The 72,089-nt window shown below is 46.0% G+C and overlaps 1 protein-coding gene across 1 annotated transcript; it reads right to left on the bottom strand.

Annotated features, from left to right (window-relative positions):
- Nucleotides 1-50,643: 50,643 nt before the first annotated feature.
- On the bottom strand, nucleotides 50,644-53,869 carry LOC123108563 (uncharacterized). The gene is made up of 3 exons (XM_044530332.1): nucleotides 53,515-53,869; nucleotides 52,582-52,799; nucleotides 50,644-51,434 (listed from the first exon to the last, which is right to left on the bottom strand). Exons 1-3 carry the CDS (start codon nucleotides 53,732-53,734, stop codon nucleotides 50,733-50,735), a joined length of 1,140 nt encoding a protein of 379 aa, XP_044386267.1. The 5' UTR covers nucleotides 53,735-53,869; the 3' UTR covers nucleotides 50,644-50,732.
- Between the last annotated feature and the right edge of the window lie 18,220 nt (nucleotides 53,870-72,089).

Genomic DNA, 72,089 nt, shown 5'->3' with positions numbered 1-72,089 from the left:
ATACGACGGAAGGTTTCATAATAGAGGATGTTGATGCTGCTGCCTCCATCCATGAGTACTTCAGTGAATTTATATCCACCAACTTGAGGTGCCACCACCAAAGCCAACTGAAACGGATTGTCAACCCGGGGAGGGTGATCTTCCCTGCTCCATACAATGGGCTGCTCTGACCACCTCAAATAATGAGGGAATGCCGGCTCAACAGTGTTCACAGCCCTTTTGTGAAGCTTCTGGTCTCGTTTGCACAGACTAGTGGTGAGCACATGATACTGTCCACTATTCAGCTGCTTTGGATTGCTCTGATAACCCGATTGCTGCTGTTGCTGACCTCCCTGGCCAGACTGTTGATTATAACCACCTTGATTTCCTTGAAAGCCGGAACTTGAGCAGCCGCCCGAGCCATGAAAACTGCATCCACTTGAGCCACCGCCAGGCCCATGGTTGCCATTGAACATGTTAGATTTTTTGAAAGCCTTCATGATCACGCAATCTTTCCATAGGTGAGTGGCTGGCCTTTCTCGAGTGCCGTGTCTTGGACAGGGCTCATTGAGCAATTGCTCAAGAGTAGGACCTGACCTGCCAGACTGAGGGGGCGGCCTCCCCTTGCGTCGTTGATTGTTACCCTGTGAATTGGTGTTAGCCACAAACTCCGGGTTACCGGCGGCCTTAAGTTTATTGCCTCCCTGACCCGCCGGGTTATGCTGATGGCCCTTTCCATTGCCGTTCTTCTTTCCCTTCCTTGTCTTCTCTTCATCAGACGCGGGATCCTTGGTACTATCAGAATTGGCGTATTTGACTAGAGCCGCCATCAGCTGGCCCATGTCATTACAATCACGCTTGAGCCGCCCCAGCTTCTGTTTCAGGGGTTCAAATCGGCAATTTTTCTCCAACATTAAGACCGCAGAGCCGGCATCCATCTTATCAGATGAATGTATTATCTCCTTGACCCGGCGCATCCAATGGGTTGTGGACTCACCTTCCTCTTGCTTGCAATTAGTTAAATCTACAATTGACATGGGCTGTTTGCATGTGTCCTTGGAGTTCTAAATAAACCGGGCTTTTAACTCTGCCCATGAACCAATGGAGTTAGGCGGAAGCCCCTTCAGCCAAGTGCGGGTCGTTCCATCCAACATCATGATGAGGTACTTGGCCATTGCAGCATCACTCACCTCCAACAATTCCATGGCCATCTCATAGCTTTCAATCCACGCCCCAGGCTGTAAGTCGGCTGTGTAATTCGGCACCTTTCGAGGTCCCTTGAAATCCTTGGGCAAACGCTCATTACGCAGAGCCGATATCAAACAAGGAACACCGCCGGTTCTCGTGGCCACACCTGCCTCAATAGAAGTCGTTGGATAATCCGGGAAGGTTTGATGAGCCGCCCACTGAGCCGCCCGCTCAGCCTCTTGACGTATCCTGTCCTGTACCGGATTATGCCCACTTGGCTGGTTACGGCGCTGGGCGTTGCTTGATACGGCCGCCGAATCCATATGTCTGTTGTAACTCAGGCTCCGGCTTGGGCGAGGAGTTGAATGAATCCTGTCTCGACTATAAGAATAAGCCTCCTGCTGCGCCAGAGCCGTCTGAAGAAGTTCTCTGACCCTTCACGTCTCAACTGCTATTGGAGAGTCGCCATCCATCGGGAGAGCCGCCAAACGCACCGACGCAGTGATCAGGTTTTCCAAAGGGTTGGAAAAATGATCTGGTGGTGTCGGTACGTAGCGAGGCGGGGCAGTATTCATGTGAGGAGGTTCCGTCACTCGGGGCTGAACCGGCGCCCCCGCTCCGGGTGTTATAAACCGGTTTGCCTCCGGCGGGTTACTAGGGTTGGCTCCGGGTGTGCAGAAGAGATTCCGAGGATCATAAACCGGAGGCAGATGGGATTGAGCCTTCTGGTGCCTCCTCCTCATCACCTCATTAGACGCGTTCAGATTCATCGTAAGCTGGAAAGCCCTTACTGGATCTGCTGAGCTCGAGCATCCAAAGCCGCCCGTTCTGCGGCCAATCTGGTGTCCTCAGCTGCTAGGGCTTCTTTGGCTCGGACTACCTCCTCACGTACCCGTGCTACCTCTGCATCATGCTTGGCCTGATCCGCCGGAATAACTGTGGCAGTTAACAGGGCTGTCAATCTGTCCATGAGATCAATCAGCACCTGAGCCGGCGGGCGCACAGGGCCTCCTGCCCCGGCCGCTCCTGACCCGAAAGTTATTGCTACCGCAGCTGTAGAGTTTTGACCGGGTTGAGTGCCAGCCATGAAGATCCCTACTCTGCTCGGCGGCTCAAAGGGGTCCGGAATACTGCTGCCATCGGAACAGCCCCCAAGCCCACCGTCTTGTAATTGGTATAAAGAATCCGTCTCACCAGTGGACGACTCACCACCAGAGTAGACGGTCATCTCACCACCATCCACGGATCCTTCAGAAAATTCCCCTCCATGGATGCAACCCACGAAGGCACACTTCATGGTGGGCTGAGTCCGGGCGGGTCTCGCACGCTGAGCTGTGTCGATGATGACGGTGCAGATGTCCGACTCAGGGCCCGGCTCGCCAATCCGGCCGATGAAGACGTGGATTCCGCCGAAGGGGACCCGGTACCCGTACTCAATTGAGCCGGCATCGGGGCCCCAGCCGGTGTCGTCGATGTAGAGCTTGCCGCGACGACTCTTGGTCATCCAGCCCACAGCGTATCCCTTGAGCCCTTCAAAGCTGTCCTTCAAGAACTCAAATCCACCGTGCGCTGGCCCCATGGTGGGCGCCAATTGTCGTGCAATTGTCATGGCAGATGTCCTCGTGAAAGGACTTAGTCGTCGAGCCATCGCAACTAGGAAGCTTAAAGGGGTTAAAGCGGGACGAAGGACAAGAGGGTTATACTGGTTCGGCCCCTTGCCGTGAAGGTAAAAGCCTAATCCAGTTGAGGTGGAATTGCTAGGGTTTCAATGACCAGGGAGCGAATCCACTATACCTGGCTCTCGATTTCATGTTACTTGCCCTAAGCCACCGGCGGGTCGTCCCCTTATATACACGGGTTGACGCCCCGCGACCTACAGAGTCCCGGCCGGCTCATAAATAGTGTCCGGCTCGGTGACTAGTTAATCTTGCCTTACAATGCAAGTCATGCTATTATGGCGGTTTATCACTACGGGCCTTAAGTCGCCTTTGGGCTTGGGGCCCTTAACTGAACCGCCATCTTCAAGCTTGATATTGGGCTTCATATGATGAATCGATATAGCGTAACCCGGCCCCTCCTGGGCGGGTTACACTAGTAGTTATATCCCCAACAGTATGTTTAAAGCCCACTCCTACAAAATATTCCTATGCCATTATGTAATATTTATATTTATTCAATAATCCTTTCTATGTCCATTATTGTCTGATAAAATTCCAACAAGCTTCAGAGCTCATAGATACGCCTTATAGTTTATCCTTGGCAGCTGACGATTTTAGTTCTGGTGCAAGAAGCGGGTTCCGAGGAGTGAGGAGTTTGTTCAGATGGCCCGGTTCGGTCAGCGGGCATTGTTGCATCCTAGAGGCGCGGTTCTTCTTACTCCATAATCTGCAGAGATGCTGCCGAAAAGACATAGTTGGATAGAGTCATACATTAGCTCTACATATACATAGCGTACTGAACCTGTTGCGCCAAAGCAGAAGGAGAAGGATCAATTTGTTTCCTTCTTACTAGTAAGCTTGCACGTGCAACACACGTCTCAAGCGTTGATCTTACTAAATAGTAAGCGTCCATGTGCAACACATGTTTCATTTAATATTATAACTAGATATGAGATTCACATGCATAGAAAATAATTTTTTGATAGTATTAAAAATATTATAAATCAAGTTATAATTTAAAATGAATATTAAGAAACAGTGTATTTTAACATCATATGCATGTTGCTAGTAAAGACATGTCTAATTATCTCACGACTTCTTATACGCTGAAACAATGCTTGTACAATTGGATGTTCTCTCTGGCTTCATTCTCGTACCGAGAATCATAGCAGTGCAATGCACGTCTCAAACGAAACCAAATGATATCCACGTCAATATAAAAAATTGATACACAGTATTGCGTTGCCGCTCGATTGTATTTTCAACAGTGAGACATCCCTATGATCATGTTGCTGCATAAAGACAATAATATAATGTTTTCTATTAAGTGTTCTTGATAGATTGTAAAAGAAGAAGAAAACAAGTTATGTTTGAAACCAGCCATGCATTGTGTTCTTATTCTGTCTCTGGAGATGCAATCCTACAACTGTCTTAATATCATCATGTATGCAATTAACAACTAAAATTTGAGAGAGAAAAAGATCAAGGATAACTAGATCAAAAAAATAGTTTATACTTAGATGGGATTGTGTTGATGATGTATTATGACATTTTTGACAATCAACTACCTGCTGCAAATACTCAGAAACCACACTTGAATGACCACTAAAATAAATAAAAAGACATCTCAAATAAAATATATCTGTGGCGTCGAACTAACATTCTAAAGTAAAATCTGAACAGCAAAAGACTTTATAAGAGGCTTTACAACGTACTTTTTGTCCAAAACAAGGAATCTACTCGCATGTACTGCTAGTGCTACACGTGAGAAGCTGAGATCAAGAAGGAAAGATGTTCTTACTAAAATGTTACATGTTTTGTGTGATTTGGCAACACTTGGAGATCAATTTTCAAAACTGAAGAACATGCTAAAGATGAAACATAACACTTCCAATCTGCGAGTATCACAAGAATTACCGAGTCAAGCAAGCTATACCAAAGAAATCCAATTAATCCATCTAGTATAGGTGCTTGTTCCAACTGAATATTTATAGCAGCAGCAAGCCATGTTGTAAGTAGGAAATTTGTATACAACTACATCATACATATATCCAAGTGGTGCCCGAAGCAGGAAAGTCAATAGTAAGACAAATCACGTTAGATAGATCAGCCCCAACAGATTTGCCACATTATTACATAGAACCTCGTCATCTTTTTGCTGGTGTACAGAACAGAAAATCTGGATATCAGAATTAGTAGCAACTGCGAAATGCTTGTTTAAAATATATTCCATCTTGTTGTTCTAATGGAATTATATTGGAATATTGCCTTTCAAAATATTTTAATATTTTACTAAGCACTTATAAAAAGGGATGCTGAAGCAACAAATCAGAATACGAATCAGCAACAGTTTGTTACCGTCAGCCTGTAGTGAATTGCTCCCCTCCCTACGCTGGTCGCGTCTGGAATATTCGCTATTGTTGTGGGTACCTAAACTTGTAATTACAGTGAATATGCATATAGCATAAACATAAGAATATGCTCAACATTAACTCAATAGCATACAACAACATGCATCTCCTGTATGTGCTGCAGGTATGTGCCATACCTAAATATATGAATTTTGATATACATGACCGAGGAGTAAATTTTCTATGAATTTTGATTTGAAATGCATGACCGACTGCAAAGCACATTTGAAATTCCAGTCTTGAAGTAAAATACAATCAATTATGGAAAATAAACTTTCTATAATACTTAGGCGGTTCTCTAGAGAAAGACGCCTGTGATGCTCCTACTGTTGGAGATGGTTTGCCCAAGAAACCTTTTGCGATGGGAAAATTGTCCCAGACAGTTTTAGAACTGTCTCCAATACATGAAGTATTAGAACAACACTATTGCCTAGAGGTGGAACTCAAAACTGCTTGAGAGCTTTGCATGGGAACCACCTATAATGCCCTTGTATGTACTAGTGTCTCTCTCTGATGAGTGGCTACATGAAGTAATAAAATCTACCATAGCTACAGCCTGCAACGATTCTATTTCATTACCAATTATGGAGCGCATACTTGTATCATGGGGTTATTGTACACTAGTGCAGAACCGGGCTGTATCACCGGTTCGTAAGGCCCTTTAGTAAAGTCGCCCCCTTTAGTACCGGTTCAACACGAACCACCACTAAAGGGCCACCACGTGCACGAGCTAGCGCCGGGGGCGGGGAGACATTTAGTACCGGTTAGTAACACCGACTGGTACTAATAGGTTTAGTGGGTTTTGGGTTTATGATTTCTTTTTCCTTTAATTTTGTGTTTTCCATTTAATTCTTTTTTATTTGCTGGTATTTTACGATACTACATATTATACATGTTATGCATATATATAAATAGAATTTCTCGTAGAACCGCTCGTATACACACACACACACACACACACACACACACACACACACACACACACACACACACACACACACACACACACACACACATATATATATATATATATCATCGAATGTCTCGCACCACCATTCATACATACACATGTATATATACAATTTCTCCTACATGGAGGCATTACTCCGGTAGCGGGTAATAGTATTATCCTTTGGGATCTATGACCTGGTCGAGCAAAAATCCCGCTATTTTCTCTTGAATTGCTCGTATGCGATCCTCCGGTAGGAGCTTATCCGGCACCTCTTTGAAATTTTAAGAAGGAGATCAATATGCATGTATTAGTTGTGTGATTAGATATCGATAATGACGTAAAAATTGTGAATAGTGTTCTGGCAAACGTACCCATAGTTGTCTAGCAGATGTGCCCCTTTCGGGTGCCATCATGCGAATGTTCTCAGAAACGTAGTATGCACATAAATCAGTCCCCGACGCCTGCTTCGTGGCCTTTACGAGAATAGAATTCAATCAGATAATAATTAATCAAGCATGATAATTAATGGTATTGAAACTAGAATTAAAGAGATGGTAGCTAGCTACTACTACTTAATTACTTACCTTGGGTCGATACCAATACAACTTTTGTTTCCATTCGCCTGGAACCTCTTTGATAAACTTTTGCCATGCCCTGCCCGCTAGCAAAGAAAATGAATAAAGGAGTTATTAAATAGTTGATATCAGGAAATGATGAACTAAAGAGACCGATATATAGTTCAATAATGATTGAAATTACCTGTTAACTATCCCCTTCACGATTGAATAGTCATTAGCGTTTTTAAGTAGTGAGTCGAGTACTTCAACTGTTCCTTCTTAAACTTGAATGACTAACAAGATTCGGTGGTAACTGCATGCTCACACGTTTGCATGTATAAATTAAGCGGGCATGTGCATAACACTCATCAACTACCCTAAACCCTATACACTTATTAACATCTAGCTAGTAAGCAAAAACAAAATTTGTAGTACAAGACAGTGTGACTCACCTGAAGTTGTAAGGAAGTAGTATATCTCGATTGGTATTGAGGCGCTTCAAGAACTCTAGCATGTTTTTCTCTACGTCTTCTTGATACCATTCATATGTCCATGTCTCTTCATTAATGGTATTTGGGTCAATGAACCCAATGCCATAGCGTCCAACTTCTTTCATTTCATACATCTTCATCATGCATAAAACCACAGAAAAGAATATAGTGAGGATAATTACAGGTACTGATGAACGAGCAGTGCAGCTAGCTTGAGACTTAAATTACAGAAAGAAATCACTTACAGACAATAGCAACTGACGATAGATTTGTCGAGTGCGTCTTGATTAAATAACTGAAACAGTTCTATATACTCAATGGACAGAGCTGTCTCATTGAAGTAATGCTCTGCCTTGACTTTCACCATGAGGGACTCTCGATTGGTAGTCTTGGTAATTTTCATGTACCATTCATGGAATTCATACATTCTCGTTGGGAGCTTCTTGACCTCCTCAGGCTTGACCAAAGGTTCGCCGCGGACATATTTCCGTTTTATGTCCTCCTCTCTAAGCGTATCCATGGGCTCCATCTCTAGGAGTTGATAGACAGTGATACCGAGCTCTGCAGCCTGCCTTCTTTGCTCGTCGGTTATTACCAGCTGATCAGCGCCGGTACTCGCATATGTTGGTACAATGAGCGGGCGGGGGGGGGGGGGAGTCGATTGCACCGCCTGTTCTCCCAGCCGTGGTACAATTTTCCCGCTTTTTTGGCAGCTGCTTGGCTCGAGCTATAGCTCGACTCCTTCTTTTGTTGTGCTCGATGTGCCTTCCTAATTTGGCGCTCATAGTCTGAGTCAACAGGCTTGGGAGCTGGTGCTTCAGCCATACGAATAAAATGGTCAACGACTTTATCAGGCACTTTCTCCTTTGGCGGCGGTGGCGGTTTCAGTCCAAAATGGGTGTCCAACTGGGCCCTCACTTCGGCTTCATTTTCTGCCTCGGTCATGTCGTAAGGCCTCTTCGGAAGAGGCGCGAGGCTTGGAGGACCATATTTAAATCGCTTGCCTCCTGTACCTCCTGTACCTTTACTTGTACAGTTACGCACCATAGCTGCGGTGGCTCTCTTCCGTTGTTGCTGAGGCGGCGGAGACGGCTGACGTGGCTGACTTGGAGGAGGAGGAGTGGGCTGACGTGGTGCCGGACTTGGAGCAGCAGGAGTGGCCTGACGCGGTTCCGGACTTGGAGGAGCGGGAGTCTGCTGACGCGGTGGCAGACTTCGAGGAGGAGTCAGCTGACGCGGTGTCGGTGGCCTTGGAAAGATGGTGCAATCCTTTCTCCATAGGATGATACGATGTATGGCCTCTCCCAGTGTGTGCTCACCGTCACCTCCAGGAATGTCAAGCTCTAGCCCTAAATATTGTGCCACCACTTCATCAACCATGACACGAGCATAGCCAGCTGGAATCGGGTTGCAATGGAAGGTTGCTTCGGGGGAATTTGTGTAAGCAACGACGTCCGCCACCTTCATGGATATGTTCTTCATTTTGAAGTGTAGCTCACAATTAGTATTCTCCATGATGTCATCCATGGGGTATGTAGTATCTACCAGTGCATTGCCCGGGGTGGAACCCACACTGATTCTCTGCGTGGATGGGACTGTGTTATCCAATGCTGGATATCCACTAGCTACTGCCGCTGCTGAGACCCCCTTTCTTGGCTAAGTGAGTCGATCTGCTGCTGCTGCCGCTGGAATTGGAGTGCCAACTCTGTGTGCGCTGATTCTAGGCCTTTAAGGCGGTCTGCTTCCTGCTTCCTCTGCTCCTCCTCCAGCTTCCTATTCTTCTCCTCTTCCATCTTCTTTCTCACACGGCTTCTATTATCGGTGTTCCAGTCCGCAAACCCCTCATACCACGGAACAACGCCTTTGCCTCATGTTCTTCCCGGGTGTTCAGGATTTCCCAGCGCACACGTAAGCTCGTCGTTCTCTCTATTGGGCGTGAACACCCCCGTTCGAGCCTCTTCTATTGCAACAAGTAACTTGTCTTCGGCTCCTTTAAGACTTGCCTTCTTCGAAACCTGGCCTGTCTTCGGGTCCAACGCCCCCCATGCGCATAGAACCAAGTCCTGCACCCGGGGGGCCAGCTCAATGTAACTAGAGTGACCGCTGCATCCACCATCTGTTGCTCAGACTTATCCCACTTAGGCCGGGCCACCGTGTAGCCACCTGGCCCCAACCTATGGAAATGCTCCTTTTTGCAGCATTGGCCTTGTTTATTCTCGACCATTCCTTAGATAATTCTAATTCCTTGAATTTCACGAAAGCGGGCCAATGGTCTCTTTGCTTCTCCATTGTTCCCATCAATTCTGGAGTCTTCTTTTCTCCTTCGACGTACTTGGCCCATATAGTTTTCTTGTGGGTGTTGAATGCAATTGCCATCTTCCTAAGAGCAGCGTGTCGTGGGAACTAGTCTGATAGTAAGAATAGGGGGTACGTAAGAGGAGGAAAGATCCTAGCTACGATGAGATTGTGCACGCAAGATTTACGAGTTCAGGCCCTTCTCGGAGGAAGTAAAAGCCCTACGTCTCGGTGCCCGGAGGCTTGGTCGACTGGATTATGCGTGAAAGTTACACGGGGTGCGAACCCTTGTGCTAGTGGAGGGGGTGGCTTATATAGTGTGCGCCAGGACTCCAGCCATCCCACGTTACACAGGGTTCAATATAGATTAAGACAGGGCGTTACTGGTAATGCTAGCTATAAAGAGCTATACATCATCTTTAAGAGTATAGAGTGAACGCCTGACCGTTGCCATCCTGAGTGACTTTAGGTCTTCTGTACTCCGAGTGGTTTCTCGTAGGGTTGAGTGACTTCATCTTGGTCGAATGGAATTGGGGTATCTGAGTGAAATAACTAGTCGAGTGGATAACACTTCAAAGCACTTCAATCGGTATCATTTGTTGTACTTTGAATGTCTTCGACTCTAGGGAAGTGTCCTTGGGAAGGGCATCTAGGTCAGTCCTATTACCCTACCCTAGGTACATGTCATCGTCATTAGCCCCCGAATGGATTGATGTCCGAGTGAAGAAGGGTTGAAGTTGATCCCGACCCGATTCTTATGCTTCAGAGGCATTTTACCTGAGTCTGCGAATCATTCTGAAATTTCAACTTTATTTCAATCGCCTTGATCGATTTAGAGGTCGTCGGGTGAACTATACTGATAATCCTCGAGTGTTGATATGGTACGAAATCTTTGGCGTGTACTCTGTGGTTCCCGGATCTCACAGGATTCGAAATTTTGGAGAAGAGCGCCTGCCGGGGCATGCCACAGTCATTGGAGTGGATAGACAGGGGCGCCTCGATCGTTGCGCCGCCTTTTTCACCACGTATCGGGTGAGCGCCTCCTGCGGGATATGATAAGAAAAAAGATCGCTCAGGCCCACTCGTTAGCCACTTGGAAGTGGTCTCATAAATATCGCCCAGGTCGACGCAACACACAGTGCATCCCAATCGTCCTCTTCCTCCTATGCTTCTCCACCGCGCTCTCCACCATCTTTGGTGTCTCCGCTCGCCCGTGCGCACTCCGCCGCCATGGGAGAGGACAAGACGGCGGCCTTGGAGTGCTCGAAGAAGGCAGCGACGGCGGTGAAGGGCAAGAAGACAAGTCGGGGGTCGTCGTCGAGGTCTGGGTTGCCACCTGGTTGGATCCAGGGGGACTGGATTCACCACAATCCAGAATCGAGACTTGGAGGATCTGGCCAGTGGAGGCTTGATTGCTCACGGGTCTTCGAGGTTGCCGGGGAACGAGACCGAGCCTCAGCAGCAGGAGGGTGAGTGCGTACTCCCTGCAACCCATGTCGACCGCGGTTTCACTCTGCCTCCACATCCTTTTTTCTAGGGTTTCTTAAACTTTTTTGGTGCCCAACTTCATCATTTCTCTCATCATACCTCGCTGCGTATGTCTCTCTGTGTGAAAACTTCTTGGGTTGTCGACCGCATTGGGGTCTATTGAAACACAGCTTTACCTGCCGTTCTCAAACTGTGAAGAAGGCAAATCCGACTGACGAAGAGACGCACGTGATCCAAATGTGTGGGGGTTTAGGGATCCAGACGAGGGGTAGGAGTACTTTTCCTCCTATGACTCTTCCCGAGTCGGTTAGGGGGTGGCAGTCGACCTGGTTCTATTGCCAAGATGTTCCGACCCCTGGTCAGTCGACTGGTCTTCCCCCCTTCACCATGGAGCGAGTCCGCCAACCCTCCTCATTGACCGTGACTCCAGCAGAGAAAGTAGAGGTGTCCATGCTAGTCGACCGGGTAGTTCAATTAGTCCATGATGGTCTGACTGGCATGGATTTGTTGGAGGTGTTTCTCAGTCAACGCATCCAGCCTCTCCAAGCCCACGATCATCCAATGTGGATGTACTCGGGTACTAATGACACCGCTCGGGTCCACCCAGAGGAGGTCACCGAGGAGACGGTGGCACAGTGGTTGCGGAGCATCACTGTAAACAAAGACAACCCCAGTGGGTCTAGAATAGTTTCACCATTCGACGCCGACAATGAGCCGGACAAGGTCTGACCTTTGTTACTGAGTGTCTTTTTATTCTGACTTGTAACTGTCCGTGAATCTGATTTATGCTTGTTTAACTCCTTACTTTGCAGATTTATACTGACATGTACTCGATGCCAAACGGAGAGCAAGTCCAGGAGGGAATGAAGAGCGGAGGCGAGAGCGCTGACTGGAGTTCCGACGATGAAAGCGGCGAAGAAAGTGAGGACTCAAGCAGCAGCAAGGAAGTCGACTCACCACCTCATTCTGAAAGACGCTCCAAGCAGACCCACGATCCAGTAAGTGGATGTGGCACAGCAGTTCTGCCAAGTACGCCGGCATCGAAGCGCACTCGAACATCCACTCCTGATCCGACAGAGAAGGCCCCGAAGTAGCTCAAGGTTGCGCCTACAAAGCCTCAGAAGGCCCTACCTAAGATCAAGGTGGATGTTCCTGTTGCCTCCGCGTAAGTGTTTCTCCTCCTAGCTTTTTTGTTGCTCGAGAACTCCTATGTTTGTTGTCAACTCATTCGCTTGTTTGACCGAGTGAATTCTGAAACTTTCAGTGCTCCTACTTCAGGGACCTCCATGGACATTTACAAGGATCAAGATGATGAGGAAACTGAAGACGCGACCACTTCCAAAGCGGGTATAACTCTACAACCTTGCCCTCACTTTGTCAATTGTACTGTCGGTCGACTGAACTCTTACGTCCGAGTCTTTTGCAGCACCACCAAATGTCATCGAACTTCCAGACGTCGACGACCATGAAGATGTGCCTCAGAAGACCATGGGAAGAAAGGGTAGGACTTCGAGCAGGAGGATGCCTACCAGCAAGGTACCTCAGTCGACATCAGCGCCAGAACCAGTGATCCAGCAATCCGGAGATCCAATTCAGGCTTCTGTTTCTTTCGCCAGCCCTATGTCGACTGATCGTCCTTCGGCGTCGACCACCCAAGTCCTTGCTCCGTCCGTGCAACTCCATGCTTCGACTGTTCCACCAACTCCGCTCTTTGTTACCCATCATGTCCCAGAGGACCAAGTGAGCGCTGCGAAGGAAGCTATACACCAAGCAGGCTTTATGATGGAGCAAATGAAGGTGGTTCACGAAACTAGCAAGGCTGCCTACGATGCCAGCTCTGCTCTTCAAACCAATGTCCAGGTGCGTTGATTTCCGACTGATCTTTCAGCTTGATCTTTGCTCTATTAGGATATGGTACTTGAAAAACCGCTGCTTTATTATTCGTAAGATGTCCGTGGATGAGCGTTTTTAAACCTTTAATGTGCATCTATCATGAGTCTGTACCTTGCATCCATTCACCCAGTGGGTGTTTTGACTTTTGCTGTATAGTTCTTCCACTTGAGTCGACTAGGTCGCGTCGAGTGTACTCTTGAATTAGTGGGGGCACGTAGAGTGTACCCACTAGGTGTAGTCCCGGAGACCGCCGTTGAATGTTTGATTCAGCGGGGGTCTTTGTCAAGTGTCTCTTTATAGTTCTTCCACTCGGTCCAGACATGTCGTGCCGAGTGGGATCTGGACTAGTGAGGGCACGCCAAGTGCAGCCACTAGGTGTAGTCCCCGAGACTGCGGTCGACTGTTGGCAGTCGATGGTGGTCTGAGAATAAGTGTTGCCAGTTTTTTTACTCCTTCCACTCATGCTGGGAAAATCATGTCGTGTGGGAAATCAGACCAGTGGGGGCACGCGAAGTACACCCACTGGGTGTAGTCCCGGAGACTATTGTTGAATGTTTGATTCGGCAGTAGTCTTAGAACTCTTCTTGCTGTAATAACTTGAACTTGTATCTTATCGCTCGGAAGCAATCGATCTTTGTTTCTGTCGACTAACATGTCTTATTGGTTGACTGCAGAAATCTTGTGAGCTCGGAGCCCAGTTTGCTGAATTGGAGAGGAAACAGATCCAACTCAATCTCGACCTGGAGTTGGCCAAGGAGAACTTGCAGAAGGCTAAGGATGAAGCAGCTGCCATGGGAGCTAATAACTGATTGACTATTCGCCTTGTCATCCTTTTCTTTTCATCTTTTGAACCGAGTGTCTCCACTCGAACATATGTACGTAGTGAAAACAGACAACTCCAAGCTCGTCTGAATAATGTTATTTCTTTAGAAAAAATGAAGCAGGCTTTGGAGCAGAAGGACATCGACCTTGCAGCAGCGTAGAAGACAGCGCAACAGAAAACTGAACTTGCTAACAAGAAGCTGGCTTTAGTCCGCAAGCTGGAAGAAGAAAACGCCAAGCTGAAGACTGCCATTGATGAAGCCAACAAAGAAGTCGTGCAGCTGAAGAAGGACAAGGTGGCTGATACGTCTCCAACGTATCTATAATTTTTGATTGCTCCATGCTATATTATCTACTGTTTTGGACCATATTGGGCTTTATTTTCCACTTCTATATTATTTTTGGGACTAACCTATTAACCGGAGGCCCAGCCCAGAATTGCTGTTTTTTGCCTATTTCGGTGTTTTGAAGAAATGGAATATCAAACAGAGTCCAAACGGAATGAAACCTTCGGGAACGTGATTTTCTCACCGAACATGATCCAGGAGACTTGGACCCCACGTCAAGAAAGAAGGGAGGTGGCCACGAGGGTAGGGGGCGCACCCCCCTGCATCGTGGGCCCCCCCGTTGCTCCACCGACGTACTCCTTCCTCCTATAAATACATACGTACCCCCAAACGATCAGATACGGAGCCAAAAACCTAATTCCATCGCCGCAACCTTCTATACCCACGAGATCAAGGTTGTCAGAATCGCTATTCTGTTATACGATTCTACGACTTTACGATCCAAACTAAGCCCTCTGATTCTACGATTTTAGTTAATAGAATCTACATTTTAACGATCCTGATAGTGAAGATTCCACGATTTGCGATCCTACCATCAGAGCTCCGATCCGATTCAAAATCGCGATTCTGACAACCTTGCATGAGATCCCATCTTGGGGCCTGTTCCGGAGCTCCGCCGGAGAGGGCATACCACGGAGGGCTTCTACATCATCATAGCCCTCCGATGAAGTGTGAGTAGTTTACCTCAGACCTTCTGGTCCATAGTTAGTAACTAGATGGCTTCTTCTCTCTTTTTGGATCTCAATACAATGTTCTCCCCCTCTCTCGTGGAGATCTATTTGATGTAATCTTCTTTTTGCGGTGTGTTTGTTGAATTGTGGGTTTATGATCAAGATTATCTATGAACAATATTTGAATCTTCTTTGAATTCTTTTATGTATGATTGGTTATCTTTGCAAGTCTCTTCGAATTATCAGTTTGGTTTAGCCTACTAGATTGGTTCTTCTTGCAATGGGAGAAGTGCTTCGCTTTGGGTTCAATCTTGTGGTGTCCTTTCTCAGTGACAGTAGGGGCAGCAAGGCACGTATAGTATTGTTGCCATCGAGGATAACAAGATGGGGTTTATATCATATTGCATGAAACTATCCCTCTACATCATGTCATCTTGCTTAAGGTGTTATTCTGTTTTTAACTTAATACCCTAGATGCATGCTGGATAGCGGTCGATGAGTGGAGTAATAGTAGTAGATGCAGGCAGGAGTCGGTCTACTTGTCTCGGACGTGATGCCTATATACATGATCATACCTAGATATTCTCATAACTATGTGCAATTCTGTCAATTGCTCAACAGTAATTTGTTCACCCACCGTAGAATACTTATGCTCTTGAGAGAAGCCACTAGTGAAATCTATGGCCCCCGGGTCTATCTTCATCGTATTAATCTTCCATCACTTTATTATTGCTTTGCTTTTTACTTTGCCTTTTATTTTACTTTGTATCTCTATACCAAAAATACCAAAAATATTATCTATCATATCTATCAGATCTCACTCTCGTAAGTGACCATGAAGGGATTGACAACCCCTATTCACGTTGGTTGCGAGGAGTTATTTGCTTTGTGTAGGTACGAGGGACTGGCGCGTAGCCTCCTACTTGATTGATACCTTGGTTCTCAAAAACTGAGGGAAATACTTACGCTACTTTGCTGCATCATCCTCTCCTCTTCGGGGAAATCCAACGCAGTGCTCAAGAGGTAGCAGTGGCCCTGACCGACAAGGTCGGAGATCTCACTCGGAAGAGAGACGAACTGGAGGCTTATCTGAGCGGACTCGCCAAGAAGATGTTCCTTATGCTTGAAGGTACTTTCCCTTGTCCGACTGATTTGCAACTGCCGGCTCAACGTACCACTATCGACTCACCATTTTTCTGTGTGTGCAAAATTCTGTAAAAATTTCAAGGAAGAGACTAGGCGGATTGAGATGAATCTGGACCCCATAAACTCTCCTGTCAAGGATGAAGCTGCGATGAACATGCTGCGACTGGAATCTCGTCTCGCCAGTGTTATGGATTATCTTACTCGTCTGAAAGTGGCGGTGTCGTGGATTGACACGGAGCTCTGGCCAACTGTGACGTTCCAGAATGATCTCGAGTCTCTAATGACTCGACTGAATGAAATCCCTGGTCGAGTGCAAGAGTGGAAGAAGTCATCTGCTCGATGTGGCACTGATGTGGCTTTGTCCTTGGTCCGAGTCCATTGCAAGGATGTCAAAGAGGAGAAGCTGGCGGCTCTCAAGGTCGCCGACACCAAGAAACAACAATTCCAGTCCTTCATGGAGACCTTCATCGACGCTACCACTCGTATCACAGACGGAATCGACCTGGACAAGTTCGTCGAGCCAGCTAGCCCTCCTCCTGCCGAATGAAAAACTTAATATCTTGACTTTATTTGGCTCGGAATGCCGAGTGACTTTGTAACCGTTAAACTCTTTCGGACCTGATGCCCAAGTACTTCTGTTCGCGGTTCCGAACCTTGCTGGATTTATCCGAACTTGGTTTTTGTTATGAATATGGTTGCTTTGTTTTCACCACTTTCAGATCTCTTGACTCCGAGTGAAACTTGATTCTTCACTCGGAATAGATGTTGTACTTGTGACACAGCTCCGAGTGCAACTTACTACATTGTACTTGTGACGCAGCTCCGAGTACAACCATATGTTGTATTTGTGGCGCAGCTCCGACGAGAGGGTCGCGGACATGAGCACTAAGTGCCGCGCATGACCTGCAACTCATCGCCCTTACAGATCAGGATGGAGCAGACATTGTACTTGTGATGCAGCTCCGAGTGCAACCATACGTTGTATTTGTGGCGCATCTCGGAGTGTGTGGCCAAGTTTCCGAATGAGAAGGTTGCTCTTCACTTTGAATATTTTTGTAACTTAGATGAGTGTGTGGCCAAGTACCCCATAAACTCTCCTGTCAAGGATGAAGCTGCGATGAACGTGCTGCGACTGGAATCTCGTCTCGCCAGTGTTATGGATTATCTTACTCGTCTGAAATTGGCGGTGTCGTGGATTGACACGGAGCTCTGGCCAACTGTGACGTTCCAGAATGATCTCGAGTCTCTAATGACTCGACTGAATGAAATCCCTGGTCGAGTGCAAGAGTGGAAGAAGTTATCTACTCGATGTGGCACTGATGTGGCTCTGTCCTTGGTCCGAGTCCATTGCAAGGATGTCAAAGAGGAGAAGCTGGCGGCTCTCAAGGTCGCCGACACCAAGAAACAACAATTCCAGTCCTTCATGGAGACCTTCATCGACGCTACCACTTGTATCGCAGACGGAATCGACCTGGACAAGTTCGTCGAGCCAGCTAGCCCTCCTCCTGCCGATGAAAAACTTAATATCTTGACTTTATTTGGCTCGGATTGCCGAGTGACTTTGTAACCGTTAAACTCTTTCGGGCCTGATGCCCAAGTACTTCCGTTCGTGGTTCTGAACCTTGCTGGATTTATCCAAACTTGGTTTTTGTCTTGAATATGGTTGCTTTGTTTTCACCACTTTCAGATCTCTTGACTCCGAGTGAAACTTGATTCTTCACTCGGAATAGATGTTGTACTTGTGACGCAGCTCCGAGTGCAACTTACTACATTGTACTTGTGACGCAGCTCCGAGTACAAACATATGTTGTATTTGTGGCGCAGCTCCGACGAGAGGGCCGCGGACATGAGCACTAAGTGCCGCGCATGACCTGCAACTCGTCGCCCTTGCGGATCAGGATGGAGCAGACATTGTACTTGTGATGCAGCTCCGAGTGCAACCATACGTTGTATTTGTGGCGCAGCTTGGAGTGTGTGGCCAAGTTTCCGAATGAGAAGGTTGCTCTTCACTTGGAATATTTTTGTAACTTAGGCGAGTACGGGATCGCAGTTAAGTCCCCGAGTGCGGGGATTGCTCTCCACTCGGAGAATTTTAGTAACTTAGGAGAGTACGGGATCATAGCTAAGCCCCCGAGTGGGAGGATTGCTCTCCACTCGGAGTATTTTGGTAACTTAGGCGGGTACAGTATCGCAGCTAAGCTCCCGATTGAGTGGGAGGATTGCTCTCCACTCGGAGTATTTTTGAAACTTATGCGAGTACTGGATCGCAGCTAAGTCCCCTAGTGAGAGGATTGCTCTCCACTCGAGAGTATTTTTGAAACTTAGGCGAGTACGGGATCACAGCTAAGCCCCCGAGTGGGAGGACTGCTCTCCACTCAAAGTGTTTTTGAAACTTAGGCGAATCGGGTTCGCGGATAAGCCCCTGAGTGAGAGGGTTGCTCTTCACTCAGAGTGTTTTTGAAACTTAGGCGAATACAGGATCACAACTAAGTCCCCGAGTGAGAGGATTGCTCTCCACTCGGAGTATTTTTGAAACTTAGGCGAGTACGAGATCACAGCTAAGCCCCCGAGTGGGAGGGTTGCTCTCCACCCGAAGTGTTTTTGAAACTTAGGCGAACCGGGTTCATGGCTAAGCCCCCGAGTGAGAGGGTTGCTCTTCACTCGGAGTGTTTTTGAAACTTAGGCGAATCGGGTTCGCGGCTAAGCCCCCGAGTGAGAGGGTTGCTCTTCACTCGGAGTGTTTTTGAAACTTAGGTGAATCAGATTCGCGGCTAAGCCACTCACTAGGGGATTTGAACACATATGTTTATGGGATAACAATCATTAAGATACCACAAAAATCTTGTCTTTGATAAGCAAACTGAAGAATTCTTATCACAACTCGTCGATCCGAGTGTTTAGGTATAAAAACAGCGGAGCAGCTCCGCATTCCACGAGCGTGGCTCGTCTTCTTTCTTGGCAACATTGTAGAGGTGATATGCCCCATTGTGGAGCACCTTGGTGATGATGAAGGGGCCTTCCCAGGCCGGAGCGAGTTTGTGAGGTCGTTTCTGATGCACTCGGAGCACAAGGTCTCCTTCTTGGAATGCTCAACCTCTGACATTACGGACATGGAATCGACGCATGTATTGTTGATAGATGGTTAACCGGATCAGAGCCATCTCTCGTTCTTCCTCCAGGAGATCAACCGCATCTTGGCGTGCCTGTTCTTCTTCTGCTTCTAAGAAGAGTTCTACTCGGGGGGCGTTGTGCAGCAAGTCACTCGGCAGCACAGCTTCAACACCATACACAATGAAGAAAGGAGTTCGGTCAGTCGACCGGCTGGGATTTGTTCTCAGTCCCCATAAGACAGATGGCAATTCAGTCACCCAGGCCCCCGCAGCATGCTTGAGATCGCGCATCAGTCGGGGTTTCAGCCCTTGAAGGATCAAACAATTCGCCCTTTCTACTTGCCCGTTCGATTGCGGGTGCACAACAGATGCGTAATTGACCCGAGTGCCCTGGGAAGCACAAAACGCTCTGAACTCATCAGAATCAAAGTTGGAGCCGTTATCTGTGATAATGCTGTGAGGGACTCCATATCTAAATATTAGCTCTCTGATGAAATTGATGGCAGTGCTTGAATCAAGGTTCTTGATAGGCTTGGCTTCGATCAATTTGGTGAATTTGTCAACCGCTACGAGCAAATGAGTGAAACCACTTCTGCCGGTCTTGAAAGGTCCAACCATGTCCAACCCCCAAACTGCAAAAGGCCAGACGAGTGGAATAGTCTTCAAGGCAGATGCAGGTTTGTGAGACAGGTTTGAGTAAAACTGACAACCTTCACACTTGTCGACTATATCCTTAGCCATCTCGTTATCACGTGGCCAGTAGAATCCCGCTCGGTATGCTTTGGCAACGATGGTCCAAGAGGACGCACGGTGACCATAGTCCCCGAGTGGATCTCATTTACAACCATTCGACCTTGTTCTGGAGAGATACAACGCTGAGCAACTCCGGTAACGCTTTCCCTGTAAAGTTGTCCGCTTATCACAGTGAATGCTTTGGATCAATGGACGATCTGGCGAGCCTCATCTTCACCCTCTGGGAGCTCCTGACTGAGCAGGTATGTGATATATGGCATCGTCCAGTTGGGGGTGATCACCAGAATCTCCATGATCAACTCGACTATAGCTGGGACTTCGATTTTAGTCGGATTAGTTGAACTTATCGGTTGTGGGGGCTCCTCTATGAAGGGATCTTCTTGAACTGACGGGGCGTGGACATGCTGCAAAAACACATTACTGGGGATGGTTTTCTGAGTGGAACCTATCTTCGCCAGGTCATCTGCTCCTTGATTCTTGATTCTTGATTCGGGGTATGTGGTGGAGCTCTAACCCCTCAAACTTCTTCTCTAGCTTTCTTACTGCATTGATATAACCAGTCATTGCCGGACTCCTGATGTCCCATTCCTTCATCACTTGATTGACCACCAAGTCTGAGTCGTCGTAGACCATCAGGCGACGGACGCCGAATGAGATGGCCATACGCAACCCATACAAAAGTGCCCCATACTCAGCTTCATTGTTTGAAGAATCAAAGTGAATTTGGAGGACGTAGCTGAGCTTGTCACCTCTGGGGGATACCAAAACTACTCCAGCACCAAAGCCATTCAACATCTTGGACCCATCAAAGAACATAGTCCAATGTTTGGAGTGAACCTGAGTCGATTGCTGCTGTTCAATCCACTCGGCGAGGAAATCTGCTATTGCTTGGGACTTGATTGCTTTCTTTGCCTCGAACTTGGTATCCAACGGAAGGAGTTCAATGGCCCACTTTGGCACTCGACCAGTTACATCCCTATTGTTCAGAATTTCTGATAATGGAGCAATGCTGACGACTATAACCGAGTGGTCTGAGAAGTAGTGTGCAACTTTCTTCATGGTCAAGTAAATTCCATAAACAAGCCTCTGATAATGCGGATATCTCTGCTTGGACGGAGTCAAGACTTCATAAATATAGTACACTGGGCGCTGAACCTTGTAGGCTTTCCCTTCTTCTTCCTGCTCGACCGTGAGCACTCTGCTGACAACTTGTGTAGTGGCTGCAATATACAATAGTAGAGGCTCTTTGCTGATTGGGGCAGCAAGCACCGGCTGGGTCGAAAGCAGGGATTTGAGCTCTACGAACGTTGCTTTGGCTTCAGGAGTCCACTCGAATTTGTCAGACTTTCTCATCAGTCGGTAAAGAGGCAATGCCTTTTCACCGAGACGAGAGATGAATCGGCTCAATGCAGCCAAACAACCAGTAAGCTTCTGAACATTGTGCACATGCATAGGGCATTTCATTCGGAGGATTGCTCCGACCTTTTCTGGGTTTGTGTCGATCCCTCGTTCGGAAACAAGGAAACCGAGTAACTTTCCACCTGGGACTTCGAATGTGCACGTTGACGGGTTGAGCTTGATATCATATCTTCTCAAGTTGGCAAAGGTTTCAGCAAGGTCAGTCAGTAGGTCAGAACCTTTAGGTGACTTGACCACGATATCATCCATGTATGCTTCCACATTCTGACTGATTTGAGTGAGCAGGCACTTCTGAATCATGTGCATGAATGTGGCGCCAGCATTCTTGAGACCAAAAGGCATGGTATCATAGCAAAAACACCCGAATGGGGTGATTAAGGCTGTTTTTATTTCATCGGGCCCATACAGTCGGATATGATGGTACCCGAAATATGCGTTCAAAAAGGACAAACGCTCACATCCCGCAGTCGAGTCGATAATTTGGTCGATGCGTGGGAGAGGGAAATGATCTTTCGGGCAGGCCCGATTGATGTGTTTGAAATCGATACACATACGAAGTGAGTCATCTTTCTTGGGGACCATGACAACATTGGCGAGCCACTCGGAGTGGTATATCTCGCGGATGAACTCAGCTGCCAGAAGCCGAGCCACCTCTTCGCCAATTGCCTTGCTCTTCTCCACGGTGGACCGACGGAGATGCTCTTTAATGGGTTTTGCTTTTGGGTCGACTCGCAAACGGTGCTCAGCCAGTCCCCTGGGTACACCTGGCATGTCAGATGGTTTCCATGTGAAGATGTCCCAGTTCTCACGAAGGAACTGGATGAGCGCTTCTTCCTATTTGCTGTCGAGTGTTGTTGATATATGAGTCGGAGCAGCATTGGGATCGGTCGGGTGAATGTGAACAGACTTTGTTTCACTGGACAACGGAAATGCAGACTCTGAAGCAGGCTTCTTAGCGCGCAACAAATCACTCGGATCTGCAGTCTTCTCGTACTCTTCCATTTCTACTGCTGCCATCTGTTCATCGGCAATTTTTGAGCCCTTCTAGAGGCACTCTTTTGCTCTCTACCAATTCCCAGTGACTGTGATCACACCTTTGGGGCCAGACATCTTCAACTTGAGGTACACGTAACATGGTCGAGCCATGAAACCAGCATATGCAGGCCTGCCCAAAATAGCATGATAGGCACTATGAAAATCCATGACCTCAAATGTTAACTTTTCCTTGCGGTAATTCTTTGATTTGCCGGAAACCACATCAAGAGTGATCTGACCGAGTGAATCAGCTTTCTTTCCTGGGATGACTTCGTGGAATCGCATGTTGCTTTCGTTGAGCTTGGACATCGGGATGCCCATCCCTCAGAGGATCATAGCATACAGAATGTTTAAACAACTGCCACCGTCCATTAAAACCTTGGTCAGTCCAGTGCCCCCAACAACTGGGTCGACCACCAACGCTTACCGCCCGGGGGTAGCAACGTGCGCTGGGTGGTTGGACTGGTCAAATGTAATGGGAGTTTTGACCACTTCAAGTATGTCGTAGTTGCTGGAGCAATCATGTTCACTTCACGATTGATAACTTTCAGTCGACTTTTGCTCTCAACGTCCACAAAAATCACTAAAGTGGCATTGACATTGGGGTAACCATCATCTTCTTCTTTGTCTTTGTCCTTATCAGATTCCTTCTCCTTTTCACTGGGCTGACCCTCTCGGAAGCTCTGAATCAGGAGTCAACACTGTCGAGTGGTATGCTTGGGGTAAATCAGGTTTCCCTCTTCATCTTTTTTGGTGTGTATGTGACACGGCAAATCAAGAACGTCATTTCCCGCTTGATCTTTCACTTTCTTGGGGATCCATGGCCCCTTGGGTTTTCCTTTGAATATCCCTTGGTTCAAAACTGCGGCCTCACAAGGACCTGGGGGTTCGGCTTTACACTTCTGCTTCCAACTGGAATTTCCTCCTTCGGTGTCCTGGGCGACTGGTTTATTCTTACCACTGCGAAGTCGGTCTTCTTCCTCGCCATTAGCGTACCGAGTGGCTATTTCCATCATCCGAGCCAGGGACATGTCCCCTGTCCAACCAAATTTTAGGTTAAGCTCTCTGTACCGAACACCTTCCTTGAAGGCGCAAACTACCTGATGCTCTGACACATTCTCCACGGTATGATGAAGAGTAGTCCATGATGTAATCTCTCAAAGTTTCATTCAGTTTCTGGACACAATGATGTAACTCAGTCAGCCTGCGGGTCGTTTGCAAGTGCCGTCAAATGTCCTGACGTACACTCGGGCCAATTCTTCCCAACTGAAGATACTACCAGTAGTCAACTGATTCAACCAAGCTCTGGATGAACCCTCCAGCATCAGGGGGAGGTGCTTCATGGTTACATCATCATTGCCGCCACCAATCTGCACAGCCACTCGGTAATCCTCTAGCCAAGTGTCTGGTTTCGACTCATCGGTGAACTTACTCACTCCCGTCGCCAACCTGAAATTGGGAGGGATCTCAGCAGCTCTGATGGCTCTGCTGAAACATTCAGGCCTAGAAACATGCACTCTGCTACCAATCGGACGATCTCTGTCTAGTCCTTGTCTATGTGCCCGGCCTCTGTCGATGAGACCCCGCACAAGAACTGATCTTGCATCAAACCCGGGCTCTCTTGGGCCGACTGGGCCCTTCGCTCATCGACATACAGGCGCCTGTCATCATACTGCCGGGACACATACGATCCGCCCCTCGGAGGGGGCGTAGGCACTCTACGGCGGTCATCACGGCCGAGTCGATGATCATACTTCTCGTGGTTCCGACCCAGGTACTGCTCTTGGCAGTGCCCATGACCCTCACGCTGTGGATGCGATCTTGGTCCATGAGCCGACTAGACCGTGTCCGCTACCACGGACCTGCTGTGGATCCTGTTGCGTGACTGGGAAACGGCCGAGTTTTGTTCCCCTGCCACCCAAAGCAATGCACGAATCTGCATCAAACCTCTACCGGCCTCTGAACGGGATGGTTGAATCGACTCTGCTATATGGTTTGCAGCTTCAAGATTCTGGACTGGTGTGCGATATACCTGAGGTTCAGGCGGAAACAACTGTTGGTGTCGTCGACTGGATTTCGGGATCTGCCGACGAGCGCGTTCGTCGAGTGAATGTTGGAGATTCTCTAGATGCGCGCGCTTAGCCAAGATGGCCAAGCACGCGGCCTCCAAGGCTCAGCCTCGGATGTCTCTCTGATGATGGGGGTGTGAAGTTCCTCCATGTTGCGATGATGCAGCTCTTCCCTCTGCTCCGAAGTAAGGGCTTCGGGATGATACTCATCATGACCGCGCGACTGCTACGGAAACGAGGCGGCCTATGGGGCGTGTCGACCATCAGGACCTCCGCCACAGGGTCTCGGAGGAACCAGTCGAATAGTCCGTAGAGAGATTTGTCGGGCTCGATTGCCGCGACTTGAGGGGTGGCTGACTGGCGGGCCACCGCATGCTTCACCCAACGCTGAAGCCGCGATCGACCAGATCTCTTGTGATGGCGTAAAGCTGGAAGAGTGGACGATGCGGGAGCCGACCGATACTGGGTCGACGGATGCCACAGGAGGACGCCGCAAGCACTCACATGAAAGTGTGCCGCCCCGCAGATGGGAAGGGCCTCTTGGAGCCAGGCGGAGTCGTCGGCGACGAAGACGAGCGCACCGAGTCGGATCTCGTGGCCCAAAGCCAGACCACCGCCAGAAACCATGTTGATGAAGATCGGAAAAACTTCAACCTTACCGAAAGTCGCTAAGACACCTGCCCCATGGTGGGCGCCAACTGTCGTGGGAACTAGTCTGACAGTAAGAATAGGGGGTACATAAGAGGAGGCAAGATCCTAGCTACGATGAGATTGCGCACGCAAGATTTACGAGTTCAGGCCCTTCTAGAGGAAGTAAAAGCCCTACGTCTCAGTGCCCGGAGGCTTGGTCGACTGGATTATGTGTGAAAGTTACAGGGGGTCCGAACCCTTGTGCCAGTGGAGGGGGTGGCTTATATAGAGTGCGTTAGGACCCCAGCCATCCCACGTTACACAGGGTTCAATATACATTAAGACAGGGCACTACTGGTAACATTAGATATATAGAGCTATAAATGATCTTTAAGACTACAGAGTGAACGCCTGACCATTGCCATCCTGAGTGATTTTAGGTCTTTTGTACTCCAAGTGGTTTCTCGTAGGGTCGAGTGACTTCTTCTTGGTCGAATGGAATTGGGGTATCCGAGTGAAATAACTAGTCGAGTGGATAACACTTCAAAGCACTTCAGTCGGTATCCTTTGTTGTACTTTGAATGTCTTTAACTCTAGGGAAGTGTCCTTGGGAAGGGCATCTAGGTCAGGCCTATTACCCTACCTGTCGGTGTCAAAACTGGCGGATCTCGGGTAGGGGGTCCCGAACTGTGCGTCTAGGCGGATGGTAACAGGAGACAAGGGACACGATGTTTTTACCCAGGTTTGGGCCCTCTCGATGGAGGTAAAACCCTACTCCTGCTTGACTGATATTGATGATATGGGTATTACAAGAGTTGATCTACCATGAGATCAGAGAGGCTAAACCCTAGAAGCTAGCCTATGGTATGATTGTTGTTCTTGTATGGACTAAAACCTCCGGTTTATATTGACACCGGAGGGGGCTAGGGTTACATAGAGTCGGTTACAAGGAGGGAGATCTTTATATCCGTATAGCCAAGCTTGCCTTCCACGCCAAGGAGAGTCACATCCGGACATGGGGCGAAGTCTTCAATCTTGTATCTTCATAGTCCAACAGTCCGGCAAAAGGTTATAGTCCGGCTATCCAGATACCCCCTAATCCAGGACTCCCTCAGTAGCCCCTGAACCAGGCTTTAATGACGATGAGTCTGGCGCGTAGATTGTCTTTGGCATTGCAAGGCAGGTTCCTCCTCTGAATACTTCATAGAAGGTTTTCAACACGAGGATCGTGTCCGGCTCTGCAAAACAAGTTCCACATACCACCATAGAGAGAATAATATTTCCACAAATCTAATCTGCTGACGTATCCTGTAATGTGATATCACACCACAGCCAAGCCCTTAAGCGAATCGTTTTTTTTACAGCCAACCTCAGCGCGTTTTGCGAGGCAGTTTCCTTGGCACGTCTTGTCAAAGCAGAGATCGTGTCCCCTTATTGTTCGATTCACATCAATACGGACATGGGTAACCCAACCGCGCCATCAAGTACGGCGCTTGGGGGATAAGCGAGTTTTACTAGGCTGGTGGGGACGCATAGTTTTGTCCGCCCATATAAAGGGATAAGGATTCACCATTTTCCACCCACGCCTTCTTCCTCCTTTGCTCATCCATTCTCGCACACTCGAGCTCCAGCGCCCAAGTCCACATTTTCTTCCTCAACCTTCTCCAACCATGTCCGGAGCAGGAGGCAAGTGGATGGTTTCCTCCATCACGGAGGGACACATCAAGAAGCTGAGGGGAGCCGAATACCTGCCCGACGATATCGCACACCGGCTCCCAGATGCGGGGAAGCTCATCCCCACCCCCAGGCCCCACGAGAGGGTAGTGTTCCTTACCCATTTCCTCCGTGGACTGGGATTCCCTCTCCACTCAATCGTCCGGGGACTCATGTTCTACTACGGCCTGGATTTCCATGATCTGGCCCCGAAATTCATCCTCAACATCTCGGCGTTTATCGTCGTGTGTGAAGCCTTCCTCCACATCAAGCCCCACTTCGGCCTATGGCTGAAGACCTTCAATGTTAAACCGAAGGTGGTGGGCGGCCAGCAGGCGGAGTGCGGAGGCTCCATGGTGGGAAAGATGCCCAACATCACATGGCTTGAGGGCTCCTACGTGGAGACCATAAAGGGGTGGCAATCGGGGTGGTTCTACATCACCGAGCCGCGTGACCCCAAATGGGCAGTGGCCCCCGAGTTCCGATCCGGAATCCCCACGCGGCTCACCTCCTGGAAAGAGAAGGGCCTGTCCTGGGGTAGTCCGGGAGAGCTGACCGGACTCCAAACATGTATCCAAAACATGGTGAACAAGAAGCTCAAGCTTTTCAATGTAGTCCAGGTCATGCTCATCCGCCGGATCCTCCCGTGTCAACAACAGGCATTCAACTTGTGGGAGTTCGACCCGGCCCAGCACCAAACTCTGAGCGAGCTCTTCGACACAACACACGAGGATACTTGGAAGGTGCTATTTAAGGGCGTCGAGGTTCCCCCTCCCCTTACCGAGGATCGCGGATTCAGCGCGAAGCGCCAAGCCAGCGCGATAAGCTATTGTATCGCTTATAGGGTATTCATTTTTCATAGTTTAACTATGTGCAGGATCTGAGCTTCCATGCCTTTGACAGGAATGGGTGGAGACATCGGGGTAGATTAATTATCCAGCCCCCCCCCCTGCCTGAAGACCCCGCCGACGCTCTCCTGACGGAGATGCTGACTCCGGCGCCTTACGAGGTGCCGAAGAAGAGGATCAAGAAGAAGGCCACGGGAACCCGAAAGAGTTCCCGGTGCTAGGTGTTATCGGACTCATCGTCTGATAACTCCGAGACGCACTCCTCCCGTGGAAACAAGGAGGAGGCAGATAAAGGTTCTTCCCCTCCAGCCGAGGAAGATAAGAAGAGGAAGGCCGCCCCAACTGGGAAGGCTGGAGGGTCCAAGAAGGGAAGGACTCTCCCTCCGGACTACTCCACCACCGCCGCCGACAGCGAAGATGAGTGGCCACCCAGGGCCAAGCCCCTAGCGAGATCGTAAGTATTCGGACACCAGAGTAACTCGTGGCACCGTTTTAATTGCACAACTTCTTCTAACGTCAGACACGGTTATGCAGTCCGTCCTGGGCCCGTATTGACGTATCCTCGTCGAGCGGTTCTTTGGACCCATCGGCCATGAGCAGCGGAGGATCACTTCTGACCGCCTCCACCCCTCGCCCTACGGGCAACGCCGAGGTGTTGTCTCAAAGGGCACCAAGCTGAGGGGAGGTAGTCCTGGAGGCGCCACAAGGCGACCTTCCGGACTATAGGCGCAAAGGGAGCAAGGCTCCCAAGGGCTCCAAGTTCGGCCCTGGGCTGAATACCGCACCGGACCTCCAGTGGTTCCGAACTTCGGCAGGCGGCCCCCCACTAATAGGGGCAAGCCTACCGTGCCGGTGACCTCCGTCCAACCGGAGGCACCGGATAATTTGCTGGAGGTGCTTAACGGCACCTCCATCGACGAGGAGCATCGCACTATTATGAGTGCGGTAATCCAGAAGGTTCAGTCCGCCAAGAGCGGACTGACTGAAGCCTGTGCCAGCCTTCTAACAGGCTTTGAGGTACGTATTTAAAATATATGAAAATATTACCGCATAGACAGTAGCCCCTGATGCTCTGTTTGGCGTTCGTAAAGAAAAGCCAAATAGAGGATCAAAATAACATTTGCAGGAGTCTAATACCAGTATGTCGATATGCGTATGCAGGCTTCGCTGCTGACCTCTGTCGCACTGACTGCAGAGGTCGATGTGCTGAAGCATAACCTCGAGCGGTCCGAGAAAGAGCTCGGCCTTGCCAAGAAGCAGCTCGAGGAGAACCAAGGTAAGTAATACCTTGTCTATATGTCTATATATAAAAAAGATACAATTGCAAAATGATAGGATCGTTATTAATGTGCCAGGGGCCACAACCGAGGTGGCGACCCTGAAGTAAGCATTGTCCAAGGCCGAAAACAAAGTGGCCACGGAGCGCACTGAGAGGGGGAAACCAGAGGCGCGGGTTGCTGAGGTGCAGCAAGAGCTCCAGGCTCTCGTGAAAAAGCATGAGAGTTTGGAGCTTGACTCGAAGACGCGAGAGTCCAAGCTTGCCTCGGCCCTTCAGAGCGCCAAGCATGCCAAGGCCTAAGCCCAAAAGGCCCTCCAGGAAATTGAGGCGATGAAGAAGATAGCGGCAGGTAAGGCATTCATTATGCAAAGCAAGCATGTGAAACTAAATTACTTGTTACTTACCCGAGTCCGGAGCTCTCCATGAGCATTCGTAGATTTGCCCCGCAGTGTGTTGGATGCTGCAAAGCACTACCGAGCCGAGGAGGGGAGCTCGACGGAGAAGGTGTTCTGGTCTCAGTATACTGAGGCCGAACACCCGGTGCCTTTAAGCGACCAGCTGAAGCAATTGGTCGAGCTCCATAAGGCAGCCGAATAGGCCATGAAGGGTCTTATAGTCCGGCTGTGGCCTGGAGAGGCCATGCCAGGGAGCTACTTCGGGCTGGTGAAGCGGCTTGTGGATGCATGTCCTTGGCTTGAGGTCATCAAGCGCTCCGTTTGCATCGAGGGCGCCCACAGGGCGCTTGCCCGTGTTAAAGTGCACTGGGGCAAGATGGACGCTGAGAAGCTGGTGAAGGATGGGCCACCGTAGGGCAAGGAGCATCGCCACCGTGAAATGTACTATGAGGGCATCCTGAAGGGTGCCCGCCTTGTGGCGGATGAATGTTCCAAAGATGTAATATTTGAGTAAACTCGCTCGTGTGATCATGTACGCTAAAAACTTGTTCATATGCGCTATGCAACGCTTGTTTGAATTTAAAATATTACCTTCTGTGTGGCCGTTTATTAAATCTGAGAGATGGCGAGTCATCGGCTTCTGCCCCCGTGCCACGAGTGCTGGGGTGTTCGGGATAAACCTGAGCACTCTTTTTCCCATTGTTGGGTCCTTCGAGGGAGGTGCTCAGCACAACGAACAAGGCAATCGTACTATAATGCTTTATCACTCTCACTTAGCCAGAGAATTCTATAATTTTAAATTTTGGCGAAGCCCCTAGTATTCAGAAGACCGAGTTCGGGGAGCTATACACGCTTAAGCCGGACAAAGCCGACTCCTCTCCCTAAGCGGCATAAGTCTTTAGGGACTCAAAACCTCTCGAACAGCGACCAGCTCTCGCCTTATCATGACAGTCAGTTTTAGCTTTCTCTACTGAGGTGCTTAGCCCAGCTGAACCGGGGCACAATCGCAGTAGTTCTCCCAGTGCTACCTTAGCCGATATAGCGGAACGTAAGGTACCAAAACATGGGAGCCGGGCAAACCCAACTATTGACCCAAGACATGATTCGGAGCTGATGCATATAATGCTATAAGTTCGGGGTGCCGCACTTGTGAAAGTGTTCGGACTTCTCACGCCGTATTATGGGTTGCTTAAGCCCCTGGCGTATTGGCCGAACCAGAGTGTACGGTTGCTGGATGTCATGGATGAACATATATATATATAAAGGAAGGAATAGAGAATGCAGTAATAGTCTGAAGCTATGCATTGTTTATTCGAAAAGGTGCATTAAAGCAGAACGATACAAGTAGTGCGATAAGCAAAAAATCGGACTATTTGACATGTCCCCTCCAGGGGCAAGCTGTGGAATGGTATTTAAAGCAGGTATTTTTCTCGTTATAGAGACCACCTGCGAGTTCCATGATGCCACGTAGCTTTCCGCCCCCTGGTTCTTGTATCGTGTGTTCGGCAATTATACTGCCGGACAGGGCTTCCAGAGAGTAAAGTCCTGAAAGTGAGAAAAAATAACAAAGTAGGAAGCCCCTAGTGCGGTTGAGCCGCGTTTTGGGGCGTGCCGTAGTCGTGCCCCTCCCCCTGTGCTCATGGTATTTTTAATGTGTAATTATGTACATGTGGCACGTATTTCGCCGTTTGGCTGGGGCTGGGGTAGGGGCCGCATTGCTATGCGAGCTCGGAACATGTCAGGCGGTCTTGTTGCAGATTACTCCGGGCGTGCTTGAAGGCGTTCGGGCGTTTGATCGCCGGACTAGAGAATTGCCTTGAGAGGTTGCTTTGTACTTCTGCTGCGAGGGCTGCAGTGTGCTCCTCCGTTTGGAGAGAGCGCTATGTGTTTCCATTGACTGAGATGACCCCCCGAGGTCCTGGCATCTTGAGCTTGAGGTATGCATAGTGCGGCACCGCGTTGAATTTTGCAAATGCGGTTCGCCCGAGCAGTGCATGATAGCCACTGTGGAACGGGACTATATCAAAGATTAACTCCTCGCTTCGGAAATTATCCGGGGATCCGAAGACCACTTATAGTGTTACTGAGCCTGTGCAATGGGCCTCTACACCTGGTATGACGCCTTTAAAGGTCGTTTTTGTGGGTTTAATCCTTGAGGGTTCTATGCCCATTTTGCGCACTGTGTCCTGATAAAGCAGGTTCAGGCTACTGCCGCCGTCCATAAGGAATCGAGTGAGGTGAAATCCGTCAATGATTGGGTCTAGGAGCAATGCGGCGAATCCACCGTGGCAGATACTAGTGGGATGGACCCTGCGACCGAAAGTGATCGGACAGGAGGACCATGGGTTGAACTTTGGGGCGACTAGCTCCAACGCATATACGTCCCTTAACGCACGCTTCCGCTCCCTCTTGGGGATGTGGGTTGCGTATATCATGTTCACCGTCCGCACTTGTGGGGGGAACCCCTTCTGTCCTCCGTTGTTCGGCGGTCGGGGCTCTTCCTCGTTGTCGCTATGTAGCCCCTTGTCTTTGTTTTCGGCGTTTAACTTGCCGGCCTGCTTGAACACCCAACAATCCCTGTTGATGTGGTTGGCTGGCTTGTCGGGGGTGCCATGTATTTGGCACGAGCGATCGAGTATACGGTCCAAACTGGACGGGCCCGTAGTGCTTCTTTTGAATTGCTTTTTCCGCTGACCGGGCTTAGAGCCTCTGAATCCGGCATTGACAGTCGTATCCTCTGTATTGTTGCTGTTAATGCGGCGCTTATGTTTGTTGCGACGTGACCTGCCATTGCTGTCCTTGGTATCCGAAGTACCAGGGTTCTTTGATATGTTATTGCTGCGAGCCAGCCAGCAATCCTCTCCCGCGCAAAAGCGGGTCATGAGTGTCGTGAGGGCTGCCATAGATTTTGTCTTTTCCTGGCCAAGGTGGCGGGCAAGCCACTCGTCGCAGATGTTATGCTTGAAAGTTGCTAGGGCCTCTGCATCCGGACAGTCGACGATTTGATTTTTCTTGGTTAGGAACCGTGTCCAGAATTGCCTGGCCGACTCCTCTGGCTGTTGAATTATGTGGCTCAAGTCATCGGCATCTGGTGGTCGCACATAAGTGCCCAGGAAGTTGTCGAGGAATGCGGCTTCCAGATCTTCCCAACAGCCAATGGATTCTGCCGGCAAGCTGTTGAGCCAGTGCCGAGCTAGTCCTTTAAGCTTGAATGGGAGGTATTTGATGGCGTGTAGATCGTCGCCACGGGCCTTGTGGATATGAAGGAGATAGTCCTCAATCCATACCGCGGGATCTATTGTACCATCGCATGATTCGATATTCACGGGTTTGAAACCCTCTCGGATTTGATGATCCATTACTTCATCTGTGAAGCATAGTGGGTGTGCGGCGCCTCTGTACTGGGCTATATCACGACGCAGCTCGAATGAGTTTTGTCTGCTGTGTTCGGCCTGGCCGGATTTACTTTTACTGTATCCGGCGTGACGGTTATCGTCTCGTGTAGTGGGGCGCCCTCGTGATCCGTAGATCGATCTTGCTTGCTTTTCTTTGTCCTCCAATATGTCTCGCAGGTCTAGCGCATTTCCCCGTGCCTTGGTATTTTTTGAGTGACGCCAGGGTGTGGCTTGAGCTGTGGGCCAAGAAGCCTCTCTGTCGCGGCCACGAGGTGGCCGATCAGCCGCGTCATACGCTGGAGATGTAGGTTTTAATGCTTCCTCCTCTAATCGGGGTAGCAACCTCGCTTTGGGTAGCTCTTGGAGGGGCGTTTGAGTTCATATTCCTCGGCCGCAAGGACTTCAGTCCATCTGTCAGCTAGCAGGTCTTGATTAGCTCTAAGCTGCTGCTGCTTTTTCTTAAGGCTATTCGTCATGGCCATAAGCCGGCGCTTGAAGCGCTCTTGCTCGACGGGATCCTCAGGCACGACAAATTCGTCATCGTCGAGGCTTGCCTCATCTTCGGAGGGAGGCATGTAATTGTCATCCTCTACCTCTCTATCTGCCGCTCTCTCAGGAGGGCTGGCTTCTACATCCTCCTGCGCTGAATCTTGCTGGAGGGAGTTGTCTTCGGCACTGTCTGGGGTGTTATTATCTCCTGTGCCGGTATCACCGTTTTTGCTTTGGCGAGACTTAGAGCGGCGCCGTTGACGCCTGCGCTTGAGTTGCTTCTTGGAGGGGTCATCCCTCGCTGTTCTGTCGACATTGCCCTCTTTGGGTGTGTCCACCATATATATATATCATATGATGAGGTGGTTGTCCAGTGCCCTGTAGGAGGTGGTTCCTGTTCGTCTCCTACATCGTCGTCCATACCATCGATGTCTTCGGAGTCGAAGTCGAGCATGTCAGTCAAATCATCGACAGTGGCTACGAAGTGGGTAGTGGGTGGGCATCGAATTTCTTCGTCATCTACATCCCAATCCTGCCGGTCATAATCCGGCCAGGACTCTCCTGACAAGGAGAGAGACCTCAGTGAATTCAGTATGTCGCCGAAGGGCGAGTGCTGAAAGATATCTGCAGCGGTGAACTCCATGATCGGTGCCCAATCGGATTCGATTGGCAGGGGCGCGGGTGGTTCGGAGTCCGGAGGAGAGTCCGGCAATCTGGAGTCACGGGCCTCGCGAAGGGTAAGGCTGGTGTTCGGCTCGATCGTCGTTGAGGCTGAGGACTTCGTGGAGGGGTCTAACCACCCGCCCACGGATGGCGCAATTGGCTCCGAATTGAGGTCGGAGCGGTTGCAGGTGCGGTCTCCTGAACACTGTTCGGCGGGAGAGCTAAATTATGCCCATCGTGACAGTGCGACGCACTCGGCAGGGGCTCAAATCCCTCGAAGATCAAGTCTCCGCGGATGTCGGCCATGTAGTTTAAGCTTCCAAACCTGACGTGATGGCCAGGGGCGTAACTCTCGATCTGCTCCAGATGGCCAAGCGAGCTGGCCCGCAGTAAGAAGCCGCCGAATACAAAGATCTGTCCGGGGAGAAAAGTCTCACCCTGGACTGCATCACTATCGATGATCGAAGGAGCCATCAAGCCTAACGATGACGACACAGAGGAACTCTCAATGAAAGCACCAATGTCGGTGTCAAAACCGGCGGATCTCAGGTAGGGGGTCCCGAACTGTGCGTCTAGGCGGATGGTAACAGGAGACAAGGGACACGATGTTTTTACCCAGGTTCGGGCCCTCTCGGTGGAGGTAAAACCCTACTCCTGCTTGATTGATATTGATGATATGGGTATTACAAGAGTTGATCTACCACGAGATCAGAGAGGCTAAACCCTAGAAGCTAGCCTATGGTATGATTGTTGTTCTTGTACAGACTAAACCCTCCAGTTTATATAGACACCGGAGGGGGCTAGGGTTACATAGAGTCGGTTACAAGGAGGCAGATCTTTATGTCCGTATTGCCAAGCTTGCCTTCCACGCCAAGGAGAGTCCCATCCGGACACGGGACGAAGTCTTCAATCTTGTATCTTCATAGTCCAACAGTCCGGCCAAAGGTTATAGTCCGGCTGTCCGGATACCCCCTAATCCAGGATTCCCTCACTACCCTAGGTACATGTCATCGTCACAGCGTCCTTGGCTTTCTGCACATCTGCATCTGTGAAATGATTGGGTAGGGTGAAATGTCCCATGAGAGATTCCCAAAGCTGATCTTTTGCTCTTTGGTCGACAAAAGTAAGATCTGGATGTGGCTTTGCTTGCTCTTTCCATTCTTGAATGGAGATCGGGAGTTGGTCCTTCACAGGAACTCCGCACTGACGAACGGACTTGTTCGCAATGTTCTTAGGCTCGCTTAGTTCGCCATTAGGTTTGATGGCATCGATGTTGTACTTTATGCCCTCCTTCAACTTTTTGGCCGGGCCTCGCACTATCCTGCTGCCTGTAGAAGATTTGCTCGATCAGGAGGGCTGAAATAAGAAAGATCAATTCATTAATATATATACAAATCATTTAAAACATGAGATGATCACCAGATGCCTGCTTATATAAATATACCTCGCCGGTCTTTGTTATTTCAAGATCAACATTTTCTTCGTCATCATAATCATAGTTCTGGACTTCATCAATTCAGTCGTCTTGATCGAATATCATATCACCCTCCCCGGTATTATTCAGATATTGGGAGCCGTCATTTTCTTCATTCTGATCATCTGACCGGCGAGGGGAGCGTATGATCTCGAACAGGGCCTCTTCTCCTTCTTTGCCGGTATTGTCCGCCATAGCTTTCATTTAACTAATCCAGAAGAAATATAAAACAATTTAGTATTCAAATTACAATGCATGCATGCAATCAATAAGGAAAAACTGAATAATAGTACATAATATGCATCATCGAATATAATCTCGAATACATCGTCTCGAATATTATCGAATAATATATATAATCCTGAATACATCGTCTTGAATATTATCAAATAATATATATAATCTTGAATACATCGTCTCGAATATTATCGAATACATCACTAGCTAGCTAGCTAATATATGTCGAATACTACAGAATAATCTAGTTCACTCACGGTTCCTGAGGCGCGGGCGGTGGACATCCAAAGAGAAGGAACCATCACAGGATCATAGGTCGGGTGAGATCCCAAAAGAACCTGCCAGGTATTGGAGAACCTGACGTCCATAGCAGCCATGTAGCGACGGATGTGCTCGCCCTCCTCCCTCACACGGCGACATACCACCTCCGGTGGGGCCGGCTTCCTCCGCACCGAAAGTGGCCCACCGAACGCCACCAAAAGAGCTCAGGGTCGACAACGGGACCCGGGGCCGGGTTCCTCACCAAGTGGCGTGCCCCTGAAGGTAGCACCTCCCAGTGCCAGCCCGGTGGAGCCCAATCCCGGACATGGCTCCTCTGAAGCAGGACGTCGTCGCGAACGGGTCAACGGCGAGGATGCGGGCCGGGCATCGTTCACGTATAAAAAACTAAAAATATAACATTTCTAATTAACATTTATATATCTAATTAACATTTATATATCTAAAATTCATCTAACATTTCTATAAGTATAAAAAACTAAAAAAATCATGCATCTAACATTTATATATCTAATTCATCTAACATATATATATATATAACTAAAAGTATCAAATTCCTTAACTTTTCATCTAACTAAAGGAAATATGCCCTAGAGGCAATAATAAAGTTATTATTTATTTCCTTATATCATGATAAAAGTTTATTATTCATGCTAGAATTGTATTAACCGGAAACATAATACATGTGTGAATACATAGACAAACAAAGTGTCACTAGTATGCCTCTACTAGACTAGCTTGTTAATCAAAGATGGTTATGTTTCCTAACCATGGACAAAGAGTTGTCATCTGATTAACAGGATCACATCATTAGTTGAATGATCTGATTGACATGACCCATTCCATTAGCTTAGCACCCCGATCGTTTAGTATGTTGCTATTGCTTTCTTCATGACTTATACATGTTCCTATGACTATGAGATTATGCAACTCCCGTTTGCCAGAGGAACACTTTGTGTGCTACCAAACGTCACAACGTAACTGGGTGATTATAAAGGAGCTCTACAGGTGTCTCCAAAGGTACATGTTGGGTTGGCGTATTTCGAGATTAGGATTTGTCACTCCGATTGTCGGAGAGGTATCTCTGGGTCCTCTCGGTAATGCACATCACTTAAGCCTTGCAAGCATTGCAACTAATGAGTTAGTTGCGGGATGACGTATTATAGAACGAGTAAAGAGGCTTGCCGGTAATGAGATTGAACTAGGTATAGGATACCGATGATCGAATCTCGGGCAAGTAACATACCGATGACAAAGGGAACAACGTATGTTGTTATGCGGTCTGACCGCTAAAGATCTTCGTAGAATATGTAGGAGCCAATATGGGCATCCAGGTCCCGCTATTGGTTATTGACCGGTGACGTGTCTCGGTCATGTCTACATTATTCTCGAACCCGTAGGGTCCGCACGCTTAAGGTTACGATGACAGTTATATTATGAGTTTATGCATGTACCGAAGGTTGTTCGGAGTCCCAGATGTGATCACGGACATGACGAGGAGTCTCGAAATGGTCGGGACATAAAGATTGATATATTGGAAGCCTATGTTTGGATATCAGAAGTGTTCCGGGTGAAATCGGGATTTTACCGGAGTACCGGGAGGTTATCGGAACCCCCCCGGGAGCTATATGGGCCTTAATGGGCCTTAGTGGAAGAAGAGGAAAGGCAACCAGGGCTGGGCCGCGCGCCCCTCCCCCCTAGTCCGAATAGGACAAGGAGAGAGGGGGCCGGCGCCCCCCTCCTTCTCTTTCTCTCTTTTCCCACCTCGCGAATCCTATTCCAATTAGGATTGGGGGAGAAGTCCTACTCCCGGAGGGAGTAGGACTCCTCCTGGCACGCCCTGTGATGGCCGGCCGGCCTCCCCCTCTTTAGCCTTTATATACGGAGGCAGGGGCACACCAGAGAAACACAAGTTGATCCACGTGATCATATTCTTAGCCGTGTGCGGTGCCCCCTTCCACCATAGTCCTCGATAATATTGTAGCGGTGTTTAGGCGAAGCCCTGCTGCAGTAGTACATCAAGATCGTCACCACGCCGTCGTGCTGACGGAACTCTTCCCCGACACTTTGCTCGATCGGAGTCCGGGGATCGTCATCGAGCTGAACGTGTGCTAGAACTCGGAGGTGCCGTAGTTTCGGTGCTTGATCGGTTGGGCCGTGAAGACGTACGACTACATCAACCAAACGCTTCCGTTGTCGATCTACAAGGTATGTAGATCATACTCTCCCCTCTCGTTGCTATGCATCGCCATGATCTTGCGTGAGCGTAGGAAATTTTTTGAAATTACTACGAAACCCAACAGTGGCATCCGAGCCTAGGTTTTATATGTTGATGTTATATGCACGAGTAGAACACAAGTGAGTTGTGGGCAATATAAGTCATACTGCTTACCAGCATGTCATACTTTGGTTCGGCGGTATTGTTGGACGAAGCGGCCCGGACCGACATTACGCGTACGCTTATGCGAGACCGGTTCTCCCGACGTGCTTTGCACATAGGTGGCTTGCGGGTGACAGTTTCTCCAACTTTAGTTGAACCGAGTGTGGCTACGCCCGGTCCTTACGAAGGTTAAAACAGCACCAACTTGACAAACTATCGTTGTGGTTTTGATGCATAGGTAAGATTGGTTCTTGCTTAAACCCGTAGCAGCCACGTAAAACATGCAACAACAAAGTAGAGGACGTCTAACTTGTTTTTGCAGGGCATGTTGTGATGTGATATGGTCAAGACATGATAAGATATAAGTTGTTGTATGAGATGATCATGTTTTATTGAAGTTATTGGCAACTGGGCAAAGCCTTATGGTTGTCTCTCTATTGCATAAGATGCGAACGTCCAATAATTGCTTTACTTTATCGCTATGCAATAGCAATAGTTGCAAGAGCAATTATTGGCGAGACGACCACATGATGACACATTGATATAGATCAAGATGATGGAGATCATGGTGTCATGCCGGTGACGATAGAGATCATGACATTACTTTGGAGATGGAAATCAAAGGCGCAAGATGATGATGGCCATATCATGTCACATATTTTTTAAATTGCATATGATGTTTATCTTTTATGCATCTTATCTTGCTTCGATTGATGGTAGCATTATAAGATGATCTCTCACTAAATTATCAAGAAGTGTTCTCCCTGAGTATGCACCATTGCGAAAGTTCTTCGTGCTGAGACACCACGTGATGATCGGGTGTGATAGGCTCTACGTTCAAATACAACGGGTGCAAAACAGTTGCACACGCGGAATACTCAGGTTATACTTGACGAGCCAAGCATATACAGATATGGCCTCGGAACACGGAGACCAAAAGGTCGAGCGTGAATCATATAGTAGATATGATCAACATAGTGATGTTCACCATTGAAACTAATCCATCTCATGTGATGATCGGACATGGTTTAGTTGATTTGGATCACGTGATCACTTAGAGGATTAGAGGGATGTCTATCTAAGTGGGAGTTCTTAAGTAATATGATTAATTGAACTTAAATTTATCATGAACTTAGTCCTAGTAGTATTTTGCAAATTATGTTGTAGATCAATAGCTCGCGTTGTTGCTTCCCTGTGTTTATTTTGATATGTTCCTAGAGAAAATTGTGTTGAAAGATGTTAGTAGCAATGATGCGGATTGGATCCGTGATCTGAGGTTTATCCTCATTGCTGCACAGAAGAATTATGTCCTTGATGCACCGCTAGGTGACGGACCTATTGCAGGAGCAGATGCAAACGTTATGAACGTTTGGCTAGCTCAATATGATGACTACTTGATAGTTTAGTGCACCATGCTTAATGGCTTAGAATCGGGACTTCAAAGACGTTTTGAACGTCATGGAGCATATGAGATGTTCCAGGAGTTGAAGTTAATATTTCAAGCAAATACCCGAGTTGAGAGATATGAAGTCTCCAACAAGTTCTATAGCCAAAAGATGGAGGAGAATCGCTCAACTAGTGAGCATGTGCTCAGATTGTCTGAGTACTACAATCGCTTGAATCAAGTGGGAGTTAATCCTCCAGATAAGATAGTGATTGACAGAATTCTCTAGTCACCATCACCAAGTTAGTAGAACTTCGTGATGAACTATAGTATGCAAGGGATGACGAAAACGACTCCCGAGCTTTTCATGATGATGAAATCGATGAAGGTAGAAATCAAGAAAGAGCATCAAGTGTTGATGGTAGACAAGACCACTAGTTTCAATAAAAGGGCAAAGGGAAGAAGGGGAACTTCAAGAAGAACGACAAGCAAGTTGCTGCTCAAGTGAAGAAGCCCAAGTCTGGTCCTAAGCCTGAGACTAAGTGTTTCTAATGCAAAGGGACTGGTCACTGGAAGCGGAACTACCCCAAGTGATTGGCAGATAAGAAGGATGGCAAAGTGAACATAAGTATATTTGATATACATGTTATTGATGTGTACTTTACTAGTGTTTATAGAAACCCCTCAGTATTTGATACTAGTTCAGTTGCTAAGATTAGTAACTCGAAATGGGAGTTGCAGAATAAACAGAGACTAGTTAAGGGTGAAGTGATGATGTGTGTTGGAAGTGGTTCCAAGATTGATATGATCATCACCGCAGACTCCCTATACTTTCGAGATTAGTGTTGAACCTAAGTAAGTGTTATTTGGTGTTTGCGTTGAGCATGAATATGATTTGATCATGTTTATTGCAATACGGTTATTCATTTAAGTTAGAGAACAATTGTTGTTCTGTTTACATGAATAAAACCTTCTATGGTCATACACACCAACGAAAATGGTTTGTTGGATCTCGATTGTAGTGATACACATATTCATAATATTGAAGCCAAAAGATGCAAGAAAATCATCGTGACAAGAAAATAAAGTTTCTACGATCTGATCGCGGAGACAAATATTTGAGTTACGAGTTTGGTCTTCAATTAAAACAATGTGGAATAGTTTCACAAACTCATGCCACATGGAACACCTCGGCATAATGGTGTGTCCGAACGTCATAACCATACTTTATTGGATATAGTGCAACCTATGATGTTTCTTACCGATTTACCAATATCGTTTTGGGGTTATGCATTAAAGACAGCTGCATTCACGTTAAAAAGGGCACCATCTAAGTCCGTTGAGACGACACGATCTGAACTGTGGTTTGGCAAGAAACCAAAGTTGTCGTTTCTTAAAGTTTGGGGTTGCGATGCTTATGTGAAAAAACTTCAACCTGATAAGCTCGAACCCAAATCGGAGAAATGTGTCTTCATAGGATATCCAAAGGAGACTATTGGATACACCTTCTATCACAGATCCGAAGGCAAGACTTTTGTTGCTAAGTTCGGAAACTTTCTAGAGAAGGAGTTTCTCTCGAAAGAAGAGAGTGGGAGGAAAGTAGAACTTGACGAGGTAACTGTACCTGCTCCCTTATTGGAAAGTAGTGCATCACAAAAAACTGTTTCTGTGGCACCTACACCAATTAGTGAGGAAGCTAATGATAATGATCATGAAACTTCAGAACAAGATACTACTGAACCTCGTAGATCAATCAGAGTAAGATCCGCACCATAGTGGTACGGTAATCCTGTTCTGGAAGTCATGCTACTAGATCATGATGAACCTACGAACTATGAAGAAGCGATGGTGAGCCTAGATTCTGCAAAATGTCTTGAAGCCATGAAATCTGAGATGGGATCCATGTATGAGAACAAAGTATGGACTTTGGTTGACTTGCCCAATGATCGGCAAGCAATTGAGAATAAATGGATCTTCAAGAAGAAGACTGACGCCGATGGTAATATTACTGTCTACAAAGCTCGACTTGTCGCAAAAGGGTTTCGGCAAGTTCAAGGGATTGACTACGATGAGACCTTCTCAGTCGTAGCGATGCTTAAGTCTGTCCGAATCATGTTAGCAATTGCCGCATTTTATGATTATGAAATTTGGCAGATGGATGTCAAAACTGCATTCCTGAATGGATTTCTGGAAGAAGAGTTGTATATGATGCAACCGGAGGGTTTTGTCGATCCAGAGGGAGCTAACAAAGTGTGCAAGCTCCAGCGATCCATTTATGGACTGGTGCAAGCCTCTCAGAGTTGGAATAAACGCTTTGATAGTGTGATCAAAGCATTTGGTTTTATACAGACTTTTGGAGAAGCCTGTATTTACAAGAAAGTGAGTGGGAGCTCTGTAGCATTTCTGATATTATATGTGGATGACATATTACGGATCGGAAATGATATAGAATTTCTGGATAGCATAAAGGGATACTTGAATAAAAGTTTTTCAATGAAAGACCTCGGTGAAGCTGCTTACATATTAGGCATAAAGATCTATAGAGATAGATAAAGATGTTTAATTAGACTTTCACAAAGCACATACCTTGACAAGATTTTGAAGAAGTTCAAAATGGATCAAGCAAAGAAAGGGTTCTTGCCTGTGTTACAAGGTGTGAAGTTGAGTAAGACTCAAAGCCCGACCACGGCAGAAGATAGAAAGAGAATGAAAGTCATTCCCTATGCCTCAATCATAGGTTCTATAAAGTATGCCATGCTGTGTACCAGATCTATTATATACCATACACTGTGTTAAGAGAGGGAGTACAATAGTGATCTAGGAGTAGATCAATGGACAACGGTCAAAATTATCCTTACTGGAATAAGGATATGTTTGTCGATTACGGAGGTGACAAAAGGTTCGTCGTAAAGGGTTACGTCGATGCAAGTTTTGACACTGATCCAGATGACTCTAAGTCTCAGTCTGGATACATATTGAAAGTGGGAGCAATTAGCTAGAGTAGCTCCATGCAGAGCATTGTTGACATAGAAATTTGCAAAATACATGCGGATCTGAATGTGGTAGACCCGTTGACTAAACTTCTCTCACAAGCAAAACATGATCACTTTTTGGGTCTTAATCACATAGCGATGTGAACTAGATTATTGAATCTAGTAAACCCTTTGGGTGTTAGTCACATGGAGATGTGAACCAATCACATAAAGATGTGAACTATTGATGTTAAATCACATGGCGATGTGATCTAGATTATTGACTCTAGTGCAAGTGGGAGACTGAAGGAAATATGCCCTAGAGGCAATAATAAAGTTATTATTTATTTCCTTATATCATGATAAAAGTTTATTATTCATTCTAGAATTGTATTAACCGGAAACATAATACATGTGTGAATACATAGACAAACAAAGTGTCACTAGTATGCCTCTACAAGACTAGCTTGTTAATCAAAGATGGTTATGTTTCCTAACCATGGACAAAGAGTTGTCATCTGATTAACAGGATCACATCATTAGTTGAATGATCTGATTGACATGACCCATTCCATTAGCTTAGCACCCGATCGTTTAGTATGTTGCTATTGCTTTCTTCATGACTTATACATGTTCCTATGACTATGAGATTATGCAACTCCCGTTTGCCAGAGGAACACTTTGTGTGCTACCAAACGTCACAACGTAACTGGGTGATTATAAAGGAGCTCTACAGGTGTCTCCAAAGGTACATGTTGGGTTGGCATATTTCGAGATTAGGATTTGTCACTCCGATTGTCGGAGAGGTATCTCTGGGCCCTCTCGGTAATGCACATCACTTAAGCCTTGCAAGCATTGCAACTAATGAGTTAGTTGCGGGATGATGTATTACAGAACGAGTAAAGAGACTTGCCGGTAACGAGATTGAACTAGGTATAGGATACCGATGATCAAATCTCGGGCAAGTAACATACCGATGACAAAGGGAACAACGTATGTTGTTATGCTGTCTGACCGATAAAGATCTTCGTAGAATATGTAGGAGCCAATATGGGCATCCAGGTCCCGCTATTGGTTATTGACCGGTGACGTGTCTCGGTCATGTCTACATTATTCTCGAACCCGTAGGGTCCGCACGCTTAAGGTTACGTTGACAGTTATATTATGAGTTTATGCATGTACCGAAGGTTGTTCGGAGTCCCGGATGTGATCACGAACATGACGAGGAGTCTCGAAATGGTCGAGACATAAAGATTGATATATTGGAAGCCTATGTTTGGATATCGGAAGTGTTCCGGGTGAAATCGGGATTTTACCGGAGTACCGGGAGGTTACCGGAACCCCCCCAGGAGCTATATGGGCCTAAATGGGCCTTAGTGGAAGAAGAGGAAAGGCAACCAGGGCTGGGCCGCGCGCCCCTCCCCCCTAGTCCGAATAGGACAAGGAGAGAGGGGGCCGGCGCCCCCCTCCTTCTCTTTCTCTCTTTTCCCACCTCGCGAATCCTATTCCAACTAGGATTGGGGGAGAAGTCGTACTCCCGAAGGGAGTAGGACTCCTCCTGGCGCGCCCTGTGATGGCCGGCCGGCCTCCCCCTCTTTAGCCTTTATATACGGAGGCAGGGGCACCCCAGAGAAACACAAGTTGATCCACGTGATCATATTCTTAGCCGTGTGCGGTGCCCCCTTCCACCATAGTTCTCGATAATATTGTAGCGGTGTTTAGGCGAAGCCCTGCTGCAGTAGTACATCAAGATCGTCACCACGCCATCGTGCTGACGGAACTCTTCCCCGACACTTTGCTGGATCGGAGTCCGGGGATCGTCATCGAGCTGAACGTGTGCTAGAACTCGGAGGTGCCGTAGTTTCGGTGCTTGATCGGTCGGGCCGTGAAGACGTACAACTACATCAACCAAACGCTTCCGTTGTCGATCTACAAGGTACGTAGATCATACTCTCCCCTCTCGTTGCTATGCATCACCATGATCTTGCGTGAGCGTAGGAAATTTTCTGAAATTACTATGAAACCCAACACTAACTAACATTTCTATATCTAAAATTCATCTAAAATTTCTATAACTATAACTATAAAAAAACTAAAAAACGGAAAATTCATCTAACATTTCTATAACTAAAACTATAAAAAAAACAGAAAATTCATCTAACATTTCTATAACTAAGTAACATTTCTATATGTAAAATTCATCTAACATTTCTATAACTAAAATTATAAAAAACTAAAATTCATCTAACATTTCTATAACTAAGTAGCATTTCTATATGTAAAATTCATCTAACATGGCGGCAGGGGCTCACAGCGGGGCGTCGGGGGCGGCGACGGCGACGAGGACGGTATGCGAGCTCGAGGGAGGGGCGGTGCGTGATGGGGCGGTGGGCGGCACGTCGGGGACGGCGGGCGGTGCGACGGGGGATGGCGTGGGCGGCGTGTTGGGGGCGGCGACGGCGTGGGCGGCGACGGCGTCGATCGGGGCAGGCGACGCGTTGGGTGCAGAGAGGAGGAAAGAGAGGAAGAACGTAGGGAAACTGAATTTTTTTTGAAGTGCTGTATATATAGGATTGACATTTAGTACCGGTTAGAGCCACCAAACGGTACTAAAGGTCCGTTTTGGCCAGGCCAAGCGGCGGGAAGCGCACCCCTTTAGTACCGGGTGGTGGCTCCAACCGGTATTAACCCCACCCCCCTTTAGTACCGGTTGGAGCCACGACCCGGTACTAAAGGGATGCGCTGGCACAGGTGTGGTGCGGCATGTTTAGTCCCACCTCGCTAGCTGAGGGGTGTCCGCACTGGTTTATAAGCCCCAGTGTGGTAGCTCTCTCGAGCTCCTCTCTATAGCAGGCTTTTGGGCCTAACTCTGCCGCGCTGCCCTGTGGGCCTACTGGGCCTTGCGGGCCTGCATCTTGGCCCAACTACAGGTTGGGTTTCTAGTCGTATGCAGGCCGTTGTGGCCCAGTAGGCGGGCTTTTTTAATTTAGTTTTTTTCTTTTCCGCTTTATTTAATTTCTTTTATTTTATTTCTGAGTTGTTGTTTTTGTTGTATTTGGAGCTTCTTTGTGAATATTTTTGCTTTAGGTACAAAAAATTGCAAAATTTCTGTTAATGCCAGTAGTTCTCAAATTTGAATAGTTTAAATTTGAATTATTTGAAATTTGTGTGAATCACTAGTTTGTGAATAACTTAACTTTAAAAATAGATTTTTCAGTGATTCTTTTTTCCGCTGTTTAATATTAGTGTGTTTTATCATTATATTTTCTTTGGTAATTCTTAGGTTATTTTAAAAGATGAAATGCATTTGTAACAGATGAGTTTTCGTCCGAAACCCTGATACTTCAAAAGAGATTGTCCATTTTGTACACGAAGTGCATCCAATTTTTGTCGTAACCCTCTATACTTTTTTGCACATGCTATGTGGGTGAAATGATGATACCATGCCAACTTTTAACCTTTTCAGAGTTCATTTGTAGTGCTTTTCAATTTCAGGGTCATTTAGCTCAAAAAAATCAGTAAATGCATGAAAAATAGCAAATGAAGTCAGAACGGGTTGAAAATTGATGACGTGGCTTTGAATGGTGTATACTGAATGCACAAAAAGTCTGAAGTTGAAATAAGTTTAGAAAATGAAATGCCTTTGTAACAGATGAGTTTTCGTCCGAAACCCTGACACTTCGAAAGAGATTGTCCATTTTGTACATGAAGTGCATCCATTTTTTGCTGTAACCCTCTTTACTGTTTTGCACTCGCTATGTGGGTGAAATGATGATACCATGCCAACTTTCAACATTTTTAGAGTTCATTTGTAGTGCTTTTCAATTTCAGGGTCATTTAGCTCAAAAAAATTAGTAAATGCATGAAAAATAGCAAATGAAGTCAGAAAGGGTTGAAAATTGATGACGTGGCTTTGAATGGTGTATACTGAACCACAAAAAGTCTGAAGTTGAAATAAGTTTAGAAAATGAAATGCCTTTGTAACAGATGATTTTTCGTCCGAAACCCTGATACTTCGAAAGAGATTGTCCATTTTGTACATGAAGTGCATCCAGTTTTTGCTGTAACCCTCTCTACTGTTTTGCACACGCTATGTGGGTGAAATGATGATACCATGCCAAATTTCAACATTTTTAGAGTTCATTTGTAGTGCTTTTCAATTTCAAGGTCGTTTAGCTTAAAAATATCAGTAAATACATGAAAAATAGCAAATGAAGTCAGAAAGGGTTGAAAATTGGTGACGTGGCTTTGAATGGTGCATATTGAACGGACAAAAAGTCTTGAGTTGAAATAAGTTTAAAATAATGAAATGCCTTTGTAATATATGAGTTTTTGTCCGAAACCTTGATACTTCGAAAGAGAGTGTCCATTTTGTACACGAAGTGCATCCAATTTTTGCCGTAACCCTTTCAACTTTTTTGCACATGCTATGTGGGTGAAATGATGATAGCATGCCATCTTTCAACCTTTTCAGAGTTCATTTGTAGTGCTTTTCAATTTCAGGGTCATTTAGTTCAAAAAAAATCAGTAAATGCATGAAAAATAGCAAATGACGTCAGAAAGGTGCACGTTTGTCCGAAGCAGAAAAGTACACGTTTCAAGTGCCAAAACACATAAGCACCCTAACTATTACAAAGATTCCTCACGGTTTGTCCAAAGTGGGACTTTTCAGATATACAAGTACGAAAACTCACTATAGAAGAAAGTGATGACAGTGAAGCCGATCACATCCCAGAGTGGGATCTTTGGGTGTGAAACTTTTTCTTCACGTGTGTCCCTTTGCGCTGTAACCATGGACAATCTTCATCATTTAACTGGATGCTCGGGTCAATATTCACTCTGAATGAAGCAATTTCATCGAACTTTTCATAATCTTCTGACATGTCTGTCTTGTCATCCACCCTCTCGATGTTTCTTTTTCCTGAAAAAACTATGTGGCGCTTTTGCTCATCGTATAATGTATTCGCTTCCTTATCTTTTCTTTTTCTCGGCTTAGTAGACATGTCCTTCACATAGAAAACCCGCGCCACATCATTGGCTAGGACGAATGGCTCGTCTGCGTACGCAAGATTGTTGAGATCCACGGTTGTCATTCCGTACTGCGGGTCTTTCGTTACCCCGCCTCGTGTCATATTGACCCATTTGCACCGAAACAAAGGGTGCAGCCGCACGGGGGCTCGAGGGAGTGTTTCTCTCAGAACTGTTCGTAACTATGACACCGGACAACAGCTAGGTGGGACTAGAAACAATATGGTAGAAATATCATGAAAACAATGCATTATTAAAGCAAAAAGAGAATTGATGGCTCCTTAGATCCTGTCGAGAGAGGCCTTGCTGAAAAAAAAAAGAGAGAGGCCTTGCTGAAAAACCTATCAACCGATGACATCGACACCTAGTGGCAAGTGGCAATTGTGCTCTGCTTTTGCGGAACCTTCCAAAGGGGCCGGTTTTCGCCCACTCGGTTGCAAGGTGGCGTTGGGAACATCAAGTGAAAGCAAAGGATGAAAGGACGAAAATGGGATCTTGCATGTGCACGCATGACAGCTGTAATGTGCTCCACATGCTTGCACAGTTGCACTCAATGCCCACTCTACACATGTCCTGGATTTGTCATATGTACTTATACAAAAGCATAATCACAAGTGAACAGTATCATGGCGGCACCGACAGAACACAAGTAGGATTATAGGAAGCGTGGTAGCCCTCCGGCTGAATTTTATTCTACAGGGAGACATATTTTCATCGATACTATACAATATGCAATCATAGCACTTCCCGAGTTGCTGTTTCTAGTTTAATGATCACACCATGTGACTGCTGATTACTATGCCGAGCCTGAATATTACAAGTGGACTTCTCTGCTAGTAGCCTGGTCCACTTGGATCTGAAAAAGGTCGATGGTGGACTTCCTTGCTGGTTGGTACACACTTGATGCTCTGACTACAATATACTCCCTCCGTTCCAAAATATAGCGCGTCCTCGGTTTCCGTGCTTCAACTTTGACCATTAATTTAATCAACAAGACCGACTGCGGCGGGCGAAAAAATTATACCAATGAATTCGTATTCAAAAAAAGTTTTTAATTATATAATTTTTTATCCCGCCGCAGTCGGTCTCGTGGGTTAAATTTATGGTCAAAGTTAAACCTCGAAAAGCGTGGGGGCGCTATATTTTGGAACGGAGGGAGTAACAATTACTACCTCCGTCCTGGTTTTTGAATCTCCCTTGTATTTTCGGTTAAACTCTGACATTTAATTTCACTATCAAAAAATAAGTTATATAACATAAAAATGATATCTTTGAAAACCTCTTTCAAATATGAATCCAACAATATAAATTTTGTGACATATTTTCTTTGTTTCTAAATATAAGTCTTTATAGAGATTACATTATAAACTACATACAGAGCAAAATGAGTGAATCTACACTGTAAATGCATCTATATGTATCCGCATGTGGTCTATAATGAAATCTACACAAAGACTTATATTTAGGAACGGAGAGAGTACAACTTATTCCACCTTGGACCCATTCTTGAAACTGTGCCGGCCTGCCAAAAACTGAGCGGGCTGGTGCCTTCATATGGCGATGGCCTGCTCGCCGCCAGGACATCGTCGAGCACCCCGGAGTTCCAGGACTCGGCAATAGCATCCCTTCAGTGTGGCTGAGGAGCAAGTGGAACCTGAAACCAGACGCCTTCGCTCTGCCTCTCCCGATTCTGCTGCTGGACAGCCTTCCAAAACCGCTCTTCGACAGCCTTCCGAAGCCCATTGCTGCGTGGAGGAACAAGGCATCGTGTGATTAACATTCAAGGCTCACAGCTTGTCAATATAATTTATCGATGTTCATGGTGATTCTAGTCCAGGTGCAAGAAGGGGGGTGGTCTGAGGAGCGAGGAGTTTGTTTACGTTGCCCGGTTTCATTGTCACAAATGAGAGGTGCGCTTCTTCTTCTTCCTCCATGAACTGCGGAGATGATGCGAAAAGACAGAGTTGGATACAATGATACATTAGCTCTACATGTACATAGTGCACTGAACCTGTTGCACCGAAACAGAGGCGGCATGAGCAGTTTATTTCCTTTTTATGAGTTTGAGGAAATATTCTTTGTCTTTTGTATGCGATGAAGAACTGCAGATAGACAACATATATGGGATAAAAGGGAAACGAGAGGCAATATGTTGTACGTACACTAATGAAGGAAATGGACTTTGTTAGTGCTTGTGTGTTACTGTTAGTCGTGGATTTGTCGTATTAACTCTGTCCTGAAAATATTACCTATAAACTGCCGCAGAATCTGAAATGTGCACATCTATATGAAACTTGACGCGAAGCGCATTCTTAACTTAACAAATCATGAAGCCTTTTGTCATTGCTAAACTTAGGTGTGATCGACAGATTCTACATCACCAAGGGCACATGAACTAACTAGCATCTACCAGCAATGACCTGGCCTGGCCTGATCTTGAATCAACCAAATAAGATAACAGGGTTGCCAACCACAGTCCTTATGTCACGTAACCATGAAGGCTTTGTGTATGAATTTTTTTCTTAAGACAATTGGGACGCCCCATCATATTAATAACAACACTTAGCACGGTCTCTTGTAACTAGCCCACCAAAGACCTAGGAAGCACCATCACACGATGTGCTTTGTATATGAACACGGAATCGTGGAACTCTTTTTCTCTCTTTCCCCCGGGCTAGGGACCAAGGCAAAAGTTGCCAATCCCAGGGCGAACAAGTATAAACTAGGAGTGATGGTAAAACAAAAGTATGAACTAAGAATACTACTACTGCACAAGCTCTCCCTCCCACTACCGTATACAAGGTCTAGTCCAAGCATTTCTGTACAATGGAAACATTTCACCATACTCATAACACCAACATGATACCACCGTGTGATTTGCATCAAACCGCTGTGGGGGCGTTCCCTGGGACCTCCTCCATAGGGAACGTTCCAAAGATAACCGTAAAATAATGGACAGATACCGAGGGGATCAATTAACTCTGCCCATACATGCCACCACCATGATACATAAGAACACTACATCCTTAGTTACTATACTCCAACATAATTCAGCTTAGTTGGTACAACAGATTTAACTACTATAGGGATAAGAGAACGAGCTGCCAACTGGATCAATTAAACAAAAAAAAAAAGAGAGAATGAGCTGCCAACTGGATCAATTAAACAACCACTACACTACTAGGTTAATAAGTGCATATATACATGCCACATGATAACATAGATATGACAAACATAACTTCCAACAGATAGTTACTTCTCACAGCTAACTTCCAACAACCACTAAATAAAACTTAGACTCTCTAGGTGACTTGCGATGGCCCTCTTATAGCTGCTCTTGAAGGTCGACATAAGAGACCATACAACAGTTACTTCAATCTCACACGAGAGTATTTCTATCATTTGCCGGCTTCTACCCCTTTTCTTGGGCAAAAAATCCACCCCAAACTTCACATTATCTTTCTTCCCTTTGACCTTTTCATCCTTATCCTTCCCACTGATGCACAGTGCCTCCACCGAAACTCTTAAATTAGCCCTACCAAGCCCATCCAAAGGCTGAACAAACTCAACGCAAACAACGCGACGTGAAAGCTTCACCCGACCATCACCATCCACGGGTAGTTTGCCATCACAAGAATCCAGTAGCAACATGACCTTTCCAGGAATACCGGAGGTCTCAACAGTAAAGACGCCTCGATAACCATGGGGCCACGTCCCTCTAATGAGTTTCACACTCACTGTGGCCTCCACCGAGTCAACCAAGTGGCCGAATGTAAACTTTAGAGTGCTGAGTTTGCTGGTCCAAGCCCGATCAAACAAGCAGGATGCCCATGGGCCGTTACTGCTGTAACAGGCTGCTAGAAAGCTTAAATCTTTGTCTTCAGACTTTGTGTCACCTTTCACTTTAAGGTTCACATCAAAGTATATAGGATGAACAGACACCACAACAGCTCGAGTAGGACCTGTTACTGCCAGATATGGATCCTGCATGAAACATGTAATAACTAAATAAATTATCACAATGTTTCATTCATAAATAATAAGACTCGAAGGCTAGTAGGCTATATTGAAATGTGACAAATCTATTTGATATAGAGTTAGTCCATGGATACACAATTCATTTATAAGGTGGAACTTAATTCTAGTAACTTGAATGAGAAGCCTAGCAGACACAAAATGTAACCAATGATGAGCAGAATTTGACCAGGAGCAAGCGTTCTCAAATCTTCAAGAACCTTAAAGGTTCAAAGGAAATCTAAACGAACAATAATAAGTTAACTGATGCCAAAGAAGAGGTAAATATTAATAAGTATCGCTTCAGGTGAATAGCATAAATATGGGAGAAAATAATACCGTAGCTTGGAAGCACCCATATTGTTCAGGTGTATACTAAAAATCTTAAAGTCGATGTCACACAAGCAATGATAAAAACACTTTCAAGTAAGAAATAAGAATAGAACACAAAAAAACTATCAAGTACGGAAAATAATATTACAAAAACAAATACCAAGTATGGTTTAACGGTCTGCCATCCCAGCAGCAAATGTAAAGAGCATGGAATTCCTAAGATAACACTCATAATTGTTGTAGTCACTAGTCACTGCTCTACGGTTGATAGAGTTTGTCCACGGATACACAACTCATTTATCAAGTGGAACTTAAACCTACTGACTTGAATGAGAAGCTAGCAGACACAAAAAGTAACCTACGGTGAGCAGAATTTGACTGAGAGGCAAAAGCCAATAATTTAGAGTTGGTTCAGGAAACATGTTTAAGTCATCAAGAACTCTAAACGGTGAAAGAAACTATTTTAAACAAACAGTAATAGGTTAACTAATGCAAAAGAAGATTATGTGTATTTCATCTTAAAGCATATGAATTCGGCGTACAAGTACAAAACATTACACCAACTCAATGCTGATGGACTTAGGATTATGTGTATTTCATCTTAATGAAGCCAAAAAGGTTATACAGGTTAATATTATACCAACAATTTGTATAACAACAAGTTTATTTCATCTTAATAGAGCCTACCAAAAAAATTTAATACTTTAAGTTTAGAAACAATCGCATAATGATCCTCTTGTAAAACAGATAGCATTCATGGATGGAAGTACAAATATAAAAAAACCTCTGTGGTAATGATTTGGCAGTTATCCCTCTCACGATGGAAGATCACATTTCGATTGTGATCGACCACATCACGGACAGCGACCATACCGTAGACATCCAACGGCCACTTCAACCCTCCTGTTGTCTCCTTGACTTTGATGGAAAAAATCTGTATAGTGGACTGAAGGTCGGCAAACTTGCAGCCGCGATCAGTGAAAGCCATGGGAGGGATCATCGCTGAAAAATTGATTTAAGAAATTAGTCTCACTTAGCTTTATCATTACCTCTTAATTTCTTGCACACGATCAACAAGCAATTAGGTCGGAGATTGCGAGATAAAAGGTCGAAGTGTACGTTTGGTTTACAGCCAACAACTACCAGACCAAAACCACCAGCAACAGCAAGAAGGTCAAGCACGCCCATGGTGTTAATGTATATTTTGAATGTCGATGTGACGGTGGTAGCTACAAGATTAACACGAGGTGCAGCTAGCTAGCTAGGTACCTACTTGACTGATTATTCTGTTCATTCTGACTAATGTTGCAGCAATTACTTTTGAAGTTTTGATTCAAAGGATGTTTAGAACAGAACAAAACTTGGTAGGTACAAACATCAGAATCGTAGAACAAAGCTAAAAAAAAATTCGATCAAAGGGGAGTCCCCCCGCGGTTCCATTTTATTAAAATGAAACCAGCAGTTCAAACAGGTCTTCTGGTCTAAACCCAGGTTCAACACAGCACTAAAAGTATTACAATATAAAGTTTTCAACACGATAAGCTTCCAGCACAAGAAACTAGAACAAAGCTAATGTTTTGTTGTTTTATAGAAGTTCTTTCGGCCAGCAAGAAATTACTCCCTCTGTCCCATAATATAAGAACGTTTTTTGCACTACACTAGTGCCAAAAATGTTCTTATATTATGGGACGGAGGGAGTAGGTCGGAAGCTACTTACTGATGTCCTCGTAGGAGCCGCCGTCCTTGCCGAACATCTGCTCCCAGAAAACATGGTAGAGGCCTGCTTCGTACGCGTTCAGGTCGGTGCGGGACTCCTCGGGCTCTGACTCCATCTCCTTCTTCCTCCTCGCCAAGAATTCCGCCGCCGCCTTCTCACAGCGCACCCCCGGCCTCGGCTGATACGCCGCCAGCTCCTCCTTTGACATCCTGGTCGCCATCGCCCTTCCTCCGCGGCCCTCTCTCCTACGCTTCGATTCTCCTAGCCGATCTGCTTTATGAGCGAAGAAGAAAACCCTAAACGAGAAGGCAAGAGGGGCAGGATGGAGGTGAAGAAGAATAGGTGGCCCTTCTTGCTTGGGCCAACCAGCCCTCTCGTTTAGAAGTTTTTTCTTTATAGGAAAGGGGCGACGTGAGAGAGTCCGTCCCTGACACCCATACACCTAAGCTGCTGGGCCGGCAGCCCGGTTCGAGCCCTCCGCTCCTCCGCGGCCCAACATGTCTGCCGCCCAACCACCGCCCAGTCGTATTAAACGTGGCCACCTTCCTTAGACCCGCTTGGAAGTGGGTAGAAGCCGCGAGTCGCCGTCCTTTTTCAATGCAAGCATGTCGGGGGGCTCATCCACTTCCTCTCTCCGTCCACATCTGGTCACGCGTGCTCCCTCGCCGACGACCGCAAACCCTAGCTTGCCCTGTGGTTTTTCGGCAAGAGCAAGGCGAAGCTCTACCCTCACGCCAGCTTGTCCGGCGCACCTCCTCGACGCGGCGGTCCTCCACGGCAAAGGGAGCGGTTGTACATCCATGTGCACCATGCGCGGTGGCACCGACAATACCGCTAGCCGATGCCCTGTCCAGATGTCCACCTGCGCCACGGCCGCATCTGGACATGCACCGCATCCCGGTGTCGGCGGTGCCACAGTCGACGCGGGCGCATGCCAAGGAGGTGCACTGGAACCGCGAGCTCCTGACACCCGAGCAGCAGCGGCTCCCTGCCTACATGGCGGACTCTCCCAACTGGGAGGTCTGGTTGGCGTTGGTGCACAAGGAGGAGCGCCGCCGCCACGTGCAGCTCAACCACAGCATCCCCCGCCGGCCCCAGAGGTCAAGCCGGAGGAGAAGGCGGCCTACCAGGCCATGCTAGAAGCGGCGACACAATGCGCTCTGGAGGAGAGCAGGGGCGATGAGGACCGGACAGCTCCGCGAGTGGGTTCGCGTGTCGCCCGTCTGGCTCAGCACGACGCCGGTGTCGTGGGAACGATTCCGACAATAATAAGGGATAGGGTAAAGGAGCATGATCTATCGAGATGCATATGGGTGACATGGTGGTTTTAGCGAGTTCGGGCCTCTCGCGGTGGAGATAACAGTGCTACATCTCGTGCTCTGGAGAGACTTTGTTTTATCTGAGTATGTATCCGAAGATTATTACAATAAGAGAGAGAGGAACGGATCCCCATGTCAAAGCTATGTCCTGAGACTAATGGCGAGAGAGTAGAGGGAGAAGAATGAGAACCTGCCTAGTCTAGTGGTGGGGTGGCTTATATAGAGTGCGCCACCCCCTCACCTCCTATGTTACAAAGAGGGGCATGAATGACATAATGTCAACCCACTACGAAACCTCCACTATGAGAATAATGCTTCGAATGCCTTGCCGACTGCTTGGTCTTCGCATATCCGAGTGAGCCATACCACCAAGTGGTTGACTATCTTCTGAGTGGACAGTACGTTGATATGTCCGAGTGGATAGTACACTGTATGAGGTCTATCTTGACCCACATGTTGTGTGGACCCCATGCTTTATAATATTTCTTCCCTTCGTGGGCCTACCTGTTATGTGTATCCCCGGCATTAGCCCCCGAATCGATTGCGATTTTGTAGAACGAGTTTGTGAAAGACACGGTTTGGCCTGAGTGATTACAGAAATACTCGGTACCTATCATCATGCTTTCAGACAACCAAGGTTTGAACAAAATCTCAATGGATTCCAGCACTGCGCTTCCCGACTGATCTGGGGTAAGTGCCCGCGAGGAGCAATTTGGTGACATTCGTTCATATCTCGAAGAGGTTAACTCATGATCAGAGTATGGGTGTGTCATTAAATCTTTGCAACAAGATTGACGCATGGATTGCTCTCTCAGAGAGATGCCATTCTTATCCTGAAGGAACGTCAATACGAGTCGGTTCTAGATCCAAACTTATGAGTTTCACGTTTTGAGTCCTAAAAGAAGGCTCAAAACAGGTCCGCGGAGGAGCATTAAACTCATCTTATAGCAATTTTTTGGTTAGTCGATGGGAGCCTTAGAACTTGTTTGTTTATTGTTCGTCACTCGAACCGGTCAGGCCGTATCGAGTGGAGATTACTCCAGTGGGGGCACGCTGAGTGCACCCACTAGGTGTAGTCCCCGAGACCGCCGTCGACTGCGGGTAGTCGGTGGGGGTCTGAGAGAACTAAAAATCTTCTTAGCTGGTACTGATCGAACTTGTACCTCTGTGACTCGGAGGTCGAGTAATACTTGAGGATCTGGTATTGGTCTAGCTTGTTCCTCCTCGACTCGGAAGTCGAGCAGTACTTGAGGATCTTGTACTGGTCTTGCATGGAGTAACAGATTACTCAGAATTTTGTTCGAGCAATCTTTTTTAGCTCTCTTCCAATGGGGGCATGCTGAGTGCACCCACTGGGTGTAGTCCCCGAGCCTCTATCGGACTAGATGAGTCTGGCAGAGGGTTTAAGTCCCTTGGTAAACCTCCATGCAGTCGTCATGGTAATTATCTTTTAGTGTGAAATTGAGTCGATCGGATGGATCTTCAGGCACTTGGCATGGTAAATAAGCTCAGCCTAGAGCCGAATCAGTCGGACTGATCCTCGTGCACACGGCACGCTAAATAAATTCGGCCTGGAACTTGGTCAAGCGGGTGAATCTTCGTGCTCTCGGCACGGTGAATGAATTCGGCTTTGAAACTGCCAACTGTAGAAAAAAGCTGGACACTCCGGTGAGTAATCGTTCCAGTAGTACTTCTTACATTGACCGTTAGCTTCTGCATGAAAGGGGTATTTGTAAGAGCACATTGTATCCGTAAAGGAGCTTCATTTTCACCCTTTTGCATGAAATGCGTATTCGTCTGAGTGGACGTGCTTCCCGACTGATCGGGGTATGTTGACTACAAGGAAAAACTTGGTGGCACTCGTATGTCTCCCAGAGGAGATAGACTAGTGGTCTGACGTGGACATGCCATGAAACCTGGGTGGTGAGGCTAGTGTGTGGGCTGACTCTCCGGAGAGAGGCCACTCATTATCCAGGGGGAAAACCAGCACATGCCATCTCTGAGTCCAAGTTTGTGAAACTGACGCCTTGGAACCTAGAATAAGGGCCAAGTGTATCCGTAGAGGAGCGTCGTTTTCACCCTTTTGCAGTCTTGAAGATGACTTCAGGTAATGATTTGGGCGATCGTCCGAGTGGACACTATTACCCTTTTAGATTTTTGGCGGACCGAGCATGTATGGTCAGAAAGATATTCCTGATGTGATCAATGGGTTGATCAAATGGGCGTAACCCCTGAGGGCGGCATGGCCCACGGTTGTGCGTAGCCCCCGTGTGATGCTTGAAAGAGGTAAGCTTGAAGGAAATATGCCCTAGAGGCAATAATAAAGTTGTTATTTATATTTCCTTATATCATGGTAAATGTTTATTATTCATGCTAGAATTGTATTAACCAGAAACTTAGTACATGTGTGAATACATAGACAAACAGAGTGTCCCTAGTATGCCTCTACTAGACTAGCTCGTTAATCAAAGATGGTTAAGTTTCCTAGCCGTAGACATGTGTTGTCATTTGATGAATGGGATCACATCATTAGAGAATGATGTGATGGACAAGACCCATCCGTTAGCTTAGTACTATGATCGTTTAGTTTATTGCTATTGCTTTCTTCATGACTTATACATGTTCCTATGACTATGAGATTATGCAACTCCCGAATATTGAAGGAACACTTAGTGTGCTATCATACATCACAACGTAACTGGGTGATTATAAAGATGCTCTACAGGTGTCTCCGATGGTGTTTGTTGAGTTGGCATAGATCGAGATTAGGATGTGTCACTCCGATTGTCGGAGAGGTATCTCTGGGCCCTCTCGGTAATGCATATCACTATAAGCCTTGCAAGCAATGTGACTAAAGAGTTATTTGTGGGATGATGCATTACGAAACGAGTAAAGAGACTTGCCGGTAACGAGATTGAACTAGGTATGATGATACCGAATATCGAATCTCGGGCAAGTAACATACCGATGACAAAGGGAACAACGTATGTTGTTATGCGGTTTGACCGATAAAGATCTTCGCAGAATATGTGGGAGCCAATATGAGCATCCAGGTTTCGCTATTGGTTATTGACTGGAGATGAGCCTCGGTCATGTCTACATAGTTCTTGAACCCGTAGGGTCCGCACGCTTAACGTTCAATGACGATCGGTATTATGAGTTTATGTGTTTTGATGTACCAAAGGTAGTTCGGAGTCCCGGATGAGATCATGAACATGAAAGGAGTCTCAAAATGATCGAGACATGAAGATTGATATATTGGAAGACTATATTCAGACACCGAAATAGTTCCGAGGTGTATCGGGTATTTTCCGGAGTACCGGGGGGTTACCGGAACCCCCCCGGGGGGTTATTGGCCCTCATGGGCCTATAGGTGGAAGAGAGGAGGCAGGCCAAGATGTGGCGCCCCCCCCCTAGCCCAAACCGAATTGGACTAGGGGGCCGTCCCCCCTTTCCTTCTCTCCTCCCTCTCCTTCCCCTTCTCCTTGTTGGAATAAGAAAGGAGGGTCGAATCCTACTTGGAGTAGGATTGCCCCCTATGGCGCGCCTCCTCCCCCTGGTCAGCCTCCTCCTCCCTCCCCCCTTTATATACGTGGGAGGGGGCACCCCAAAGACACACCAAAGTTTCTCTTAGCCGTGTGCGGTGCCCCCTCCACAGAAACACAGCTCGGTCATATCGTTGCAGTGCTTAGGCGAAGCCCTGCGTCGGTAACTTCATCACCACCGTCACCATGCCGTCATTCTGACGCAACTCTCCCTCGGCCTCAACTGGATCAAGAGTACGAGGGGCGTCATCGAACTGAACGTGTGCTGAACACGGAGGTGCCGTACGTTCGGTGGTAGGATCGGTCGGATCGTGAAGACGTACGACTACATCAACCGCGTTGATAAACGCTTCCACTTTTGGTCTACGAGGTACGTGGACACACTCTCCTCGCTTGTTGCTATGCTTATCCTAGATAGATCTTACGTGATCGTAGGAATTTTTTTGAAATACTACCTTCCCCAACAGTGGCATCCGAGCCAGGTCTATGCGTAGATGTTATATGCACGAGTAGAACACAAAGAGTTGTGGGTGTTAATAGTCATACTGCTTACCAGCATGTCATACTTTGATTCAGTGGTATTGTTGGTTGAAGCGGCCCAGACCGACATTACATGACCACATTCATGAGACTGGTTCTACCACCGTGCTTTGCACACAGGTGGCTAGTGGGTGTCTGTTTCTTCAGCTTTAGTTGAATCGAGTGTGACTACGCCCGGTCCTTGTTGAAGGTTAAAACAGCACACTGATGAAAAATCGTTGTGGTTTTGATGCGTCGGTAAGAACGGTTCTTACTAGAAGCCCGTAGCAGCCACATAAAACTTGCAACAACAAAGTAGAGGACGTCTAACTTGTTTTTGCAGGGCTTGCTATGATGTGATATGGTCAAGAGGTGATGATATATAAATTGTTGTCTGAGATGATCATGTTTTGTAACAGTTATCGGCAACTGGCAGGAGCCATATGGTTGTCGCTTTATTGTATGAAATGCAATCGCCAGGTAATTGCTTTACTTTATCACTAAGCGGTAGCGATAGTCGTAGAAGCAATAGTTGGTGAGACGACAACGATGCTACGATGGAGATCAAGGTGTCAAGCCGGTGATGATAGTGATCATGACGGTGCTTTGGAGATGGATATCAAAGGCACAAGATGATGATGGCCATATCATATCACTTATATTGATTGCATGTGATGTTTATCCTTTATGCTTCTTATTTTTGCTTAGTAAGGCGGTAGCATTATAAGATGATCTCTCACTAAATTTCAAGGTACAAGTGTTCTCCCTGAGTATGCACCATTGCGATAGTTCGTCGTGCCAAGACACCACGTGATGATCGGGTGTGATAAGCTCTACGTTCACATACAATGGGTGCAAGCCAGTTTTGCACACGCGGAATACTCTGGTTAAACTTGACGAGCCTAGCATATGCAGATATGGCCTCGGAACACTGAGACCGAAAGGTCGAGCGTGAATCATATAGTAGATATGATCAACATAGTGATGTTCACCATTGAAAACTACTCCATCTCACGTGAGGATCGAACATGGTTTAGTTGATATGGATCACGTGATCACTTAGATGATTAGAGGGATGTCTATCTAAGTGGGAGTTCTTAAGTAATATGATTAATTGAACTTTAATTTATCATGAACTTAGTACCTGATAGTATTTTGCATGCCTATGTTGTTGTAGATAAATGGCCCATGCTACTGTTCCATTGAATTTTAATGCGTTCCTAGAGAAAGCTAAGTTGAAATATGATGGTAGCAACTACACAGACTAGGTCCGTAACTTGAGGATTATCCTCATTGCTGCACAGAAGAATTACTTCCTGGAAGCATCGCTAGGTGCAAGACCCGCTTCAGGAGCAACTCCGGACATTGTTAACGCCTGGCAGAGCAAAGTTGATGACTACTGGATAGTTCAGTGTCCCATGCTTTATGGCTTAGAACCAGGACTTCAACGACATTTTGAACATCATGGAGCATATGAGATGTTCCAGGAGTTGAAGTTAATATTTCAAGCAAATGCCCGGATTGAGAGATATGAAGTCTCCAATAAGTTCTACTGCTACAAAATGGAGGAGAATAGTTATGTCGGTGAGCATATACTCAAAATGTCTGGGTACCACAATCACTTGACTCAACTGGGAGTTAATCTTCCGGTTGATAGTGTCATTGACAGAGTTCTTCAATCACTGCCACGAAGCTACAAAAGCTTCGTGATGTACTATAATATGCAAGGGATGGATAAGACGATTCCCGAGCTCTTCGCGATGCTAAAGGCTGCAGAGGTAGAAATCAAGAAGGAGAATCAAGTGTTGATGGTCAACAAGACCACTAGTTTCAAAAAGAAGGGATAAGGGAAGAATGGGAACTTCAAGAAGAATGACAAGCAAGTTATTGCTCAAGTGAAGAAGCCCAAGTCTGGACCTAAGCCTGAGACTGAGTGCTTCTACTGCAAAGGGACTGGTCACTGGAAGCGAAACTGCCCCAAGTATTTGGCGGATAAGAAGGATGGCAAAGTGAAAGGTATATTTGATATACATGTTATTTATGTGTACCTTACTAATGCTATTAGTAGCGCCTGGGTATTTGATACTGGTTTTGTTGCTCATATTTGCAACTCAAAACAGGGGCTACGGATTAAGCGAAGATTGGCTAAGGACGAGGTGACGATGCGCGTGGGAAATGGTTCCAAAGTCGATGTGATCGCCGTCGGCACGCTACCTCTACATCTACCTTCGGGATTAGTTTTAGACCTGAATAATAGTTATTTGGTGCAAGCGTTTGATACGTCCATTTTGCATCATGCTTTTATATCAATATTTATTGCATTATGGGTTGTTATTACACGTTATGTCACAATACGTATGCCTATTCTGTCTTATTTTACAAGGTTTACATGAAGAGGGAGAATGCCGGTAGTTGGAATTCTAGGCTGGAAAAGGAGCAAATATTAGAGACCTATTCTACACGGCTCCAAAAGTCCTAAAACTTCACGGAAGTCATTTTTGGAATTACTAAAAAATACTGAGCGAAGAAAAAAGCAGAGGGGGGCCATACCCTGGCCACGAGGGTGGGAGGCGCGCCCTACCCCCCTGGGCGCGCCCCCTGCCTCGTGGGCCCCCTGGCAGGCCTCCGGTGCCCATCTTCTGCTATATGAAGTCTTTCGTTCGAGGAAAAATCATAAGCAAGCTGTCGGGAAGAAACTCCGCCGCTACGAGGCGGAACCAATCTAGGGCTCCGGCAGAGCTGTTCTGCCGGGGAAACTTCCCTCTGGGAGGGGGAAATCATCGCCATCGTCATCACCAACGATCCTCTCATTGGAGGAGGGTCAATCTCCATCAACATCTTCACCAGCACCATCTCCTCTCAAACCCTAGTTCATCTCTTGTATCCAATCTTTGTCCCAAAGCCTCAGATTGGTACGTGTGGGTTGCTAGTAGTGTTGATTACTCCTTGTAGTTGATGCTAGTTGGTTTATTTGGTGGAAGATCATATGTTCAGATCCATTATGCATATTAATACCCCTCTGATTATGAACATGAATATGATTTGTGAGTAGTTACGTTTGTTCCCGAGGACATGGGAGAAGTCTTGCTATAAGTAGTCATGTGAATTTGGTATTCGTTCGATATTTTGATGAGATGTATGTTGTCTCTCCTCTAGTGGTGTTATGTGAACGTCGACTACATGACACTTCACCATTATTTGGGCCTAGAGGAAGGCATTGGGAAGTAATAAGTAGATGATGGGTTGCTAGAGTGACAGAAGCTTAAACCCTAGTTTATGAGTTGCTTCGTAAGGGGCTGATTTGGATCCATATGTTTCATGCTATGGTTAGGTTTATCTTAATACTTATTTTGTAGTTGCAGATGCTTGCAATAGGGGTTAATCATAAGTGGGATGCTTGTACAATAAAGGGCAGCACCCAAGCACCGGTCCACCCACATACCAAATTATCAAAGTAACGAACGCGAATCATATGAGCGTGATGAAAACTAGCTTGACGATAATTCCCATGTGTCCTCGGGAGCGCTTTTCTCTATATAAGAGTTTGTCCAGGCTTATCCTTTGCTACAAAAAGGATTGGGCCATCTTGCTGCACTTTATTTACACTTGTTACTTGTTACCCGTTACAAATTACCTTATCACAAAACTATCTGTTACCGATAATTCTCTGTGCTTGCAGAGAATACCTTGCTGAAAACCTCTTATCATTTCCTTCTTGACACTCTTACTTATTGAAAGGATTGCGGTAGATCCCCTATACTTGTGGGTCATCAGCGTTAAGCATGAATATTATATCTGGATCTTGTTCGATGCGAGACGGTTATTCATTTAAATCAGAGAATAATGGTTGTTATATTTATATGAGTAATATCTTTTATGGTCATGCATCCTTGATGAGTGGTCTATTTTTATTGAATCTCGATAGTAGTGATACACATATTCATAGTATTGAAACCAAAAGATATAAGTTCAATAATGATAGTACAACTTATTTGTGGCACTGCCGTTTAGGTCATATTGGTGTAAAGCGCATGAAGAAACTCCATGCTGATGGGCTTTTGGAATCACTTGATGCTTAAACCATGCCTCATGGGCAAGATGACTAAGACTCCATTCTCGGGAACAATGGAGCGAGCAATAGACTTGTTGGAAATAATACATACTGATGTATGCGGTTCGAAACCTCCACTATGAGAATAATGCTTCGACTGCCTTGCCGACTGCTTGGTCTTCGCATATCCGAGTGAGCCATACCACCAAGTGGTTGACTGTCTTCCAAGTGGATGGTACGTCGATATGTCCGAGTGGATAGTACACTATATGAGATTTATCTTGACCCACATGTTGTGTGGACCCCATGCTTTATGATATTTCGACCCTTCGTGGGCCTACATGTTATGTGTATCCCCAACAGCCGGAGCAGGAGACAGTGTACCTCGAACACTAGAGGGAGCGCGCTGGTGGAGGAGGGTGCTGAGGGCGAGTGGCGGATGCAGGTGGAGTGCCGCTGGGCACGGGAGGAGGAGGAGTATCGGGAGAGGGAGGAGGTGGAGCATGCGTGCTGCGGCGCAACAGTGCAGGGGCATGATACGTCTCCAATGTATCTATAATTTTTTATTATTCGTGCTGTTATATTATCATTTTTTGATGTTTTACCATCATTGTATAATCATTTTATATCATTTTTTGGTACCAACCTATTGACATAGTGTCCAGTGCCAGTTGTTGTTTTCTGCTTGTTTTTTACATTGCGGGAAATCAATAACGGAGTCTAAATGCAGCGAAACTTTTTGTGGAATTTTTATGGACCAGATGACACCCAATGGGGGCACAACCCACCAGGGCGCGCCTGGGCCCCCAGGCGCGCCCAGGTGGGTTGTGCCCACCTCGGTGGCCTCCCGCACTGCCTCTTTGCTCTATAAATACTCCAATATTCTAGAAATCCTAGGGGAGTCGGCAAAAATCAATTCCAGCCGCCGCAAGTTCCAGACCCACCCGATCCAATTTAGACACCATCACGGAGGGGTTCATCATCCTCATTGGTGCCTCTTCGATGATGCGTGAGTACATTGTAGACCTACGGGTCTGTAGTTAGTAGCTAGATGGCTTCCTCTCTCTCTCTCTCTTTCTCTCTCTCTCTCTCTCTCTCTCTCTCTCTCTCTCTCTCTCTCTCTCTCTTTTGATTCTCAATACGATGGTCTCTTGGAGATCTATTTGATGTAACTCTTTTTGCGGTGTGTTTGTTCGGATTCGATGAACTTTGACTTTATGATCAGATCTATCTTTTTATCCGTGAAAATTATTTGAGTCTTCTTTGATCTCTTATATGCATGATTACTTATAGCCTCGTATTTCTTCTTCGAATCTTTGGTTTAGTTAGGCCAACTAGATCGATTTTTCTTGCCATGGGAAGAGGTGCTTCGTGATGGGTTCGATCTTACGGTGCTTGATGATAACCCACAAGTATATGGGATCAATTGTAGCCTCTTTCGATAAGTAAGAGTGTTGAACCCAACGAGGAGCTAAAGGTAGAACAAATATTCCCTCAAGTTCTATCGACCGCCGATACAACTCTACGCATGCTTAACGTTCGCTTTACCTAGAACAAGTATAAAACTAGAAGTACTTTGTAGGTGTTGTGAGATAGGTTTGCAAGAATATAAAGAGCATGTAAATAAAAACTAGGGGCTATTTTAGGTAAAGAAGCAATAAAGTTAGTATATAGCGAGTGTGGAAAAGTGGTGGTAGGAGTTGCGAAATTGTCCCTAAGCAATTGACTACTTTACTAGACCGATAGCAAGTTTTATGTGGGAGAGGCCACTGCTAGCATGTCATCCCTAACTTGGAATTCTATGCACTTATGATTGGAACTATTAGCAAGCATCTGCATCTACTAACATTCATTAAGGTAAAACCCAACCATAGCATTAAGATATATTGGTCCCTCTTCAATCCCATATGCATCAATTTCTATGCTAGGTTGAAACTTCTGTCACTCTTGCCCTCCAATACATAGTCCTATCAACATACAACTAATTAACCCTATAGTGTGATCCATGCGCGGGCTCATATGATGGGCACCAAAGGACAGCAACATAACCACAAGCAAATTAAACCAATCATAGCAATTCACCAATTACCGATAGGACAACGAAAATCTACTCAGACATCATAGGATGGTGATATCTACTACGCAACCTTCTTCTTGTAGACGTTGTTGGGCCTCCAAGTGCAGAGGTTTGTAGGACAGTAGAAAATTTCCCTCAAGTGGATGACCTAAGGTTTATCAATCCGTGGGAGGCGTAGGATGAAGATGGTCTCTCTCAAGCAACCCTGCAACCAAATAACAAAGAGTCTCTTGTGTCCCCAACACACCCAATACAATGGTAAATTGTATAGGTGCACTAGTTTGGCGAAGAGATGGTGATACAAGTGCAATATTGATGGTAGATATAGGTTTTTGTAATCTGAAAATATAAAAACAGCAAGGTAACAAGTGGTAAAAGTGAGCGGAAACGGTATTGCAATGCTAGGAAACAAGGCCTAGGGTTCATACTTTCACCAGTGCAAGTTCTCTCAACAATAATAACATAATTGGATCATATAACTATCCCTCAACATGCAACAAAGAGTCACTCCAAAGTCACTAATAGCGGAGAACAAACGAAGAGATTATGGTAGGGTACGAAACCACCTCAAAGTTATTCTTTCCAAGCAATCCGTTGGGCTATTCCTATAAGTGTCACAAACAGCCCTAGAGTTCATACGAGAATAACACCTTAAGACACAAATCAACCAAAACCCTAATGTCACCTAGATACTCCAATGTCACCTCAAGTATCCGTGGGTATGATTATACGATATGCATCACACAATCTCAGATTCATCTATTCAACCAACACATAGAACCTCAAAGAGTGCCCCAAAGTTTCTACCGGAGAATCACGATGAAAACATGTGCCAACCCCTATGCATAGGTTCATGGGCGGAACCCGCAAGTTGATCACCAAAAGATACATCAAGTGGCACGTGATATCCCATTGTCACCACAGATACTCACGGCAAGACATACATCAAGTGTTCTCAAATCTTTAAAGACTCAATCCAATAAGATTACTTCAAGGGGAAAACTCAATCCATTACAAGAGAGAAGAGGGGGAGAAGAAACATAAGATCCAACTATCATAGCAAAGCTTGCGATACATCAAGATCGTGCCAAATCAAGAACATGAGAGAGAGAGATCAAACACATAGCTACTGGTACATACCCTCAGCCCCGAGGGTGAACTACTCCCTCCTCGTCATAAAGAGCGACGGGATGATGAAGATGGCCACCGGTGAGGGTTCCCCCCTCCGGCAGGGTGCCGGAATAGGGTCCCGATTGACTTTTGGTAGCTACAGAGGCTTGCGGCGGCGGAACTCCCGATCTAATCTCCGTTCTGGAAGTTTTAGGGTACGTGAGTATATATGGGTGCAGGAAGTACGTCGGTGGAGCTTCGGGGGCCCCACGAGGCAGGGGGGCGCGCCCTAGGGGGTGGGCATGCCCCCCACCCTCGTGAGCACCTCCCTTGGCTTCTCCATCTAAACACTGAAATAGGCAAAAAAATAACTTTCCTTCCAAAAATAACTTCTCCAATTGATTTCGTTCCGTTTCGACTTCGTTTGATATTCCTTTTCTTCGAAACACTGAAATAGGCAAAAAAACAGCAAATCTGGGTTGGGCCTCCGGTTAATAGGTTAGTCCCAAAAATAATATAAAAGTGGATAATAAAGCCCAATATTGCCCAAAACAGTAGATAATATAGCATGGAGCAATCAAAAATTATTGATACGTTGGAGACGTATCAGGCATATCACTACTAGGGAAAACCCTAGCAGCAGCGTGGGTTTTAGACCTATCAGTAGCACGGGGTTATGCGCTACTGATAAGGCGCTACAGCTAACAAATAGCAGTAGCATGCCTCCACCCACGCTACTGCTAAATCGACTTAGTAGTAGCGAGTTCCAGGAGGAGCGCTACTGGTAATTAGTAGTAGCACTTCTCACTAGTAGAAAAAGGATCAAACGTGAAGCACATTAGTGCCGGTTTGAATTTGAGCCGGCACTAATTGTACCATTAGTGCCGGTTCGAACGGCTATGCATTAATGTCGGTTCGTGTTGAACCTTTAGTACCGGTTCATGCCACGAACCAGTACTAAAGGGGTTATGGCAGGCTGGCGTCAGGCCGGGGCCCCACGATCACCTTTAGTACCGGTTCGTGTCAAAAACCGGTACTAAAGGGTTAAACTTTAGTACCGGTTTGTGCCACGAACCGGTACTAAAGGGGTCTGACCTATAGTACCGGTTTGTGGCACAAACCGGCACTATAGGGCAATTTTCAAACTCTACCCCCCCCCCCCCGTGTGTCGCCATTTCAGTTCTAAAAAAATCAAAAGAAAATGATAAAAACTTCAAAAAATAAAATCCTTCGAGAGGTAGTTACATTACTACATCTACTAGTTAGGAAAATTTGAAAACTTAAATTTGGACATGTTTTGCAAAAAGTGTAGGAAAAATGTAAAACGGCTATAACTTTTGCATACGATGTCGGAAAAAAAACGTATAATATATCAAAAAATTCAGCACGAAAATCCGCATCCGATGGAGACAGCCTACGGACTGTTTGGAAATTTTTAGAATCCTCAAATTCCAAAAGGAAAAAAAGATATGGTCAAATTTCAGTTTTTTAAAAAAAAATTGGTTAAATCTGGTCAAACTACTTATTCAAGAAGTATTAATGTTACTACATAATTATTCAAGAATATTAGTGTTACTAAATAATTATTTCAATTTTTTGAATTTTGGTCAAATCTGGTCAAACTATGGTCAAACTATGGTCAAATTATGGTCAAACTTATTCAAGAAATATTAGCGTTACTAAATAATTACTGTTTTTTTAGAATAATAGTTTCAAGCTCAAACGGTGAAATGTGTGACTTCATGATCAAGCTAAACTCCTGAGGGTTAATAGGATTAACATCTTACTATTGTCAGGAAAACAACAAGTGCAGACTTGGAAACGAAGGAGAATACAACCTGAAAGTTAAGCATGCTCGGGCTGGAGTAGTGAGAGGGATGGATGACCGGTCGGGAACTTAGATGATTTGGAATGTGTGATCCATACTTGAGCAGTTAAAAGAGGTGATTATATCATCAAATAATTCAGAAAAATTAAAAATTGAAAAAAAAATCAAATTTTTTTCCAAAATTTCAAAAAAAATCAAAAAAAAACCTTTAGTACCGGTTGGTAACACCAACCGGTACTAAAGGTCCCCCATACCAGGGCATGAGCTCACGCCACGTGGTGGCACTTTAGCGACGGTTCGTGCCGAACCGGTACTAAAGGGGGGGCCTTTAGTGCCCACACAAACCGGTTTTAAAGCTCCGTTTTCTACTAGTGTCTCCCTGCCCGCGCTGCTACTATTATTTCGTATTTTATTTCTTTTTTATTTCATGTTGTATTCGTACACCTTTACACAAGTTTTCATACAACAGGAATTTAGAAATTGTTTTTACATCATAATGAGTTATTACATCACGGGGTGAAAGAACCGTGTGGACTAGTTTCAAGTGGAAGGACATCCACTTGAAACTAATCCACGGTTCTTTCACCCAATGATATAATAAATATCATCATCATCATATCATTAACTACTGATCATCATCATCATATCATTGGTCACTAGTCGTAATCACAAGTACTCCTCACATCTTCAACTCTAACACATTGTATCACATAATAAACATATTGTACCTCATAGGACCTACTACATTCTCTTAGGACCTACTATATTCTCTAAGGTACAATAGCAAAAAAACAAGATAGCCCCTGACTCTCCATTATGGAGAATGGAGATTATCCTATCTCCAATTCTTGCCTTTCGCTTAATGTTACTTCCAAGAACCTCCTTGCGAATGTCCAAACATTTTTTCCATTCTTTGATTAGCATGTGTTCACCGCTTTTAGAAATCCGATATGCACAGGTGAGCTCCTTAGAATGACCTGGCTGTAGGTTCATAACTGCAAGGCGACCATTCTGATACATCAGATGAGGCACACAATCCATCGGGATTTTCTGTTGAAAAACATAGTAATAACTTCGTAGTTAGCAATGATGTACTAGTTTTAGAAGATGCACGGATGTCGTAATAGTAAAAAATCTTACCAGGGTATCTCCATTGAAGTTACCGCGGTTCAACACATGCACTAGTGGCACGTATTCACCATAATTTGGAGGAGTTCGATAATCGGTATTGTAATTCTCAAGAAAAGTACAATAAGCAATCAGATGACTTTTCTCCTTATAAGTTAATTCGGAGCCATCAGTGTAGTGGGTTTTGTCTACCATCTTCTGCACATTCTTTGAAGATTCAAAATAAGCTGTCAATGGAAATAAGCTGTCAACTATTTTGAAATAAACAATATAAATTAGTTAATAACTATGTTTGAGAAACTCACATTGCGGTAGAATCGGAAGCGTATCAATAAGGACCCAAATGTCCATATTGTCTTGCTCGATGTCAGGACTACCAAGATCCATGGTGACAATCATACCCTCATAAAAACCATACATTTTGCAAAGTGCTTCCCAATTTTGGCAACCAAAATGGGTTACGCTCTGAGAATTGTACAGATTTACTTCAAAATCGATATCATGATGGGTCCTTAGGTGCATTTTCTTTGTTTCATAATTTTCATGGTCTTCAAAACCCATCCTCTCCAAGACATAGCGTCTTGCATGGCGTGGGATAAGCTAGTCGAATTGTAAAAGATGAAAATTAGACGTTGAAATAGTTGAAGTCATGCTTAATTACAAAAAAAACACTTGTTGTTGTTGCGTACCATTTCAACATTGAAGGTCTCCTCGAGCTTAATGCTGAAGCGCTGATCTTCATCCAGCTCAACGAACCTGTCGCACATACCTCGATCATCGTGGCACCAGCTGCACTCCCCTGGGAGACTGTCGTCGTCCGAGTACGACATTTCCTACGTTCATAATTCAAAGATTAAACTTGTACATATTCTAGCACAAGTCATGCCAGAATTCACGGAAAAATCCGGCATGACCTTTGCTAAAAAAGGACATATCAAGCGCCTGAAATTTGCCGGAACGGAAATTAATCAACACTCCGGCAAAACATAGGACACTCGGAGGTGTAACCAAAACATGAAATAATTGCTTAAACTAAAAAATAACAACAAATATGGCATGTTCAACTAGTTCTATTAATTCAACTAGTTATATTAATTCAACTAGTTCTTACTAAATATAAACTTAGTATAAAAAGAAAAAAAACTAGTTCTTTCTAAAAATGAAGTAGTTCAACTAGTTATTAATTTACTTACTATACTAGTTCAACTAAAACTTAACTAGTTCAACTAAAACTAAACTAGTTCTATTAATTCAACTAGTTCTTACTAAATATAAACTTAGTATAAAAAGAAAAAAAACTAGTTCTTTCTAAAAATGAAGTAGTTCAACTAGTTATTAATTTACTTACTATACTAGTTCAACTAAAACTTAACTAGTTCAACTAAAACTAAACTAGTTCTATTAATTCAACTCGTTCTTACTAAATATAAACTTACTGTAAATAGAAAGAAACTAGCACATCTACTACTACTAATTAACATCTAACTACTACATCTACTACTAATTAACATCTACTACTGCTAATTATACAACTAGTTTACCATCACTACTAGTAATTAATATCCACTACTTCTAAAAATCATTATCTATGAACCCTAAATTAACATCTACTACTACTAAAATCATCTACTAACTAAGCAAAGAGAGAGGGGGTGGGGGAGGGGTGGGGGGCTTATAGAGGGAGAGACTGTGGCGGGGAGGTGCTCGGCGACGGAGGGGCGGCGAGGGCGGGCTCGGGATCGGGAGGCGGCGGTCCTGGGCGGCGGGCTCAGTCGAGGGCGGCGGCGGTGAGGTCAAGGCGGCGACAGTGTGGTCAAGAGCGGCGGCGGTGAGGTTGAGGGCGGGCGGCGGCGGCGGTGGTGAGGGCAGGTGCGCTCGGGCTCGGGCGGCGGCGACAGGAGTGGGGAACAGGCTGGGGGGAAAGGAGGACTTAGCGAAATTTTGATTCGGTGGTGGTTAACTCGAACTAGCAGTAGCGCTCGTATGGAAAACGCGCTATAGCTAACTTATCTATAGCGCGTTTTAGAGAAAACCGCTACTGCTAATGGAAGCAGTTATTTCTTTTGTTTAGTAAAAACATCAAAAATATACATTGGTCATCATTGATATTTTTGTGTATAATCTAAATAGTCAACATGAATCCTCACTGTACCTGTATAGGTACAGGCGAGGATTCATATTGCAACCACAAATCATACACATATAGTTCAATGAAGACCAAGTGCTCGAGATAGGTTGAGAAGCAACATATTTAAGGTGGTAAACACCTAGCAGTATGGGACTAAACTTAATTAGTTGTGGTGATACTTAGCAGTAGCGAGTTTTGAGGAAAACCGCTGCTACTAAGTTCTTTAGCAGTAGCGCGTCCACGGGAAGGGCGCTACTACTATATCTAGCCTGGAGGCAACACCGTGGCAATTATAGTAGTAGCGCTCTTTTCACCTAGAGCGCTACTGCTACTCAGTCATTAGTAACGCTCTTTTCTGAAGCTCGCTACTACTAATTAGCAGTAGCGCCTGTTTTTAGACCGCGCTGCTGCTAAGATTCTGTGTATAAGGTTTTCCCTAGTAGTGCATCCCCAAGCTTAATTCCTGCACGTCCTCGAGTAGGTAAATGATAAAAAAGATAATTTTTGATGCGGAGTGCTACTTGGCATAATTTCAATGTAATTCTTCTTAATTGGGGTATGAATGTTCAGATCCGAAAGATTCAAGACAAAAGTTCATATTGACATAAAAATAATAATACTTCAAGCATACTAACAAAACAATCATGTCTTCTCAAAATAACATGGCCAAAGAAAGTTATCCCTACAAAATCATATAGTCTGGCTATGCTCTATCTTCACCACACAAACTATTTAAATCATGCACAACCCCGATGACAAGCCAAGCAATTGTTTCATACTTTTGATGTTCTCAAACCTTTTCAATCTTCACGCAATACATGAGCGTGAGCCATGGACATAGCACTATAGGTGGAATAGAATGGTGGTTGT

This window comes from Triticum aestivum, chromosome 5A (genome assembly GCF_018294505.1).
Source record: "Triticum aestivum cultivar Chinese Spring chromosome 5A, IWGSC CS RefSeq v2.1, whole genome shotgun sequence".
NCBI classification, from domain to species: domain Eukaryota; kingdom Viridiplantae; phylum Streptophyta; class Magnoliopsida; order Poales; family Poaceae; genus Triticum; species Triticum aestivum.
The sequence above is the reverse complement of the archived record's forward strand: the minus strand, read 5'-3'. Positions and strand labels throughout refer to the sequence as shown.

Bases quoted from the DNA above. Each gene is read 5' to 3' on its own strand.
- LOC123108563 (XM_044530332.1), bottom strand. From the start codon at position 53,734: ATGGCGACCAGGATGTCAAAGGAGGAGCTGGCGGCGTATCAGCCGAGG. The intron at 52,800-53,514 runs GTAAGTAGCTTC...TCAATTTTTCAG, and splicing joins CGGCTCCTACGAGGACATCA to CGATGATCCCTCCCATGGCT. The intron at 51,435-52,581 runs GTTTTTTTATAT...TGTTTCATGCAG, and splicing joins GCCAAATCATTACCACAGAG to GATCCATATCTGGCAGTAAC.